Source organism: Sorghum bicolor, chromosome 4 (genome assembly GCF_000003195.3).
Source record: "Sorghum bicolor cultivar BTx623 chromosome 4, Sorghum_bicolor_NCBIv3, whole genome shotgun sequence".
Classification (NCBI taxonomy): domain Eukaryota; kingdom Viridiplantae; phylum Streptophyta; class Magnoliopsida; order Poales; family Poaceae; genus Sorghum; species Sorghum bicolor.
Genome location: NC_012873.2, coordinates 66,981,982 through 67,052,061, shown reverse-complemented (window position 1 = coordinate 67,052,061; position 70,080 = coordinate 66,981,982). Strand labels below are relative to the sequence as shown.

At 44.2% G+C, this 70,080-nt stretch overlaps 6 protein-coding genes across 22 annotated transcripts in view; 3 read left to right on the top strand and 3 right to left on the bottom strand.

Annotated features, from left to right (window-relative positions):
- Window positions 1-6,524, top strand: part of LOC8056417 (lysine-specific demethylase JMJ703) — an 8,741-nt gene extending 2,217 nt beyond the window's left edge. Inside the window, exons 2-12 of one of the 2 annotated variants that reach the window (XM_002454703.2) lie at window positions 548-885; window positions 982-1,062; window positions 1,145-1,222; window positions 1,314-1,784; window positions 2,090-2,314; window positions 2,429-2,590; window positions 3,191-3,559; window positions 3,638-5,009; window positions 5,287-5,390; window positions 5,466-5,663; window positions 5,899-6,524. In XM_002454703.2, the coding sequence (XP_002454748.1) occupies window positions 550-885; window positions 982-1,062; window positions 1,145-1,222; window positions 1,314-1,784; window positions 2,090-2,314; window positions 2,429-2,590; window positions 3,191-3,559; window positions 3,638-5,009; window positions 5,287-5,390; window positions 5,466-5,663; window positions 5,899-6,168 (3,666 nt within the window). In that variant the 5' untranslated portion in view covers window positions 548-549 and the 3' untranslated portion in view covers window positions 6,169-6,524. Of the gene's footprint in view, window positions 1-547; window positions 886-981; window positions 1,077-1,144; window positions 1,223-1,313; window positions 1,785-2,089; window positions 2,315-2,428; window positions 2,591-3,190; window positions 3,560-3,637; window positions 5,010-5,286; window positions 5,391-5,465; window positions 5,664-5,898 lie in introns of those variants that run through there. The other variant, XM_021459757.1, reaches the window with a different exon arrangement.
- Window positions 12,978-15,756, bottom strand: LOC8084680 (protein G1-like6). Of its 2 annotated transcripts, none has more exons than XM_021458941.1 (2): window positions 15,419-15,756; window positions 12,978-15,208 (listed from the first exon to the last, which is right to left on the bottom strand). In XM_021458941.1, the coding sequence occupies exon 2, from the start codon at window positions 15,164-15,166 to the stop codon at window positions 14,411-14,413; it is 756 nt and encodes a 251-aa protein (XP_021314616.1). In that variant the 5' UTR covers window positions 15,167-15,208; window positions 15,419-15,756; the 3' UTR covers window positions 12,978-14,410. The 2 variants fall into 2 exon arrangements, with proteins under 2 accessions (XP_021314616.1, XP_021314617.1); XM_021458942.1 differs by having other exon boundaries at window positions 12,978-15,205.
- Window positions 32,506-35,780, bottom strand: LOC110434971 (SAP-like protein BP-73). Of its 2 annotated transcripts, XM_021460121.1 has the most exons (3): window positions 35,546-35,780; window positions 34,309-34,407; window positions 32,506-33,981 (listed from the first exon to the last, which is right to left on the bottom strand). In XM_021460121.1, exons 1-3 carry the CDS (start codon window positions 35,580-35,582, stop codon window positions 32,852-32,854), a joined length of 1,266 nt encoding a protein of 421 aa, XP_021315796.1. In that variant the 5' UTR covers window positions 35,583-35,780; the 3' UTR covers window positions 32,506-32,851. The 2 variants fall into 2 exon arrangements, with proteins under 2 accessions (XP_021315796.1, XP_021315797.1); XM_021460122.1 differs by lacking the exon at window positions 34,309-34,407 and having other exon boundaries at window positions 35,546-35,730.
- Window positions 37,834-40,736, top strand: LOC8056416 (wall-associated receptor kinase 2). Its single transcript, XM_002454702.2, has 3 exons — window positions 37,834-38,838; window positions 38,942-39,109; window positions 39,210-40,736. Exons 1-3 carry the CDS (start codon window positions 37,878-37,880, stop codon window positions 40,400-40,402), a joined length of 2,322 nt encoding a protein of 773 aa, XP_002454747.1. The 5' UTR covers window positions 37,834-37,877; the 3' UTR covers window positions 40,403-40,736.
- LOC8056415 (probable starch synthase 4, chloroplastic/amyloplastic) lies at window positions 40,689-54,717 on the bottom strand. Of its 14 annotated transcripts, none has more exons than XR_002452097.1 (20): window positions 54,219-54,716; window positions 54,044-54,100; window positions 53,937-53,964; window positions 53,751-53,855; window positions 53,494-53,620; window positions 53,051-53,273; window positions 46,126-46,260; window positions 45,393-45,497; window positions 45,165-45,260; window positions 44,833-44,962; window positions 43,789-43,839; window positions 43,430-43,540; window positions 42,917-43,026; window positions 42,628-42,793; window positions 42,460-42,536; window positions 42,299-42,390; window positions 42,080-42,193; window positions 41,523-41,584; window positions 41,227-41,323; window positions 40,689-41,012 (listed from the first exon to the last, which is right to left on the bottom strand). XR_002452097.1 is itself a non-coding variant. In XM_021458864.1 (20 exons), exons 1-20 carry the CDS (start codon window positions 54,386-54,388, stop codon window positions 40,893-40,895), a joined length of 2,136 nt encoding a protein of 711 aa, XP_021314539.1. In that variant the 5' UTR covers window positions 54,389-54,709; the 3' UTR covers window positions 40,689-40,892. The 14 variants fall into 14 exon arrangements, 9 of the variants coding, with proteins under 9 accessions (XP_021314539.1, XP_021314537.1, XP_021314540.1 ...); XM_021458864.1 differs by having other exon boundaries at window positions 42,299-42,367; window positions 42,645-42,793; window positions 54,219-54,709; XM_021458862.1 differs by having other exon boundaries at window positions 42,299-42,367; window positions 42,460-42,540; window positions 54,219-54,708.
- Window positions 61,883-63,486, top strand: LOC8084678 (phosphoenolpyruvate carboxylase kinase 2). The gene is made up of 2 exons (XM_002454701.2): window positions 61,883-62,847; window positions 62,964-63,486. Exons 1-2 carry the CDS (start codon window positions 62,040-62,042, stop codon window positions 63,008-63,010), a joined length of 855 nt encoding a protein of 284 aa, XP_002454746.1. The 5' UTR covers window positions 61,883-62,039; the 3' UTR covers window positions 63,011-63,486.

Here is a 70,080-nt window from a genome sequence, read left to right as displayed (position 1 = left end):
CGTGGCTGGCTGTTCCCTTTCCCTTCCTGCGTGTTTTCAGGGGTGGCCTTGCTCAGTTGCCACCCCAGCGATTTCCTGCAATCCTGCATCAGAGGGGGGCATTTTATCCACGCAGGGTGCAGAAATGGCCGTGTTGGGTGCGCTTGCGCTGGGATTTGTGCCCCCGCGTTGCCAGTTGCGGTCTTGCAGAGCAAGGAGCAATGGACGTCTCGTGCTTTCATATGATTTCTCTACATCCTAGTTTCTGTAGGCTGTAGCCTGCTGTGCTGTAGTGGCTTTTGTGTTGAAGATGAGTGACTCAGTGTAAGTATGACTGTGTGGCAAATGCAATTGAGCTGTACCCTTTCAATGATTTGGTTTGGAACAATCTGAATGTGATAATGTTCCCTACTGTAATTTGCTTATGTACCTATACTGAGGTTTATTAGTTTCCTTTGTAGGTTATCAGTAGGCATTTGTATACGTTTACCTCTTTTGCCTGTCATAACCATCTTAGTTTCACACTGTATCTTTTGGTTTGCTGATCAAAGTGTCTCCTTTGATGTAGTAATGATGGGAACAGAGTGCATTGTGGCCACACTCGGCGGGGATCCTGAACCCTCAATTCCACCTGGATTCGGACCTTTCGTTGCCCTCGCGTTACAGGGCATCCGGGACAATGTCAAATCAGGTGATGCTCATTCTAGTTCTGCTCAAGCAGTGCAGTGCAAGGAGAAAGATGTCGATATTGTGGAGCACGGTTCAGCAAATAGTCGGAGTGGTACTCCTGCTAGTACTTCTGGGACCCATAGTTGCAGGAGGTCACTTCGTAACAGGCCTCCAATAGACTATAGCCAGTTCGACCTTATCTGGGACGACGAATCTGATGTTGAATCTGCAGAAAAGGTTTCACTTGTGTATTTATCCTTATTTCTTGTGCAATTACCTGAATTTGTCATGATTTTAATGACCTGCGGCGACATTCTTATGTTTTCTTGACAGGGAGTGGGATCAGTGAGACACAGACGACAGTTACCGAAAGGAGTACTTCGGGGATGTGCAGAATGTGCTGATTGCCAAAAGGTTGTGTAACTATGGTAAATTTCTGCGTCACTTGCAGGAAGATGTTTTTTTTTTGTCAGCTTATGCACATCACATCATGCAGGTTATTGCAAGATGGAATCCATCTGGTGCAAGGAGGCCTGTTCTTGAGGAAGCTCCTGTTTTCTATCCGTCCGAAGAGGTATCTTATATTTATCACACTATGCAGTAGTATGATAGTACTTAGTTTATTTTTACATACACTAATCTCATGGTACCATCTTGTGGGTTAGGAATTCAAGGACACCTTAAAATACATTGAGAGTATATGTCCTAGGGCAGAGCCATATGGAATTTGTCGTATTGTCCCACCACCTTCTTGGAAACCTCCTTGCCTTCTTAAAGAGAAGAACATATGGGAATGCTCAAAATTTTCTACTCGGGTACAGAAGGTCGACAAGCTCCAAAACCGTAAATCATCCAAGAAGAGCAGAAGAGGTGGGATGATGAAGAAGCGGAGAAAACTTTTAGAGCTGGAAGATAACAATAACCTTAATCACAGTCAAACTGGGATGCAGCAAAACCAAGAGAGGTTTGGATTTGAACCTGGACCTGAGTTCACACTTCAGACATTTAAGAAGTATGCAGATGACTTCAATGAACAGTATTTTAAGAAAGAAGTGTCTGGGGACTCAGTGCCATCAGTCGAAGACATTGAAGGCGAGTATTGGCGCATAGTTGAAAAGCCAACCGAAGAGATAGAGGTACCAGACATCTACTATCTTCGAGTAAATATGTCGTTTGCAATTCATAGCTCTCTCCAAACTTTAGAAAGGGCAATTTATGTCATTTTAGATCTACACTTGCTAGAGAGTTTCTGGTTTTAGCTTTCCAGTGCAGCTCTGTTGTTCTGTATATGATTCCTGATTGCGTGAACATAGTCTTTGCACTTGGGCATAATATATTTTTAGGTGTACTACATACTTATAGCATATTCAAAGTTCCAATATTTTTTTTGACAATTAGTCCTGCTACCTTCTAACTTATCAGAAAATCCATTCTCATACAGGTAGTATATGGTGCTGATTTGGAGACTGGAACTTTTGGTAGTGGATTCCCAAAGTTTTCTCCTGAAGTAAAATCTGATGTTGAGCATAAGTACGCAGAGTCTGGTTGGAATCTAAACAACTTGCCTAGACTACAAGGTTCAGTTCTATCTTTCGAGGGTGGTGACATCTCTGGTGTTTTGGTACCTTGGGTGTATGTCGGAATGTGCTTTTCATCATTCTGCTGGGTAAGATGCTCATTGGAATGTCTACTTCTCTTACAATTAAGATTAAAATTGTTGTCATTATCCAAATTTAATATTCATGTTCTGAGATTTACACTGCCATGTCTCTGCTGACAGCATGTTGAAGACCACCATTTGTACTCACTGAACTACATGCATTGGGGTGCTCCAAAGATGTGGTATGGAGTTCCAGGAAAGGATGCTGTGAATTTGGAGGCTGCAATGAGGAAACATCTACCTGACTTGTTTGAGGAACAACCTGATTTGCTTCATAACCTGGTAAGTGTTTCTCTCTTGACTAGTTATTTTAAACTAGGGCTTCAGGTATTCATGCATCATTAGACATTAGTTAATAGTTAAAAGAACATAGAATAGGGGCTAATTTTTTCATTGTGTCTTACGACAACGTGTCCTCCCACGTCTTTCCCTCCCTCACGTGGTCCATTTATAGTATGCTGTAACATCACTATAAATAGTAAACAGATTTGGTGCTGAGTAATGTTAAGAAAGTCCTGTTCTCTCACACCTGTCTTCTTTTCTATATTAGAATTTTTTTGCCAGCAACCGAATCACCTCTTGAAGTATCGCAGCTTTTGATATATTCATGAAGTGTTCCTGTATTAAAACTAAACACTTGCATGTGCGATAAACAGTAACAGCTTAACTGTACATGTACATGTACAAGGTACATATATGGTCATCTGAATATCCAGAAACATTATATTTTTTATTTATATGTATGATGAATATTTAGCATAATGGTGTGATGGTGGCTATATGGGATTTGCTCTGCTGTGGCATGTGATGTTTGCACGAGTTGCCTTCCTTTTGATATATATGATATGGAGGTGCATTTATAAGATGGTAACTTCTTCGCAGGTTACTCAATTTTCACCATCATTGCTTAAATCTGAAGGAGTACCAGTCTACCGATGTGTTCAGCATGAGGGAGAGTTTGTCCTAACATTCCCTCGGGCATACCATGCCGGTTTCAATTGTGGCTTCAATTGTGCAGAAGCTGTTAATGTGGCACCGATAGATTGGTTACCAATTGGACAGGATGCGGTTGAGCTTTATCGTAAGCAAGCTCGTAAAATTACTGTTTCCCATGATAAGCTGTTGCTTGGGGCTGCAAGAGAAGCAATAAGAGCTCAGTGGGATATCCTGTTCCTCAAGAGAAATACTGCTGATAACTTGAGGTGGAAGAGCATGTGTGGACTTGATAGCACCATATGCAAATCGCTTAAGGTAGATGCCTATTGCACTATATATAAATAATGTTTTTTATTTAAAAATCAGTGAAATCTTATGTAATTTCCTGCTCAGGCAAGAATCAATTTGGAGTTGGTGCAAAGACAAAATATATGCTCTCCTTCTCAATCTAGAAAAATGGATGCTGAATTTGATTCTACCGAAAGGGAGTGTGCATTGTGCTATTATGATCTGCATCTTTCTGCTTCTGGCTGTCCATGTTGCCCAGAGAAATATACTTGCCTTGCACATGCAAAGCAGCTTTGTTCATGTGACTGGGACAAAAGATTTTTCCTATTCCGTTATGATGTCAATGAGCTAAATCTGTTAGCTGATGCTTTAGGTGGTAAGTTAAGTGCAATTCACAGATGGGGTGTCTCTCATCTTGGATTAAGTCTGAGCTCATGTGTCAAACGAGAAAAAGACCAAGATTCGAAGACTCTTCACAGAGTAACTGAAGGCCCCAGAAGGTCCTACATGTCTCAGGCTTCAACAGTATCATTGGCACCTTCGGTGGTTTGCAAAGAACAGAACAACAATGGAAATAAGATGCTGAACACATCTAGTTTGGAAACGGATACTTCTGGTCCTTTTTCCGAGCCAATAAAATCTGGAAATGTTTCACTACAAAAGGAGACACAAATGAGGAATGAGGTATTGTGTACGCTAAACAACAGTGTCAGTCCTGAAGGCCACAAAGGCTCACTAAACTTTCCAGTTCCTTCTGGTCAGTCATTTTCTTCCAATTTTGCAACAAGGTCCTTAAGTACTTCAGGTGAATCTATGAAAACTGCATATGGCTTGGCAGTATTTGAAGGGAGTAGAGAATCTTCTCGGTCTGGAAACTGTATATCTTCAGTTGGTGTGCATCATAACATACCACCAATAATGGTTGATCAAGGAAACAACATGAATCCTAGTATGGAGAGCTCAAATAATTCACATAGGTTGATGGCATCTAACACTAATGCAACTCAGTGTCACTCCTACAAGGACCAAATGCATGTAACACCAGAGACTAGGGCTTGTGCTTCATCAAGTCAGCCATTCGTGAGAACTGTTTTAAGAGCACAAAGTGTATCTAAGGAAGCATCAGCTGGTGTCTTTGGTTCAAAGCCTCTCATAAATTCTTCACTTGTGAAAAATACATATGGGGGTTCAAGTTCATGCGGTGCCCATCTTGGGCTTCCAAATTTTGGTAACCAGCAACCAAGTGATGGATGCCTTCAAAGAAAATCTGAATCTTTATGTGGTTCAGAAGCTAGGGGGCAACCAGTTTTAGTGGTGCAACCTGCTCTAGAAAATCGTAATAGGAATGGAGGTGCACACAAGGGCCCTCAGATAGCCAACGTCATGCATCGATTCAAGAGCTTAGTTGAACCTTTGGAAATTGGTGTTGTGCTATCTGGGAGGTTGTGGTCCTCAAGCCAAGCAATCTTCCCAAAAGGTTTGTCTTTCCCTGACAATTGGCATGCCTCTGTGCATCTTCCAGCTTTGTTTTTAATTAGAAGAGATTTTGTTACAAGGAGCTAGATTTTGTAGCTTTGCATCCTTGAACAATTTTTATGTTATATGAGTAGTATGCATTGTAGGTGAATGTTTTGCTGCTGTTAATTGTTGGTTTACTACTTATCTGAGTGTCTTTACTGATATATTTGATTTTTGTCAGCAGTTTGATTATATTTTTCTACTTTCCTTAGCATGTTTTACCTTTGTAAACACAGGGTTCAGGAGCAGAGTAAAATACTTCAGCATCGTGGATCCAACACAAATGGCATACTACATATCTGAAATATTAGACGCCGGACCACAGGGACCTCTGTTTATGGTAAGTTTCAGCCTTTTGTACCATCTATACATCTGTTCTTCATTATCTTGATATATGTTGCTTGATGCATTACAGGTGACTCTGGAAAACTGTCTGGGTGAACTTTTTATCAATGTATCTCCTACCAAGTGCTGGAGCATGGTTCGTGAGAGGCTGAATATGGAAATACGGAGGCGACTCAGTATGGGAAGAACTAATCTTCCTGCACTACAGCCACCAGGATCAGTTGATGGTTTTGAAATGTTTGGGTTGCTGTCACCGGCAATAGTTCAGGTGATGAAAGCATTCTCTTGACTGCACTCTTAAACATACCAACGTCATGAGAAGTGAAACATGTTTCAGGGTTGCATAATTGTATGATGCTTCACACTTGCTGTTGCTGCTGGCACAGTGGCACATGCTAGGCTTGTTAAGCGTGTAGTTGTGCAGCTTGTTCTATCCTTTTTAATTTCTCAAGCCACTGGTGACTGACATTTGTGCCCCTGATTCATTCCTTGAAATTCTTCAGGCAATCGAGGCTCGGGACAGAGATCACATCTGCACAGAGTACTGGAGATCCAGGTCCCATATTGTCACTGAAGATCGTGATAGTCGGCAGATGGGGCCACTTCAGGCTCAGGGTCCACTGCATGCGCTGAGGGAGCTGTTCCAGCGAGCCAACCGCAATGAGCTCCTAGCCCTACGGAGTCTACTGGTGAGCAACAACAACCTGGACGACTTCTCCAGGCAGCAGGCTGCCCAAATCCTCGACGAGGAGATGGCCAAACAGTGGCGCTGACAGGTGCAAATACAACTTCTAATCTCTTGTTGACATGGGATTTTCTTTGACGGGAACAAGCAGTTTTCAACACTGAGAGAGCTGTTCCTTGGCGTTGCCCCCGTGCCCATTCTTTGTATTGTTGTGTCCATGCTCCTTGCCATAAGATTTTGCCCCCATTTGGGTGTTCTTATGCGATCGGATGACTGACACCTCATCCACTGACCAGCGTACATACCGCTCTGTTCTTCTTCAATGTTAAGGGAAATAAATACTGTCTGTCGGGAAACTCTTGTGGTGTTTCTTTTTCTAAACGAAATATTTTACCATCTTCTTTAGTGAGCCGGCAAGTGCAGGCACATGGGACCTGAGATTTACTTGAAAGGTACATCAGAAATGTGCAGTGCCAGTTAACACTAGGATATAGGAGTAATTTAGGCCTTGTTTGGTTTCATAGGTGAAAAGTTTTGGAGTGCTGTAGCATTTTCGTTTGTATTTGGTAATTATTGTCTAACTATGGACTAACTAGGCTCAAAAGATTCGTCTCGCAAATTATAGACAAATTGTACAATTAATTATTTTTTAATCTATATTTAATGCTCTATACATGTGTCGTAAGATTTGATGTAACGGAGAATCTTAATTTTTTTAGATTTTGGATGTAACTAGGCCTTGTTTAGTTCCCTCTTAAATTTTTTTTTTAGATATTGTAGCACTTTTGTTTGTATTTGATAATTATTGTCCAACCATAGATTAACTAAGCTCAAAAGATTTGTCTCGCAAATTACAGACAAATTGTGCAATTGGTTATTTTTTATCTATATTTAATGCTCTATGCATGTGACATAAGATTTGATATGATGGGGTATCTTGAAAAGTCTTTGGCTTTTAGGAGAAATTAAACAAGACAAGCATATCAAGTTTTTTATCTATATTTAATACTTTATGTATGTCGAGTTGGTCAGATTGAGACAGTCCATGTATTTCAGGTTCTCGGCTGCACACTGTACATATATGGATGCTATGTAAAAGAGTCAAATATTCTTAATTTTGACCCAGGATAATTTAAAAAATACTAATATTTATAATGTATAAGAAGTATCATCAGATTAGTCATGCAATATATTTGTATAATAAATTTGATTAGAGATGTAACTGTATATAATATTTTATATAAATTTAATTAAATTTAAAGATCTTTTGACTTTTTGAAAAACGAGATTTACATTTTTTCTGGGATATTTTTTTTCTGGGACAAGGGAGTAGTTGGTACTAGCACTACTGCTGTTACACACCAGTACTCTATGAACCCCATCTGACTGGTCGCTGCCATGTTTGCCAACTTTTCACTCTGGTCATTCTAAGTGTTCTTGCTAATATATATGTAATATAAATACACCTGCAACGCCACTCCCCAACAAAATCTAGTTGCAGTGCCTTTGCATTTGCCTTCTGATGCTACTAGGCAAAAAAATCTTCCTTGTGTTTCGCATGGTTAGGTCCTGCCGTCCCGGAGACCTCGATTGGGCTGGGCTCACCGAACGTGACGGCTCTAGTTACAAAAGACGGAGCTGGGCCGTTACCTTGTAGATTGGGTCGTCGCAGGGTTCACGGTCATCTCGGTGCTGTTAGCAGCAGGCAGGCCCGTAGGACATTTTCAATGTAGCCTTTAGCTAGTGCCCTGGGGCTGGTTTTTATTTTCATTTCTCGGCTGTCAGCAAGGTTCCTACTTATCTATGGATATGACATGCTTCTTCTACTTAATAAAATACCCATAAAGTCGTGTTATCGAAAAAAAGATAGGAGATAGGAAATAAAAATGAATATCCAAATTATTCAACATTCGTATTAGCTAAAACTTGCTATATGAATATTCCATTTGTATCTATTTTTAATATGGATACTAAATTAATGTATCGGAATTCATTTTCCAATATTTTCTCTATTTGATTCTAGATCTGAATTAGACAAAACTATAGAACATCCGAGATTTATCTATATTCGTGACGACCAAGGTATAATGAATCTATTTAAAAGCTTTCTCTCTATGACTAAAGACTAATCCATCTATCCTAAAATAATTATCATTTTGGATTTCCGTGTCATTAGTTTGACTAGGTTTATAGAAAATACATGTAACATTTGTATCTTTAAATATTTTTGCTAAAAAACTAGATTCAAAGATCTTTACGATGATACTAATTATGTCCCATAAATATTAATATTTGGGATGGAGGGAGTAATTATTTATTTTAATATTACTTAGATGCATTGAAACTATTTAATAGTATATCTATAACAAAATTTTAATAATATTTTAATATTATTAATTGGTACATAAAGATTTAATCAATTTTAGTATTATTGTAATTTATTTTAAACCTAATATATTTGCTGATGTAAATTAATATATTTTGAACCTAATGTAAATTATTTTATATAATTTATAATTTGATGATAAATATTATATAAATAATGATTAATTAGTTGATATATTTAATTATTAAATATGTATTTATGCTATGTTATTTTTTGATGGGCTATCCTTGTCTATGTTACATAAACATACTTTAATCTCTACTTATGTAATGATTTTGTAATTACAAAAATATTGATAAAAGCAAAATGACTAGTTTCTTATTTGAATTTCTTCTCTTGACTTATCATTTTATTAAACTAGGAGAATACCCCGCGTGTTGCTGTGGAGATTTCAGATAATTTAAAAAGAAAATAGACTATTTATATTTATAATTATATGAATAAAACTATCTTAAATTAATTTTGATGAATGGTTTGACACATCGATATGAGCAACTAAATACATATTAGTCGATGAAGAGATAACTATCATAATTACATATGCTAATTGACTATAATTTCAAGATCTAGTGGGGTTTAGCTTGCATAAAAGTATATAATATTATCCATTAAAATTTAGTTCACTTCGAGATTTATAAAAGTGTACTTTGATTTTATTTCACTTTGATTAGATGAACTTAGTAGTAAAATTTATTCGTGAATGTTAAATTTCTCAATATGCACTTTAAGTTGAACTGAGTAAAATTGTATTCATTTGCCGTGTCGTGCCGTTGATCATGAACTGACCGTGGCTTAGCCGTGTCGTGCCGTTGTCCACCGCAAGTGTACGTCAGTAGCGTCTGCATTTTTGCAACTTGTCAGTGTGTGCGCTGGCAGCCGATAACTAACAGAAACCTAACTTTGGGGTCCACTTAAGAGCATCTCTAACCGTTTGACAAATAGATTTTACATTCATGTATTTAATTTTTTTTTAAAAAATACACCTACCAAACGGTTTAGCAATTAAACTTTGTAATTTATTAACTTAGCAAATAGAGGGGAAAGATTCACATACATGCCAAGCCCCTCCATGCTTGGCATCGCGTCCCTCGTGCGAAATCTGTCACCCCCGTGTGTGGTCGCGCGACTACTCTCTCCTCTCGCTGTAAGATTTTTTTTTTGTTAAGTGATTAATGCTAAATTATTAGAGATTGCTTCTTTTTACCTTTACTATATTTATTTAGAACTTAGCAAACTCTCTTATTTATCAAATGAAATATGCAAAACGGTTTTTGATGCTCTAATTAATTAGCTGCTGGCTCTGCAGCCATGCAAGATATGCATGCACAGCTACCGCTGATGAGAGGAAGAGACAGATGGTGACGATATGCATATTATATTGTTGTTAGTGAGTCGAGCTTTTCTCTCAACCTGTTTTCTGCCTCTTGTCTGTTTTTGGACCTCGCAGCCTGGTTTTGCTCTCACGACTCGTCATCGAAAGCCCCACAACAATATACGTGCCGAAATTTGGTACTGTGCCTTCTGTAGGAGATGTAGAGCCCATATATGTACGCTGATGATGATCTCCTTATCCCTAGTAGTACGTACTGAGATTCGATGGATTTCCATCGAATCTCAGTACGTACTACTAGGGATAAGGAGATCATCATCAGCGTACATATATGGGCTCTACATCTCCGTACTACAGAAGGCACAGTACCAAATTTCGGCATGTATATTGTTGTGGGGCTTTCGATCGCCTCAAACCGTTTAATTTGCATCGCCCAAAATTGCATTGGGCTACTAACTGCCGTGCACACATACATATATATGAGACCATGCTGATGGTGGTATTACACATTGGAGCAGAGCTGTGCTCTAGCTACTCTTAAGACCTGTGTATATATATGCACCCTAGTGATACAAAATAAGATCATCATTCCACGCATAGTTCAAGATTGAATTATAAGCAATGTGATGCTTTTAATTACAACAATCAATTAGTTATAGGCAGTGGTAAAGCTAGCTAAGAACATCATTGGAGTCACCAGGGTCAACTTCATTACATGATATAAAGTTTTGTGAGCTTGAATAGTAATTTACTACATGATTTACAAATTTAATTTGGGTCGACGGACCCGGATAAACCCATTTAGATCCGCCCTGGTTATACCTATAGGTAATAGTACATTCTAGAAATCTTAGACAAAAGATGTATATACTCTCACTTTATTTCCTAATCAAATATTATCATCAACATAATTAATGATGTTTGGTTGATAAATGGAAAAATACTTAACGCAAAGTTGCTTTTTTCTGTCCCCTAGAATCCCTTATACTTGAGTATAATTAATCTTTGAATGCTAATATGTGCTATATTACAAGATGGAGGGAGTACACATCAAATGACGAACTAGATAATAAGAAAATATATAGTTGCTTATTGGACCACGTGATCAATCGATTTTCAATGTATAATTAGTATAATTCCTTTCGGCTATATGAGTTAATTTACACAATTTAATATGTGGAGACATTCTATCTTTAGGGGGCTTCTCATGCATGCAAATTGAATGGTTAGATGCTGGGATCGATATTGTAATATAATTTACGATAGCTATATATTCCAAAGAACACCGTGTTACTTAGACCTAATTCAAATCCTATGTAAGTTAAATGTCCTAAGTTAAATCATGCATGCCGTCCAAAGTACCATAAAGTCAAGCAGTTAAAACTTTGAAACGGAGATGTATATGCACACATAATACTATAATACCAATAAGATATACCATCAAGTCTTGGACGATCTTTCCATGAGCTATCTAGCTATTTAGCAAGGTGAACTCAGTCCTAAACTTCAAAAAGCATGACCAATGTGTGTCCTCCTCCCCCTCTCTCTCTCTATGCCGGTCTTTCGGTTTGAAATAAACTTCCCTCTCTTAATGAAATATATGTGTCATAAGAGCAACTCATGGAGACTCTTTATATATCCTTCTTAATCGATAGAAATAGATATTTTGATAAAAAAATCCTCCATCAATTTCTTTAATTATATCTCCAAATATGACTATCATATATTCTAGATTATTTCTTTCTAGACTATCATATATTTGATCTCTAGAATATGCACAAGATATAGAGAAACTGTTGGAGGGTGAAAATATTTAGAGAGCAATTTTTGTTCAAATGTGTCTCCAAATGATCGTTCAAAGAAAGAGTTTAAGAGAGACTATTGGAGATGCTTTAATGCAAGTTGCATGAATAAAAAAACACTTGTCACAAACAAATTGGATTGTTTGTGGGAGTTGGAAAGGGCTTATATGATCTTATCATAGTAGAGGAATGAACAATATAGAGGATCAGTTTTGTCTATTCCCTATCCACATATGAAAACCTTTACTCTACTATGCATGCTAAAAGGGGACAAACAAAATCTCTAAGAAACCGATGGATTCTCAGAAAGGTTCAAGATATGATCAATCAACAACTGTCTTAATAGGAATTTACTTGTGCTCGTGGAATCAATACCATATCATGATATGCGAGGAGAGTAGATGATATGAAAGAATAATATATATATGTTGCTTTTGGAAAAAAGAAAGAATATGTGTATATAGATGGTGTTGAATCAATGGCATGACATGTGACAAGAATAGACTCTTAAAATATATGCACATACATATTTTATACAATGAAATATCACAATTTTATACAAGGAAAATATTTGGAATGATAAATGAATTTATATAGGGAAAATTCGAATTCTACAGACTTTGACCAATAATTACATATAAGTTTATGACATAAAACCTGCATCAATATAGATTTGTATTCAAAGTGTATATATTGATTCTTCAGCAAATGACACTATATTGTATAAAAGAAATTAAGGGCAAAAATCTGTTTTGTATAACTTGGACAGTCTATACATCATTCAAGCATTTGTTTTTGGCTGAAGGTTTATTTGACTTGGTTGTACATGTATAATTTAGGTGTGTTCTTTATGTCTGCAGCATCCAAACTTTTATTTTCACAAATATTATTTAAAATATTCAGAAATTAATTATAACTCCCTTGTCTAAAGTCGTAGCTGTACTTTTGAATACAAAATTACAAGAACTGCAATATAAAAAATACAAATGCTAGGAGCCTTATAATAAGCTTGAAATTTTCTTACATACCTCATATTCGCATCAAACCATACATAAGGATAAAGTAAGGCACCAATCAAATTTAGGTTTAAACCTCTAAGATACTATATATATATATATATGCAGTTTTCCTCCCAAGTTTGGAGACCTCTAAGATGCGCAAGTGAAGTTAAGCAATTACTCCTACATTCCTAACAAATTTTAATCAAATACACATACACATAACATACTGTATATGCATTTTTTCCTCCCAATTGGTTATTGTTTGATGAGTGCATGCCGGATTAAATCTGGATAAAAGATCGTTGCCAAGACTGTCTGTGTTCTATGTATGTATATACTACTATAATACTCCCATAGCAGAGAAAGAGACAAGATCAGTGAAGGCAAATAATGTAGCCAGACCCAGTAATTTTAACATGAATAAGGAAAGGCATAGCCAGAAGCATGAAAGCATGGGCTAAAACAGGTGCTGCTCGATTGTACACACACTGCACCAACTGAACCAAAAACTATACGTTTTCAGTTCCTGCGTGTCTTCTACCTTTTCTTTTTTTCGAAAGACTCCCCCATTCCATGCTTCTTTTGCTTGCCATGTTTGTTTCTTCTGGGCTGCAGCTGGTGCCCAGGAGCTGCCCTTTTTGGCCATCGTAATTTTCAGGGGTGAAAAATGATATAGTAGCTAGGCAGCATGCATCATCTACGGTTCATAGCAATACCATCACAATGGACAATGCCCATGCAAAGCAAATAAGAACAACGCCAAGCACAAACGAAACTAAACATGCAATTGCAAGCTCATCAGAAGAAATATATTGTTGAAGTTACAAGATATGGATTCTCTTGGAATAAATAATTGACACATAAAACGTGTTTCCAGAGATTGATCTTGAGACACAAAAGTCGTAGCTAGGTAAATATATATGTTTTTCCTGGCTTTAGAAACTATATATGCTTCAAATCAGGTAGCACACTCTCCTCTACTCCACATATGCATGCATTGTGCCCTTTTGATCCGCTAAGAAAGGAAATCGAAGCACACACCAGCAGTCCAGTGTGATGAAGCATTATATTTCTGTTCTGCCAATATAATGAATAGCACAGCAAGCTAGTTTGGCTGCTGGCTTCTGCAACAGAACCAAACTGCTAGTTGCTGCAAGTTGCATACAAGAACAAATTCTGAAAGATGCTACTAGCTAGCTATACAGCATTACAGCTACAGCTTTTGCCACTGTTGTTGCTAGCTGCAAACTGAACTCTTCTCCCACACCATGCCATAACATGCATAAGCACACAGCATCAGCTCCTGCTACTAGCTAGCTAGCTTGCATTGGTAGGGAATCTCAAACTGTTCTTGCTTGCAAGTTTGCATCCTATCCCTCGGGAGGAGCATATATATATAATAACAAACCAATAAGCAAAACTAACATAAACTGCTTGCTGCCAATGGATTGATGAAAAAGGTAAATAAAACAGCGACGACGATCGATTAAACCAGTACTCACGCACGCAGTGATGGTTCAAGTGAATGAAACAGAGAAAAGAAAAGAAAAGAAAAAAGGGGGACCGAGAATTTTTTTGCAAAATGCAAGCCACTGAAGAGGAAGAAGAAGGCGAAGAACAATGGCCTAGCTAGACTTGATTGTTCTACTACCAGCACTGGCATCGGCGTTCCAAGAACAGAACTCCGAACTCGCGCTGCTGGGTGCTGGGAGCTCATCAGATGGACGTACGATCAAGGGAAGGGCCGAAATGTAGATGGCGAATGGCGATGGATCACTTATAGCTAGCTAGCTAGGAACAAAAAAAAAAACTCACGGCATGATGAACTGCGGCGACACCGACGTGTCGGGTCCTCCTCCGCCGCCGGACGGCCCCGGTGGCGGGCTTCCCTCGGACGACGGCCCCGCCGCCGCGGCCGAAGCCGCCGACGGCTTCTTGCGCTTCTTCTTCTCGTAGCTGATCCCCCTGGCCCGCGCCTGCGTCTCGCGCACCTCGCGCAGGTAGAGCCGCACGGCGCGCGCGCCGAAGGGGTTCATCTCGGGCGTGCCGCCGTTCTCCTCGTAGGCGGCGCGGAGGCGGCCGATGAGCGCGTCGAGGGAGCCCCAGGCCTGGCGGAGCGGGCACGGGCACGGCGCGGGCGGGTTGGGATGCCCGTAGAAGGGGCACACCGGCGTGTGCACCTTGGTCTTGCCGAACTGATCCATGTACTTGAGGAACTCCAGCACGTGCGCGCCGCTGCACCGCGACAGCGACAGCGGCGGCCGGTGGTTGCGCAGGTACTGCCCGAACGTGTTCCAGTCCCGGCGCTTCTGGGACTCGTACCGGCTCAGCGACGGCGAGGAGCTGGACGGCGACGGCCCACCTCCTCCCCCCACGGAGGATCCGAGGGCCGCGGCGCCCGACGACGACGAGCCGGCTCCCGAGGCCCCGGCGCCTCCGGGGAAGATGACGGCCGCGGCGGGACCAAGGAAGAAGCTGTCCGGGGCTGCGCCGTCCGCCGCCGACGGCTCTTGGCCCGGGATCATGTGATGATGGTGGTGGTGGTGATGGTGATGGTGGTGATCCATCTCGCTCGATCCTTAGCCGCTCGGTTCCTGCTGCGCGCGCTGCTGTATATATGTCACTCTCACTCATTAGCAATGCAACACAAGAAAGAAGCAGCAGCATCATTTCTTGCTCTGATGCGAGCTTCGATCTATACTACAGATCGAAACAAAAGCCGCCTGATCTGAAAAGGCCAGGTCCAGGGGTGAAGAGAGGAGGAGGAGGACGACGACGACGAGAGGAAGTGGAGGAGATCAGGTGAGATCGATACGTACCGGAACGGAATGTGCCGCGCCGTGATCTAGTATTCTCTGCGGCGTGTAAGCTCGCTCACAGATGCATGCGTGGGGCGCGGCGGAATCTTGGCAGTGGTTAGCTAGTACTCTTTCTGATCCGCCTCCTGGTGAGTGATCCAATCATCCCCATCCATCCAGCGACATAGATCAAGAAATGCTATGCTATGCTCTCAGCTCTGACGCTCTCAGCAGCTCAGGTGGTCAAGTCATCCTTGGGAGTCAGCATGATGAAGCTCTGGCGAGGTGGATGAACAGTTGATGGTGGCAGTGGATGCTGGAAGCTAAGGGAGGGTGGGGATGGGGGATGGGATGGAGGGGATAGGTTTTTAGCCTTTTAGTTAGGCAGGCAAGCAGGGATTGAGATTTGAGGCTAGCTAGACAGAGAGTAAGAGTGAGTGAGTGAGTGAGTGAGAGAGGGGGACATTGAAGCAAATAAAAACAAAGAGCCTTGGCTTTTCCCCTATTTTGTTTTATTTCTTCAGATTTTTCCTACCAAAATAGCTAGTGTCTTTTTTTTCAAAAATATATTTCATTAATTCCCATTGAATGACTAATCCATCAACTCTTACTCATACATGGGCTAGTAACTTTAAGATATATATATATATAGTATAGGTGTTATATATAAATTCATGGATAAATTAAATATGAGGCCCCACTGCTTACTCATACATGGGCTATTTATATTATTTCTCATATAATGGCAGGGTGAAAGATTTAATATAACAGTAGGCTATTTTTCACAATGGCATAGGTGAGTATGAAATTATAATAGATCTACTGGCTATTATTATTGTGAATGACGTTAGAGTAACTGATTGCCATATGTTTTTTTTTAATTTTTGCGATATTCTATAGGATATTTGTTTTTTTCCTAGCACATATCATGAGGATTAATTAACATGGAGTCTCCAAGAGAATTTCTAATGAGTAATGGTAAGATGGTTACATCGTTCCTTGATTTAGATTTTTTTAGAATCAAATTCAAATGAAAATATTAGCATTCATTTATATCCCATGTGAAGTTCGTTGCACAATTCAAATTAAAAAATGTGGTGTCCATTTGATTACGTTTTTTGAGGTCCCAGCCACCTCTACATAAGATCGCTTACTAGTCGTCATCAACAGTGTTCAAGGCAGTTTTACTTGAAAAGGAAACACAAGATCTATATATGGGAACCGGTCATTTGTTTTTAGAGGGTACATGTGCAATTCCTTCCATGCCTCCAATCTGCAGCTGCATGACATGACATGACTGCATGCAGGATAATCTGAGTGATGGCCTTTCTTTTGATTTTCTTATCGATATTTTGCTACTTTTAAATTCTATCGTTGCAGTGGTGATGGGATGGTTCTTCCATCAGTGTTGCACGGGCACTGAAACTTTGTGTAGTTAGTGAATTTTTTTGGATTTGGCTGTAGTATTTTCATTTTATTTGGTAATTAGTATTTACTTATAGACTAATTAGATTTAAAAAATTCGTCTTGCAAATTACATGTAAAATATATAATAAGTTATTTTTTATCTATATTTAATACTCTATGTATATATCTAAAAATTCAATGTGATGAGATAAAAAATCTTTTGGGAACTAAACAGGGCCTGATAGGAAAAATATGCATAAAGGGAACAGGTTACTTATGTTACTACTGTAGACGACATGAAATATGGTACATGGTGCATTCCCATATATTATATTTGTGCATCCCTGCCATGTACACGTATGGTGTCTGATATCCATACTTGTAGTTTTGTCGTAAACATATAGGCCAGTCAAGATTTCATGTCCCACCTGAATCCCACGCAAATAATTAAATTTTCTTTAAAGAAATATCTATTATTATTTATATATTTAACTTAAATACATACTTCCTCCATCTCTAAATAAGTGTAGCTATATTATTCGGGTTGGTTAAACTTTTTTAAGTTTGATTAGGTTTATAGAAAATATTAATATATCTGTATTTCTAAATAATTTTATTATGAAAATATATTCAATGGTATATGTAATGATACTAATTATGTATTATAAATATTACTATTGTCTTATATATATTTCGTTATAATTGAAAGTGGTTAGTTCCTTGGAAAACAAGAAAGACATTTATTTAGAGACACAAAGAGTATTGTATTGAGTAAGATGTTGATTTGGATTATTAATTATCTATATATATAAGTATAGGAACTAAATGGAATCAAGTTATAGTACCTAACTTCCATCTATCTTTGCTCTAATTTTTAGGTAAAGTATATTTGCCGGGAGAATAATTAAAGCAGATGCGACTAATATAAAACAATGCTAAGAACAGGTGCCCATGCACCATGCTCAATAATACTACGCTGGTGGTTTGGCTAGCTAGCTAGGTATAGAATGTTGCAGAAATTAGTGGCACAGTAATTAAATACAAACAACATGTTAGTTTGAAGGTCACTATCTTATGCACAGTAAGAGCAGTCCTTGTCAGGAGAAAGAGAGAGTTTTGAAAGTTGTTTGAAGAGAGGAGGGAGGAGGACAGTGACAAGTGAATCGAAAGTTAGTTCCATGTGGTAAATACTGCTTTTTCGGAATGGCACAGCGTAGTGTACAGTAGACCAGTACTTGCCCACGCATCCTAGATCTGGCCTCGCTCTACACCAGCCCAACCCTAACTTCCCTTTCCCGCACAGATCTGGTCGTTCATTCGAACTCGTACGACGACAACTCACCGGTTAATTCAAATCACATGTACATACAAATCCTAATATATATACATGCACACTGACTTGGCGCTCCAGTGTGGCAGACGTACGTACGTAGTACAAAATATCACATTTGTGTTGTTTTGCAAAATGTATGAGGAGCCTTTTAGTCTCCACAATAATCATGTACAGAAACACTTGAAAAAAAGTTTTGCAAAATAAATAATTTATTAGCAATCTAATTTCTTAGTAGAAAATATTATAGTCACGAGAGGGATTGTTACGAAATTCCTAGTGCCACAAATGGTGCCCGACTTGTTCGATCTATATTAGGGTGGTGGGTTTGACTAATGAGATTATATATATCATGATTACATTAATCTTGTTCAAAAATTGTATAATCTATATTATGTTTTCCAAACTAAATATGCATGTGCGGATAAGGTAGTGATGGATTGCCTCGTCCCTCAAACAAAAAATACCCATAAGAAGACATATAAGCAATTTGATTGATTGTCCGACAAATTATTAATGCTACTATCCCGCATATTTCAATCTCTTGTTTCCTTACAAGGGGGGAACATGGAAATAGACTATGATTGCTATGCCATAGTCATGTTAATTGATCGAGCACCACAACATTTTTCATCCTCCCGGGAGGTTATGTGTGAGGGCGAGAAATAATTTTTCTACTTCGATGATTCCAGGAGATCTCTATCGAACACTTAAACAGAAAAGCTAATCAGGTGACGCATGAGCTAGCTAGGCAAGCTATGATTATGAAAATGAGCTGTATTTGGGACGATGATCCCTCTTCTTTTATTGTGTCGTTGTTATCAAACGATGTAACCATTCTTGATCAATAAAGCTTGTCAGATTATCAAAAAAAAAACTATTCTTAGAAAAATTATTTCGATAATTACTAATCCATACCATATTGCGGGAGGTTTTTTAATACATACACCCCAAATTTTTCTTTAATGCAAAATCTTGTCAGACATGGCTTTCTTTTTCATCAAGCTAAACCTTCTTCTGGACCCCTTCTGTTTTTCTCTCCCAAGTTTTTGTCTCTTGCCAATGGGTTTATCTGCCACGCTTCCCCCTCCCGTGCACCCCTCCTACTCCCATGTCCCACGACCCCCATCATTATTACCACTACGGTCCAGAATAATCAATTTAATTGAGTTCTCTCACCCTGACCCTCTACGTACCCCTTTGATTATATTGCACCACCCGGATAGCGGTGCAACAATTACCTCACCGGACTGCCCATGACCACCTCAACTGATTGGAGATATGAGTGGGGAAGGAAATAAAATAAGGCAAGTGAAACCAAGTAGTTTAATTCCTCGATCGATTCATAGCTAGCAACTCTCTATTTTAGATTGTAATAAGTCATTATATTTTGATTTTTTAATATATATATAGTTTTTGTTATGACATAATTTATTTATATCTTATAAGTATACATAGCAAAAAAAAAAACTATGTACTTAGAAATTAATGCCCGAGCTACATAAATTACAATATGGAATGGAGAGAGTGTTTTTTTAAAAGAAAAAGTGGCTACCCCTTTTTCATTAATTTGGATGGAGATGAGATGGACGATGATGTTCGCTAGCTATATCTCTTGAACGTGCAATGCGAGCGAGGGGGTGTTGGAGATGCAAAAGGATGGAGCAATCACTCAATCAGGAACACTGTTGCGGCGCGGGGCCCCCGCGAGATGCTCGGATAGATGATGTATCAAGCATGTCGAGTCGACGACACCCCGGCCCATCGTCCTAGCGGCTCTAATCGTCTCGTCTCGGTCAAAAAGCCCCTGCTAGCTGCTGCCAATCCCGCCCGCCCGGCGGCCGCCCAGGATCGACAACTCGCTGTCATGCATAGCTAGCTCCAGATGAGATGAGAGAGACGACAGATCGAGATCGATCGAGCTTGCACGGGTGGTGTGTACAAAACTATATCTACTCCTAGAAAGAAAGGAAGAAAGCAAAAGGAAGGACTTAGTTTCTTGCTGAAATTTTTTCGCGACACTGTAGCACTTTCATTTTTGTATGTGGTAATTATTGTCCAATCATAGACTCACTAGCCTTCAAAGATTTGTCTCGTAAATTTCGACCAAACTGTGCAATTAGTTTTTATTTTTGTTTATATTTAATACTCCATGCATGTGTCTAAAGATTTGATGTGACGGAAAATCTTGAAAAGTTTTTAGATTTTGGGTGGAAGTAAACAAGGCCCTAATTATAATGAAGCTGGATTATGCGTATGCATTATGGGCAACGGTCTCTTTAATTATCCTATATTCTTGTTTCTGAGAAGTTAAATATTTTTTTGACTTTGATTAGATATATACAAGAGATCAGTAAAGTTAATCTCTTTGAAGATACTTTTATAATGCATTAGAAGTATCACTAGATTGCTTTCGCAAAAAAAAAAGTATCACTAGATTGAGCGTGAATATATTTATAATAATCTTACTTGAAGATACGAATGTTAACATTTTTTTTACAAAACTTGTCATTAAATTTAGAAAAGTTTCACCAAAACAAAATCCTAGTCGACTTTTTTTAATGGAGGGAGAGTAGGTTCGGCCTTGTTTAGTTCCAAAATTTTTTAGAAAATCGACACTGTAGTATTTTCGTTTGTATTTGACAAATATTATCCAATCATGAACTAACTAGACTTAAAAGATCCGTCTCGTCAATTCCGACCAAACTATGCAATTAATTTTTATTTTCATCTATATTTAATATTCTATGCATAGATGTGATGGAGAATCTGAAAAAATTTTGCAATTTTTTTTTGAACTAAACAAGGCTGTTTCAATTCCAAACCGCGTGGGCGTGGCTTTCCATTCTCCTTTTAATTTCTTTCTTTTCCGCCGTGCAGTGTGCACTGCAGCAGCAAGTTAGGTCCATACGTGCATATGCCGCGCGCATGCATCTGCATTAGATATGATATGTGCACTTTTTTTTACACTTCTCTCTTCGCAGCATACATGCATGCATCTGTACTTGAACTGTGCCCCCACACTGGTGCTAGTGATAGCGTGCTATGGCTAGCTACATAGTATAACATATAAGGCCTTGTTTACTTCTAAATTTTTTTGCAAAATAGAAATAGTAGCACTTTCGTTTGTATTTGACAAATATTGTCCAATTATGGACTAACTAGGCTCAAAAGATTCGTCTCGTCAATTCCGACTAAACTGTGCAATTAGTTTTTATTTTCATCTATATTTAATACTCTATGCATACGTCTAAAGATTCGATGTGACGGGAAATCTGAAAAATTTTGCAAAATTTTTGGGAACTAAACAAGGCTTAAGTACTCTTTTGAGACACAGAAATTTCATATAAATTAATTTATTTCTATAGAGAAAACATAGAAAACAGAAAAACAATTCCTTCATTCCAAATAGAGGAGGCCTAATTAAAAACATATAGTAGCTAGCTATATATAGAAAAGGGACATGCATATATATCCATGGGGAATATATATAACACAATCTTGTGGTACTTCAGTGTATTAGTTGCATTATATTTGGAGACCGAATCCTGTATATAGAGAGAGATGCATATATAGCACATGATGTTTCACCTTTTTTATATACGTTTTATGTAAGAACATATATACTTACATAGGACAAATCCCACATCTGAATAGTAGCACTATATATATACGTACTTCTCATTCCTGTATATATGTGTGGTCTCAAGTCTGATTGCACAGCAAGTGTAAGTGGTGCCTATAGCCGTGGGGCATAAGCATATATATGCTAGAAAGATAAGGTAAACATGCACAGTAGTGTTGATCATATCTGAGGTTTGGATCGATCGTGCACGTACGTACGCACACCCTGTATAGTATATGGTTCTGTGTGCGTACGTGTGCTGCACCTTCATCATATCAGGTTATTATTATTTGGTGTAGTTAAGTAGCCTTCTTAAGTATTAATTAATTACGTACATCCGTGACAAATTGGTCGAGTTGGACAAATTTGCACGCATGCAGGACCCAGGACTCAACTGTGTGCAGAACAAGGACTCTCACACTCAACTAGCTATAGCTTGACGTAATCACCAAATTGCAAAGTCAGTCCGCACTTACAATCACCTTGATAACCAATTAACCATAGATTATGGGGAAAATTAAAAGTCTACTTAACCCCTCTAACTATTGGCAATTGTCTATTTCACCTATTCACCTATAAATTTAGGCATTTTACCTCTTAAATTATTGAAAACTTGCCCAAATTAATGACTCCTAAGGTGGTTTCAATGGCGCGACATATTACGTGGATGATAACATGGCATCGAGTCAGCAAATAGTACAATGGCTTACATAACCTCCTAGTATAAAAAGATTATGTACATGACCCCGCCAATAATAAAACCTGATATTGTGTCCTTTAAGATATCTAATAATGTTTAGATGACCCTTGATGGTTTTGTAGGGCTATTTTGACACGTACCCTATCACACTAGCCTAAGTACTCATGCCCCACCTGAGCCCATATGCTACCTCCCTCTCCCTTCTCCTTTTCCAGGCTACCACCGCTCCCGACTACACAACCTCCTATCTCTTGCTCCACCTCTCGGCACTCCCAGACGTCATTAAGCTCACACATGACTCATGCATGCACCCACATTATATGGGTTGCCCCACATCCTCCATACCTCCACTTTTCTCCCCCATGGCACCTCATAAACCAATTCCCCTTCCTTTTGTGACACACCTATCTTAGCAAGCTACCATGTCTGTCAATACTAGATGGCCCTAATGGCATGGGTAATTAGAAAATGTGGCAAGCTGACAAGAATCACTTCTCCATTTACACTACAAGCTAGGAGCTAAAAAACTCAATTCTCGCTGCTCTGCATTCATTTGCCATAGGAATTACTTCAGAATTGATTCTCACCTCCTCCCCACCTCGCTTCCCACCAGAGTCACTCCTTCATAGAATTAAGAAGAACTCGGCATGGCTAAGTAGGTAGGCACTGATTGACATAACGCCTAACATGTACCCATTGCCATGGAGGAAAAATCATGAAAGTGAAAGATAATCTGCTCAACAACAATTGGACATGAGGCTTATGGTAGATGGGGACAGTGGAACAAATAGATGGCCAAGTCTGTGCGCCTTTAGTACCTCGTCCAACTCAATGAACAAGAAGATCAATTATTGTGGAGGTGGATAGCGAACGACAACTACACTATAAAATCTGTAAACTTGGTACAATTCAAAGGCCCGTTTGTTCTCGATCTTAAGGTAAAGTCAATCTAGACAGCGCTTGCAGATGGGGAACTAAAATTCTTTGCTTGGCTACTGGTTCAAGTGAAAGTAGTTATGGTGGACAAGCTTGATGTGAGAAATTGGCCTAGCAATCCCATTTGCCTGTGGTGTGACTAGGAACCAGAGATGGCCTTGTATTTGTGCCTATTGTGCCCGTTCACCAAGGAAGTATGGATGAACCTCATCAAAAACTAAATGCATACACGTTTGCAAGAGTGGTGGGGAGAAGTGGCTACAAGGACAAGATGCAACGCAATAGAGAACAACACCAGGAATCCTCATGTAATCGATTCAGAACATTTGTAAATAAGGCACATAATTGGAATCAAAGAAGAAATATGACTCGTAACAAGATCTACCGGGTTTCTTCTATTACCCTAATGATCCTTTTTTGGTGTTTATGCCCTTTCTTATTTGTAACAGAAAAAAATTGTAAGGCTTTGGTTTGCTCCTCTTATTATATGATATAGCACTGGTCCTGCTAATTATTGAAAAAAAAGGAAGATGCATACTCCTTTTGATTTTTCCTTGTTTGACCTAGTAGGTTTTAGTCAAAAATTAAGCTAAACCAGCATCATACGCAAAATGTGAGAATGGAGAAAATGCTTAATATTATAGGACTAATTTCTCCTTTATTACACCACTATTCTATTATATAAGATGCTATATTATCGAATCATATATTAGAAAAAAATTATAAGCAAGTGATTTAAATAACCATGCCAATATATACCTCCAAATAATGGAGCCTACTAGGCATGCAAGGGAAAGAACACATCAAGCAGGATACTACTACATGCATGATGGATCGTGGTATTGTACACATGTGGTAGGCAACGCGTGCAATGCAATGCAAGCGGCTCGATCGCGGACCGGCCGGGTCTGATGAATGCATGGAACCTGATCTGATTGGTTGATGCATGCATAATGCATGCATGAATGCGCTGCATGTGTGTAGCAGTTGGAATCGAGCCGCGAGACGGAGCGATCGATCGATGAGCTGAGCAGCAGTGCAGGGTGGTCGTCCAAAGGATGATATGCAGCATCGACAAATACTGGATGGAGGACGGGTGAGCAGTTGAGTTTGGCGAGCCATAGAATGTCTGTCCAAATAAAGGAAGGCAGCTAAAGTGAGAGGCTCAGGCCGACACTGTTCGCTTAAAGAGGAAGAAATAAAACGAGGAGAGAGAGAGAGAGATGGCAATGGGCAATCAGCGAAGCAAAGCAAAGCAGTAGCATGATGGTGTGTGGTGGAATCGGCCGGCCGGCCGGGGGCCTCAGCTCGTGCATGGAGGCATGCATATGAATGAATGCTGGCTGGTGGCAGTACTGGAGTTAGCTGCTGCTGCGTACTACATGGCCGGCCGCTAGCCACCACAGCGTCAGCGTGTGTATGCATTGCATTGCATTGGGATCACCACTCACTCGCCTAGCTACCAGCTGACACGATGGTACTATCCTTACCGCCCAGCGCCGTACCAACATCTATCTATCTCACCACCACTGCACCACCACCCTCTCGCTCCCAGCCTCTCCTTCAGCTATAGCCAGACTCTGAGCACCGTACCCGTGCACCATGCATGCAGAGAGACCCCCAGCCAGAAGCCACGAGATTTGCACTATGGCCTCGTTTAGTTCCGAAAAGTGAAAAGTTTTCGGTACCGTAGCACTTTTGTTTGTTTGTGACAAATATTATCTAATCATGGACTAACTAGGATCAAAAGATTCGTCTCGTAATTTACAGCTAAACTGTGTAATTAGTTTTTGTTTTCGTATATATTTAATGTTTCATGCATGTGACATAAGATTTGATGTGACGAGGAATCTTGAAAACTAACTAAACAAAGCCTATACTGTACTCTCCACACTACTACACCACTGTCATCTCGTCTATGCTATGCATGCTCTCTCTCTCTCTCTGTCTCGTGAGTTGTGAGTACATTGCCTACATTTACTGGCCAGTACCAGCGCATGCAACAGTTTATGCCCCTGACTGCTTTGACCACCTGCACGTACTACGCTCAGCCACTTCATCCACAAAATAATACAATTCTAATATAATATAATTAATATCAAGTTAAGGTATGTATTAAAAAAATATTAATAATTATAACACCAAATAAAATATCATTAGATTTGTCATAAGATATTTTATAACATACCCAGTTAAAAAACGTTAATATTTTCTTATCTGTATATATTTGGTTGAACTTTGAATATTTTAACGAAAAATGTACCTAGAATTGTTTTTTTTTTCTTATGATAGAGATAGTACATACGGGCGGGCAGCAAACTAGATAGGCAGGCACTGCATGTATGACCGGCCACGGCCTGGCCCTTATTCCCGTTCATTGGTTCATCACTTTTCTTTGAGATTATACAATATAACGCAGATCGGCAGATGCTCATGACGCATACACACTCTGTATAAATACATACACGTCCTACCTCTCTATGAACATCTTCGAAGACTACTAGACCAACAAATCCACGAGAGAAGACTGACGGAGTCCATCGGGCTGGTCTCAGTGGTCACTGCTACCTGTCGTCGGTAGCGTCTCATTGTATAGTAACACGAGAATTTTATGAGCACTAATTAGGTATTAACTTAGCAAATATGCTAACATGACACAATATTTACCAAGTGCGAGAGATGATCAAAGCTCCATGGAAGTAAAACGAGTTTCATGGAGAAGAAATCAGTTCACACTGTTTCCAACACATAAAAAGGAAAAGTGGGACATGAACCCTCCACTCAGACGCCTTATAATCTGTTTATAACCAAAATAAATTGAAACTATCAGCCAAATAATGGATGTGCTTTTCTGCAGCAGCTTCTTCTTGTTTTAGCTAGATAAAGGAATTTTGCAGCTTCTTCTTCCCTAGAGCTACCAGCCATGCTTATTCCCACCGTCTCCATTTGTACTATTAAAAACAGAAATATTGCATGAATGAGGCTGTGTGTCCAGTGGTAGGGCTATGCAGTACGTGGGACACTACCCCAGGGTTCAAACTTTGGTGATCGCACATTTTTATGAAAATTTTCAGAATTTTTAGGGTACATATATTGTGTATGTTTGGTGGTATTGCACATTACGGACGCACGCGTGTGAGTGTGTGAGTTGAATAGGTTTTGCATTTATGTATTTACAAAAAAGTCTAAACAAACACATATCCACCGTTTTGGTAATTGAGTTTTGCAATTTTGTTAACTTGTATAATAGAGGGGAAGGACTCGCATATACCAAGCCCCTCCGCACTTGGCATTGCGTCCCTCGCGCGAAATCCGTCGCCCTCGCGCGTGGTCACGCGACTACTCCTTCGCTTCCGCCGCTAGATTTTCTTTTTTTGCCAAGTGATTAATGTGAAATCATTGAAGATTGCTTCTTTCACCTTTGTCATATTTATTTGGGACTTGACAAACTCTCTCATTTATAAAACAAACTATGCAAAAAGGTTTGGGATGCTCATTATACTCGATAAGAAAACATTAATATTGATATTGGATTTGGCCCAGCTTTGGCGGTCGGTCTGTAGGACGCATGCATGTCATGCACCGCACACTGCACGTTACAGTCGTCGCGACCTAACCTACCCTGACCAAAGATGCGCGCATAGCTAGGCTCGTGTACACGCTACATTGCATGCATGTACAGAGTCGCTACGACCTACTGTACCCACTGTGTGCACACAGCACAGGAACAGGCCGGGGTGTGCATCGATGGAGCATGCATCATGCAGCTAGCTAGCTGCTGCTCGATCTATCACAAGCTCTCTGTACGGTGGATGATCGAGCGAGTGAGGCCTTATTTAGCCACCCAAAATTAAAAAACTTTTCAAGATTTTCTATTAAATCTAATCTTACGCCACAAACATTAAATATAGTCAAAATCTAATTACACAGTTTACTTGTAAATCACGAGATAAATCTTTTAAGACTTGTTAATTCATGATTAGATAATAATTGTTAGATAAAAACAAAAGCGCTACAATACCTAAAATCAAAAAAATTTTGAAACTAAAACAAGGCCTGAGAGCTAGCATGCATACAACAGCGCCGTCCGATTCAGATCCTGATTCCCATGCATGCATGGCGATGGAGCGACAATGACCGTGCATGCAGCAGACACGCAGAGCTAGCTAGCTGATCGAGGGTAGACGGATCGGAATCGGACACGTACAGCATGGATTTGATGCGTGTGTGTGTGCATATATGGGCCGGTCAAAAGGTCGCGCTTTGGTCGTGACCATGATCATATATGTACGTAGGACATAAATCAAATCAAATCATGCCGCGCCCGCCCGCTGCGTCTCGTCGCGTGCAGCGGCAGGGGATCGGCCGGCCGGCCAGCGCCCGGCAGGCATGCCGCCGCGGGGTTGCGCGCGCGCTGCTGGTGGCCACCACCATCGGCCGGCCGCCTGTAGCCGGCGCTGTGCGGCGGCGGGCGGGCGCGGCCGGCCGGCACCAGGCGGTGTGCCCCACCGGCGATACGGCGGGGGCCAAGCCGGCAGCGGGGATCCGGCCGGCGCTCGGTGCCAAAGCAGCTAGCTAGCCCCCGGCCCAGTTGGTCACATCTCGATCACATGCGGCGCCTGCTGCCGGCCGTGGATCAGCGCGCCAGCTTGGAGCGCGCCCCTGGCCGGGCACCTATTTATGCTTCCTCTCTGCGTACAGTTACCACACGGTCCACCACGGTACGCGAGTTATTGTGCGATCGTACGTATCGTCATCCATGGATGGATGGGGTATGTAATGGTCGTAGAGATATATGATGACGCATATACACACGACGACGTACGTGGCAGCGTGGTGGTGGCACCACCGGAATCTTGACGGTGACCTATAGCTCGCCGGACCAACAGTGCCCGCGATTAAAGCCGGCAGCTAGCCTCCCCGTCCCCGGCCGGCCTCCCGCCTTGTACAGCACAACAAGACACACATATATAGTCGTCGTCGTAGTACCAGTAGTCACTGTTATTAGTCACTACTCCATATAGTTACCACTTGCTGTACATGTCAAGACCGGCTCTGTTGCATTGCAGCGCACGGATGACCATAGAAAAAAAAAATGAACGACCGATAGAGGTGTGCCAAAAAAAATGAACGACCGATAGAGGTGTGCCAACTATATATCTGTCCACTCTAGCAATGGAGAGATATATAGTTTTTTTTCGCTTTCAGTGGATAGCTTCTCATTTTATTTGCCTATTGGTCAGCAATCATAATCAGTGTACATGAGGTTAATAAAGATTGAGTTTACCTGTAATTATGAGTTGACACTTCTTCTTGTGTTGAACAAGCAAGTATGTGAAACTGAGACTTTTTCATTATGTAAAAAAAAAATACAAGGATGTTCCATCTATGTATACATCTATACCTATATGAAAAGAAGAAGAAAAAAACTACCCTTTGGTGGAATAGCCATTTTAGTCCCTTCAACTATTGCTTCAGGCTTAATTTTATCCCTCGATCGTCTAAATGATTGTTTCACCAGTTTAGACGCCATAAGTTTAGTTTCAAGTTCAGTTTCATCCTAGAACTATTAAAGTGACTATTTCAATCCCTCAAGCTTTGCATTTCAGGCTCAGTTTCATCCATGAACTACCAAAGTATATTTTAGTCTTCAAACTTTTCTTTTCAAGCTCAACTTCATTCCTAGACCTATGTGGAACACCACACCACATGCCTAATCAGCTCCAACACCCCTCGTGAGTCTCGTGAGTGGTGACTGGAGATTCAGATAAAACATATATTATTTGTAGACGGTCTAGAAACTCTTTAATGGTCATCAATAATTGTAATGGATTCTTTTAAATGGCATCGTTTATACACCGGTGCCTAGAAAGAGTGGACAAACCAATGTTGGCATTAAATTGATGAAACATGATGGTGATCTGCTACCCACCTAATCTAATAGAAGCAATATAGGAGAGTATCAACTATTGAAACAAATATTCAAACCAATAGTTCAAATATCAGGATTTATCTTTAGAAACAAGCAGTATTCCATGAATCAGGAAGAAAAAAAAGAATCAAGGAAATATCTTTCTCGATCTTGAACTATAAACTAGATACTACATTGCTTTTGTGGGAGTAATTGCAGCTGCTACAAATGCAATTTAGTACCTTGGGAACACAGTGATGAATTAGAACAACAACAAATCTACAATTTTTCCCTTAAGACAATATTCCTAGCATCAGGCTCAACTAATAACCTATTGTGCATAAAAGTAATGTGTTTTTGTCATAAGCTAGATATAATATTTAGTTACTTAAATGAAACAGTGTAATTATAAATGAACAATATGATATCGGATCATAATGATCCAATTATTCATATTTGAGGATATATATAAATGTTGAAAGTGTGCTATTTGGCTCGATAGCTGGGGATGATGTCACCAGGGACATTAGTATCGAATGATGACCATCCATCTCGAATCGAGATTGGTTCTAAAGTTGACCGGGTGTAACATCACGGAGTCCCATTGTAGAATAAGGGATGAAGTTGAGCCAAAAAGAAAAGTTTAATACTAAAATGCATTATGGTAGCTCATGGACAAAACTAAGCCCAAAATGAATTTAAGAACTGAAGCGTCACTTTGAAAACCCTACGATGAAACTGGACCCAAAAGAAAATTTTGAAAATTGAATTGTTCATTTGAAAGTTCAAGGACGACAAGACTGAGCTTCGATCAGGCGACAATCAGCCTATCCCACTGTGCATCACTCTCCCATGCCTCTGTATCTCACTCTTACTGTCCACACATTTCGAGTCCAAATCCAAGATGAGGCCACATTTCGAATCCAAAGCTAGCAGAATCCGAATCCAATATGAGACCTTGTTTTGAACTGCCCATATATATCTAGCAGAGACCGAATACAAGACAGAACACATAACACAATTATCATTCCTCCAAATGACCACGTAATAGGTTTCCGTTGTAGTATATATAAGAAAAAGGGGATCGAAGAACACGTGACCATATAGATATAGGTAGCAAGCAGTGCTTAGTGCTCATGTTTGATGTGTGCGAGAGGCTGCTTGCGATATGGACACATCACACATGGTCCATGCATGCTGCACGGCCGCATATATAATGCATGCATGGCCCATGATATGCATGAGCAGGGCCAGGGCGAGTGATGTGGACTAGTCGCCCTTGAGTTCCCGACTTCCCGGCCGTCGGCACTCGGCACACGCAGAGGGCCGGGGGGTTCACTCACTGTCGCACGGCGCGTGCAGGCCTAGGGGTCGCCCTACTCCGACGCGGCAACAGTATCGGCGCGTCCGGCGCCCGGCAGCCTAGCTAGCTGCTGCTGCTGTCGCGCCGCGGCTCAGCCCTCAGCTTGGAGAAGAGAGTTCCAACAGTGATGGCGCGCTACAGCAACGCGGGCCGCAGCCTGGGACCGGCCTATAGCTAACGTACGTGTCTACGCACACCTTGTCGATCGATCGTTGTACACGTCCGTCCTGTGCTGTGCTGGTCTGGTCTGCTGGGGCTTCGTCGTCTCGTTCGTTCGTTCGTGGTTTCCTACCTGCATCTGCATGCATGCTGGACGATTAATGGTCAGCATCTATCGGTCCATGCATGCGGCGTTGCTGGCCTCTCGAGCGTCTTGTTGTGTCGTAGGATCAGACCTTGTTTAGTTCCCAAAAACCAATTTTTTTTAGTTGGGATACTGTAACAGTTTCGTTTTTATTATTTGACAAACATTGTTCAAATATAGAGTAATTAAGTTAAAAAAATTCATCTCACGGTTTACAGTATTTTTATCTATATTTAATGTTTCATACATGTGCCATAAGATTCGATGTGACGAGAAATTTTGAAAAAAAAAATGATTTTTTGGGTAAACTAAATAAGGCCTGAGATGAGTGAGGAGACGCAAAAGGAGGAAGCCTTGCATAAAGGCCCCTGTGTGCAAATACGGGGCTACTGCATGCCAACAGGACAAAAATGTGCTCGTTACTTTATTTTTATTTTTTTGGAATGAAGAAAAAGGAGGTGGGCAGTGGCTGGGACTCGGTTGCAGTACGTACAATGATAACTGCGGCCGTATCGAGCTGGGCCAGCTTTAATCAGGGCTCCGCAATATGCCCAGCAGGCCCAGGCGGAAGCAGAGCCAGTCAGCATGGTGAGAGACAAGCAGCAGAGACGCGGCACGTGAGGAGGCCAACTAACCGTCCAATCACTCCAGATCTGACGGCTGCCAGAGACCAAAGCATATGCAGACTGAGCCGAGAGTCCCCGCCTACCCGCCCGCGTGGATCACGATACCACATGACGATTAGCGTAGCACAAGGAAGAACACAAGCACAGGCCAATAACGCAGCCGCCGGCCTCAACACAGTCTCCTGTCTCTGAACAAAGTAACAAACCACCCAATGCGTAATTGGTGGCTGCTCCTCCTCCTCCTGCTGTCTTCCATGACCATGAGCAAAGCTGCAGCTACCTCTGCACGGCGTCGAGAGCGCAGGGCAGGCCAATAATTGCCAGCCTTCATTCACCTGCAACGCAAAGAGAGATCAGGGACTTGTTCTTGTTCATACATAGGGTAAATATATGGTGGTACTGTGCTACAAAAAACAATAGGCCTTGTTGCAGCACAGCACCATCTTGAGGGCCTGTTTACATCCCTTCAAAAGTCCAAAAGTTTACAAAATTCTCTGTCACATCGAATCTTGCGTCACATGCATGAAGTATTAAATATAGATAAAAGAAATAACTAATTGTACAATTTGCTTGTAAATCGTGAGATAAATCTTTTGAGCCTAGTTAGTCTATTATTGGGCACTATTTCACAAATACAAACAAAAGTGGTACAGTGTCAAAATTCCAAAAGTTTTTACATCTAAACAAGGCCTGAATTAATTGATACAGAGAAGGGTGCAATGCAAGCAAAGCAACACCATGTGGCAACATCTCTCTCTCTCTCCCTCTCTCAGAGGAGTTGCCAGTACGGAGTTCATCTGCAGCATCACCCAGGTAAAAGGGGAGGAAAGAACCTACGATGTTTCAGAACAATATCGGCAAGACCAATCCAGTAGTCTTACCAGATGATGAGCGAACGGTCCAGCATAGCCATAGCCCATAGGTCAACTCTGTAGAAAAGATGAACAACACCTAGAACAGATGTGGTGCATTCATTTAGTACACAAACAGCATCTCAGGCTCTCAGCTACCTTACTCCACTCGGCACACAATTCAGCTAAATGTCTAGCAAACTAGCGTACAAAATGAGAACCAGCAAAAGATCAGCACAGACCAGAACAATGTTAGCCTCGCTCATTTACAATTTTCTACGGGACTGAAAGGCAGCGGATCAGGCCAAGCAAAGTGGGTTCAAATGGAATAGCCATGCTGCTGCTCACCACTTCAATCAGCAAAGTGGGACTGAAAGGTTGACAATATCACCCGCTTATCATCAAGCCATGCTGCTGCTCACCACTTCAATCAGCTCGTTTTTCTTCATCTTTGAATAGCCTTTGATTCCTCGGGACTTTGCAAGCTCTCTCAGCTCTGCAACCTTCAGAGAGGTTAGATCTGAACTTTCCGTGGAGTTGTTCTCGTGCAATTCATCTGTATCTGTAACATCAGTGATTTCCAAAGAAGGTTCTGGATACTCATCGTCTGGTTCATCTGTATCAGATTCTTCATCGTCATCTAAAATGTCATCAAGGTCTTCCAAAGAAATATTTTCTGGTTCTATTACAGAATCAGGTTCATACGGAGACATGGAGTCAGGCTCATCTGTAACAGTCCTCTCATCAAGAACTGTCTTAGCTTTCTGTACAGCATCGGCGACATTACTGCCGATGGACTTGCGATCGGCATCTCTGTCTACGTCCGTATTGATAGCAGGCTGGAACTTCACTCCAGGAACAGGAGACCTTCGCCTGAAATTTGAAGCTGGCCTTTTGAAGGGTGCCGGAGGTGGCTTCCTCTGCTCTTCCTGGATGTCACTTTTTGTGCCAAAGATGGTTGAACTTTGTCTATTTCCAGAATCGTTGTTTCTCCTCATTACATCAAAATTCTGTTCTTTGTCGTCACTGCTCTTCCTTCTCTGGTCCACAGAGTGTTTCCTAAGCAGCTTAAGAAGTGAATCAACACTGCCCCTTTCACCCTGCACTTTTGCAGGTTCAGGCTTCTTGTCTTCCCTGCCTTTCCCTCTAGCTCGCAGCTGTGCTTGAACCCTTTTAAAGAGCTCCACGATCTCCTTCTCTCTTTCCCCAGGAGCTGATGTGGCTTGAGGACGGGAATTGCTTGCCAAAGATATTGGTGGTCCGTTCTTGGAGAACATGATATCGCTATCAAATTCATCAATGTTCTCAGAATCATCTTTATCCTGGTATGACTTGCCTTTCCCTCTGGAGGACCCCCCTTTTTGTTGTCGCGATGTATCCGAATTCCTTGGCCTATGGTGGTTGGGGCTTGCACCACATACCAAGGATACCCTCATTGGCCCCAACATAGGCGATGTGCCCATGAAACAAGCTCCTGGAGGGACTCTGCTTTCTCCATGATGCACAGGTAAGGTTGCTCTGCCTGAGACCCCTGTGCAGCAAAAGCACTGTACATTAGTTATTGCTTTAGAAGGAACTTGTGAATTAGGGAGAAATAGGAAGCTTAAGATGGAACTGTATGCATTAATTGCTGTCGTACATGATATGGGATGCCAATAACGAAATAAACCGAGATTGCATGGCTAACAAGAACGATTTTGATATAAACATCTTGGTAGAAATATCATATCAAAGTTAGTAAGAACAGAACCACTTGGATGATACATAAAAGTAACTTACAGAATCTTTTTAAGAAAAAACGAAAGCCTACAAGAAGTGTTTATACGAAAAACAAAGTGTTAAACAAGCCCACATTCACCTTTTTGTCTAGAGCGAAAGTCACAAGTCATAGCTTGATCATGGAAACATGATAAGACACTTAAAGAGTATGCACCATTTATGTGGCCTATCTGTACATCTGCAAGGGACGTACAGTGCTACATCAGAAGTGGAGGTGCACGGCATACAGTAAGTGTAGATCTGTGCATCTTAATGAATCAGCTAACAAACTGTCCTAATTAAAGCCAAACAACGCAAAAGTGGGAGGTGTTTACACCTAGTACGAAAAAGATGAAAACACTGCACTGGGCGATGATACCAAGAAATAGCAACTAACAGTAAGTCTAATATAAGTTAAACCTGGGAATTAAATGCAATCCATTTTGAACATGGGGCTATTAAGATGGCAGTCACCTAACAGAATATAACAAAGACCAGTAACTTAGTCAACATGTGCATCCGAGCAGCTAAGAAACTGCAAGGCATCTAAATGGAAAAGATAATCACTCATAAATTAGATAGGCTTTCATTGTAAAAACGTGGATGAAGCATGAAACACACATCATACGGAATCCCAGTCATGGCGTTTATAGATCAAAATCCCTGATCAATTAACTAATTAGCCCTTGGCCCCTTGCAATTAAATGAAGACAGCGAGCTGGAGTAGACGGTGAATTCAACACTGCTTGGATTTGCAATCGGTTTGATAAGATTCCAAAGACCTATTATAGTTGGGGAACCAGATCTGTACCCAGTTTCTTTTAGTACATGAGGCTGGCAGCGTTACACTGGACTACAGAAGCCACATTTCTCTAGTTTGTCCACGACGCACCCCATGAGGAGCAAAAGTAATTTGCCCCATCTGCTACGCAGGAATTTCACAGAAAAGGTTATAATTTCACAGAGCAATCTGGTTGAATTCACTGGCTCCAACAGTTCCATTCTCCGCATAACTCCCGGTTAGGTCTCCTCTGATGATTCACCATTCTCACACGACGCTATCTGGGGAACCCGCGCCACGTAGCAGCAAACAGCCTCGACCGTTAGGCAGGCTGCCCTGGCCCCACATCGCGCGCATTGCTTCCCTCCGTCACGACAGGGGCGCGCCGCGCGCGCACGGCACAGGGCGCCAGGACAAACGCCGTCCAACAACAGGCGATAGGGCAGAGCCGCGGAGCGAAACCCTAGGTAATTAGAGGTGGACGGCGCCAGCGCCACAAGGTAGGCACGGGAGACGAGAGGCGGAGGGGAGTGGGGGTGGGGGTGTGGTCGCGTACCGCGGTGGTGGAGGAGGGCGGGGGCCGCGGGGGACATTCCTCTGTGGGGGCGCGCGGCCGCCCGGAGCGTCCCGACCGGCGACGACGGGGCGGCGGCGGTGAAGAGGCGCCCGGGCTCGGGGAAGGGGCGACTGTTGGTGTCGACAAGTGATAAAGCGAAAGCGAGACAAGTGGTGGTGGAGTTGGGGGATTTTGGCGAGGGTTTTGGCCGGCCGAGGCCGAGGCGGAGGTCCAGCGGGGCGGGGACGTGGGCCGGCTCGTGTCACTCGCACGGAGAGACGGGGACCTCGTCGTCCACGCGGCGCGCGCGCCCGCGGGACGACGTCTTCCGCCCAATCGGTTTGGGACGATGGGCCGTGGGGAGATGGGCTGGTTTGGGACGGCGGCAGACATGCCGAGGCCAGGCAGAGAAGCCCAAAGACTATTTAGTTTGGACCTCTGCTTCTGTAGTGCATCAGCCTCCCCGTTGGCCCAACAAAGTCTTTAACCCTTTTGCTTTTTATTTCGAGAAAACAAATTTCACACCTATATATGTATGACCAATTCTAGACTAACAAACCCCTAAAAAACTCTAGACCAACAAATCTTAAAATTAACAAAGTCAATCCAATAGATTCTTTATAAGGAACCTACTAGTGAAACTATGCTCAGTTCGCAAGAAAAGAAACTCTTTAACTTCCTTGATTTGAATCAGTGAGGATCCTTGCAAGAAACAGACAATTGTAACTTTGTAATGGTAAAGAGACATTGAGAGTTTGGAGGCTAAAGTTATTAACAAAATTCGTGTGTTTTTTCTGCAAAGGGAAGGGGGACTTGTATTAAACTTTTGTCACTGTACATCCCCAAATTATGAAAAAACTAAAATAGAAAATACATAATATTCTATTCAGATTCTTCCATTTTTTCCTCCTCCAATGGTTTCTCTTGAACGTCGGAGCCAAAGTATAGTCCTTAAGTCAAATCCAACGGCCAACTGCAAAACATTGAGCATGCCGTAAGATTCAACGTCTCGTAACCAGTCCAAAACGCATCTAAATCACTGAAAGAATATCGACAGTTCCGCTGTCAGTTGCTATTCTCATAGGAGGCTCCCCAAAGCACCCCTTCTCTTACAGATAAAGGTTACAAATTGGTCATTCTCTGCAACGACAATCTCATCATAGCAATCATCAAAGTCATCGTAGGAAACACGATGCCAACTAAAAATCATTTGATTTCATTGAAATATTTATTAGACTAAATCCTAATAATATGTGGGTTCCCTTCTCTTTTAATGTCCGGTAGATACGTGGGAGAGAAAGAAAGAGAGGGGCCTACGAGCTGAGGCAGCGGAGGAGCGAGGAGTGGCGGCGGTGGCTCTGTACCGAGGCAGAGGTGTACCCCTTCGTGTGGATATGGAAGCCCACACTCAACATGTATAAAATACTCGATCCATCCTAAATTATAAGACGTTTGATTTTTTTTACACCAAGTTTGACCATTCATCTTATTCATTGTGCAAAATATCACTTCTTTTGCCGTGACTTGGTTTATTAATAAAATTTCTACAAGAACAACTTAATTTTAACTATATTTGCAAAAAAAATTTGAATAAGACGAGTAGTCAAACTTGAAGTTAAAGAAGTCAAATGTTTTATAATTTGGGATGGAGGGAGTATATTTGTAGCTATTGATTGCCTCAACTTAAACGTACTGTAGAATTAAAGATTCTGCTTCTATTAGCAAACTTCTTTTGTTTAAATTAATCAAATTCCAGGTGGAGATCCTCTCCCCATGGAATGGCGCGCGGTACCGATAACACTTGCATCAATCTTCAGTTCCTCACTAGCTTTTCTTTTTTACAGTACTATTTATTATACGCAGCGTATCTTTCGTCTAGACTTGCTATGTATCTATTGCTTCAAGTATTATTTACATGGTTACGTTCCGATTAACACGAGTGTTCCTGCTTGTATGCTTTGTTTATAGAACATTTATTATTGTGTATATGTAGACACAATATTCCTTAAAAAAGTGGTAAAATTGCGTACTACATATATTTCCAACAATCATCACATATTCACATATTGTTTACTCGATCAACTAGAGCACGAGGAGGACCAGCCATGCGTACACAAGTCGTCTGACCATCCAACACCCGATTACCCGAAGCTGCGGCGCTCCCCAGCCCGGTCAAGTCAAACCGACCATCCACTTGTGGAAGCACGTGTCCCGCTACACTACGCGTGAAGGCAGAAGGCAGGTAGTAGAAGCAATGTAGCGCATCTCATCTCGCACACGTTATATGCAAAGAGAAGCCCGGCGCTGTCTGTCAGAAAGCACGACCTCAGAAATGGCAACCGCTCCACGCAGAAGCTTGCAGGCCATTGCTGCACTGGTCGTGCTGCTGGCGCCGGCGGCGTTAGCTCAGCGGCAGCCACCGCCACCACCGTCGTCAGCGACACTTCCACTGGGGGTCGCGCGGCCGGGCTGCCGCGACAGCTGCGGCAACATTACCATCCCCTACCCATTCGGCATCGGCGCCGGGTGCTACCGCGACGACGGCACCGGAGGCTTCCAGCTCCTCTGCGACGACTCCCGCTCCCCGCCCCGCCTTACCGTCTACGGCTACGACCACCAGCTCGCCGGCCTGTCCCTCGTCGACGGCGAGGCTCGGGCGTACCTCAACGCGACGCGCGAATGCTTCAATTCCACGGGGGGGTACGTCGGCGGGCGGCCGGGTGCCTACATGTCCCTCGGCGGCAGCCCTGGTGCCAGCCCCTTCTTCTTCTCCCCGGCCAAGAACCGCCTCGTCGCGATCGGCTGCCCCAACCTTGGCTACTTCGTCGACGACAAAGGCTACTACGTCAGCGGCTGCATGTCCGTGTGCCGGCCGTCGCAGTACAACATTCCAGGGCAGGGGTCGTGCACCGGCGTGGGTTGCTGCCAGAGCGCTATACCGCCGGCCGTCTACTTCTACGAGCCGCACCAGATCAACTTCCAGCAGGGGCAGGGGGACCCGGCCTTCGCCTCCAATGTCACCACGTGCCACTACGTGTTCCTAGTCGAGACCGAGTGGTTTAGTTACAGCGACCGCGTGTTCCTCAACCGGACCGACGACTTCGACGTGCCCGTCGTGCTCGACTGGGGCATCCGGAACGCCGGCAACTGCAGCGCCGCCAAGCGAAACATGACGGACTACGCGTGCCGGAGTGCGAACAGTGACTGCGTCACCTCCACCAACGGCGCCGGCTACCGCTGCAATTGCTCCAAGGGATACGAGGGGAACCCCTACCTCGACGGCGGATGCAGAGGTAAACATGCATTTTTATTTTTATATGAGCGCATCAGTATAGCCTTTTTCTTTTTTACGCCTTGCCCAATGATGAAACCAAATTGCATTTGCAAACGGATCAGACATCGATGAGTGCCGTCGCCCAGACAAGTATCCATGCTACGGAGACTGCACAAATCTGCCGGGAAACTACACTTGCAAATGCCGTCCGGGAACCGATGGGGATGCCTACCAGCAGAACGGTTGTCGGCCCAAGGACAAGTTTACGCTAGCTCTCAAAGTGGTTACAGGTACACAAACACATCACCCTGTGACTGACCCGTCCATAGATTACCATGCTTGGAAATTTCGTCAATTCTTACCGGGATACTGATAAGCGATGATGTTCAGGGGTCAGCGTCGGAGTGTTCCTGTCAGTGTTCATGTGCTTCTGGCTCTACCTGGGGCTCCAGAAGAGGAAGCTCATCAGAACGAAGCAGAGGTTCTTCGAGCAGAACGGGGGCGTCATCCTGCAGCAGCAGATGCGTTCCTACAGCAGTGCCGGCGCCGGAGCGGGTGGGTTCAAGATATTCTCCGAGGAGGAGCTGGAGAAGGCGACCAACAGCTTCGCCGCCGACCGTGTCCTCGGCCGCGGCGGCCACGGCGTCGTCTACAGGGGTGTCCTCGAGGACAAGACGGTGGTGGCCATCAAGAGGTCCAAGATGATGGAGGAGGCCCAGACCAAGGAGTTCGCGAGGGAGATGCTCATCCTCTCCCAGATCAACCACAGGAACGTCGTCAAGCTGCTCGGCTGCTGCCTCGAGGTAGAAGTGCCCATGCTGGTCTACGAGTTCGTCTCCAACGGCACTCTCTACCATTACATCCACGATAAGGATCTCAAGGCTGATATAACCCTTGACACCCGTCTTCGGATTGCGGCGGAATCCGCGGAGGCGCTTGGGTACATGCACTCCTCTGCCTCGCCGCCGATCCTCCATGGAGACGTCAAGACGGCCAACATTCTGCTCGACGACAAGCTCACCGCAAAAGTTTCGGATTTCGGGGCGTCAAAATTGGCACCCGCTGATGAGGCCGAGATTGCGACATTGGTGCAGGGGACTTGTGGGTACCTTGACCCTGAGTACCTTATGACATGCCAGCTAACCGATAAGAGCGACGTGTATAGCTTTGGTGTTGTCCTGCTGGAGCTTCTGACCAGGAAGAAGGCACTCTACTTCGACGGCCCAGAGGAAGACAGGAGTCTAGTGTCATGCTTCATGACGGCAATGAAGGCTGGCCGGCATGAAGAACTTCTTGACAGCCAAGTGAGGAACGAGATGAGAGCCGAGGTGCTTGAAGAAATTGCTCACCTCGTGATGCGATGCCTGAACATGAGTGGAGAGGAACGGCCAACGATGAAGGAGGCGGCTGAGAGGCTGGAGAAGCTGAGGAGATACCAGCAGCACCCGTGGGCTCAGGCTGATGGCAATCTGGAAGAGAGGCAGACCTTGCTTCCCATGGAACAACGGGATCTTCCTTCCATGATCAGACAGCAAGATGTCCTGGATCTTGAAGAGGGCAGCACATATACTTACAGCTTGTAGGTAATATTATTTGGGCCATAATTTTAGCAGATTGATTCAAAGTATGGATTCTTTTGGATGCAACAGCGAAAGGGTGCACACATGATGAAGAGCCAAGAACTAGGAACTGAATATTATTCACCGTTGGGGAAAAAAAAAGCCCAAAGGGACAGCAAAAGCTTTGCCGTAATTTTATAAGAAGGGACGACAAATATTGTTCACCCTTTCTAAAACGGATCACTAGCTGCTCTTGTTTGTTTGTTCAGAATGATGTGTATATGCGTCAAGTCCACTGACACTGTTCATGTTTGTTCCTCAAGAAAATGCACACTAACTACCACAGTAAATTGGAGAATATTGTGAAATCCAGAGCAGCTGTACATACCATTTGTTTATTTACTGACCTTTAGCTTGATTAAATGTTCATCTAAGAAATTAAATGTTAATCTAATTATATGCAAAAAAAAAATGGTACCCTTAATTTGGGGTGTGCTTCTCTAGCATGCCCAGTTCACAGCTTCCTTATAGAGGAATAAGCATCCCAATGAAGGTTATAGCACTTCATGTCCCATGACGAACCCCTAGCCATCCCATCCTTAATCTGCCGATCCCAATGTGAAGGGTCATTGTTCTGCACATTGGGAAGAAAATTATGTTAAATTCAAGAAGCAAGTAACTTCAGAAAATAATATAGTTCCACGCATTCAGCTTCCTGGGCCTTTTGATTGCAACTTTGACCTATGCTGATGTTCAGAACATTATTTGATCTATTAACAGATAATTGATTGTGCACAATGAACAGTCCGTGATAAGATAGCTATTCTCCCTTGAGATTGCAAACTTACAAAGTCATCAAGTGTTTGAGAAAGAGACAGATCTCCATAGGTTGAGATGATGTACTGAGACATTGCTGTATTGGGGCAACCATGCCCCTCCAACTCCCTGGTTACATGTACATACAAATGGAAAGCATAAGCTATATACATAACATAACCGTCAATCAACTGATGTAAATGCTACTTTGGTCCATACTCAAGCTTCTGTCAGTCATGCAGTTTCGACTCACTTTGGACACAAAAAAACATTTCATCTAAATCATATCAAACTGATGGATTGCCAAGTAAGCGTCTTTGGTATTTACCTTGATTCATCGCTGGGAAAGTTTAATTGTACCGGCACAGAACCATACTTTATTGCCTTCATCTGCACACAAGGAGACTTAACATTGACGCAGCAGTGGGATGGAAAATAATCACAACAGGCTTTGTATTTTGTATGTCCTTATTAACTCCGTGATTTGTGGTGTTTGCTAAATGGACAGAACCTATGCAAACAAATGTATAGCAGCAAGATCCATTTGAAACACTTATATACACAGCAGCATGCTGAATAAAATCAATGTATGCAAATGAAACTTGTTGGTCCTTTATTTCAAAGGACAAGGATAGGTGCACTAAAAATACTGTTTTACTTTTTTTTTTAAAAAAAAGTGCACATGCATGTTAGGGCGGGAGGTGTGGTCATGCATCCCAACAATAGGGTCGAATCCTCTTCTACTCAAATTTGGGTACTTATTTTCTTCCTAATGAAAAACCGTCTAACTCCTAGGTTGGTCCATTTTTTACATACAGCTTACTGCTCTTAGTTTAATAATTGTATTGAAACAATTCGCGAAAAAAGAAGACTGGTTTCACATACCGCTGTTTGCAGTGATGGATCTTCAAAGGAAGAGCAAAGAATGATATCAGATCCTGCATATATTAAATGTGCTAGGGATTCATCGTATGCCTCAACGAATGCTATTTTGTCTCCCTGTTTGATAAACCAAACAAATGATAAAGAAATGAAATTGCATTAAACACATGATGTGCCATTATTGTAGAAAGCCCAAACAAGTTAGACACGGAATAGTGATACCAATATCTCTCCCTTTAATGCTTGCAAAGTTGAGTTCACGACAGACCCTAACTTTTCCATGATGATGACCTGTACAGTATAAACTCTTGCAACTGTACTAGCAGAGAAATAAACTGTTTAAGTCCCAAGGAAGGTGTCTAACAAAGTAGTATACCACACACCTGAGAATTCCTGCGCAGAGCAACATGAACTGCTTCTTTAAGACTATGGATATCTGAATTATCATCACAGATACATCCTACCTGACAAATGGCGCTTACCTGATGTTACACTCAATGTAGTAACTAGACAAACAGAAGTATGTATTCGCAGAACAAGAGTGTACATACTATAATGGATGAATCACCGTTGAATCGAAGTCGTCGCCTAAGTGCTTGTCTGCAAATGGACTTCCCCTCAATATCATTGGCAGAATACCTTCGAGGAAGGAAAATGTCTTTCGATGGATCCCAAAGTTCACCATCCAGTCCGTAAGAAGCAACCGATATCTTCTCCCTAGAAAGGATTTAAAGCATCTCAGAAAATCTCAGCAAATCAAGTGCCACTTGCAACAAGCAATTTCTTAGGCCCAATGGGAGAAAAATTATGGAAAGATAAACAAAGAATAATCTAATTTACTTATGTGTGGTTAATGTTGATTGCAGCCCATGTCTTGAACCATGAATAAGAGAATCTTTTGAATCTGTTGAGGACATCAAAATGACTTTATTTGAATAAACAATGCCCCCCTGCATATACATAAGTTGCAGAAAGAGTATCTTCATTAAGAACATTAACGGGAATACAACGTATCCAGAAAGAGTAACAGACCAAAGACAAGTTGCAGAAAGATATTACAGCTAAAGATATGTTGCACATACATAAGTTAATAGAAAGATATGATACATAAGTTAATAAAAAAATATGTTTAAGGATACATCAAAGCCATTTGAAACAATTAACTTCCATCTGGCATTTTAAACTTGTATTCAGCGAAAATCTAAACATGGTTGAACAATATGTTTCCCAGAAAGAAACAGAATTGCCATGGGTGCTAAATGTTTATGTTGGCAGAGATAACAATAATTCAGGTACACGTCTTCAATATCTAACATATATTAAAGCGTATAAAACAATTCTAAGATGATTTACCTTAAGAATATTAACAAGATGTGTCTTATTTGTATCCTGCAGACGATCAGGGCGGTGAAGCTTATTTGGATCGAGCCCACACATCTCCAATATATTTGGCTCCTCTAGGCACTAGAAGCAGTTGCATGAAATGTACAATAATTAGAAAAAACAAGAAACCACTTGTAGTCTAGTATATGCAGGTACAGATACTACTGAGCCCTAAAAAATGTTTCAATTATATGCAAAATATATTGCAATGATTAGAAACAGTGATAGGTGGAATCAATGTTAAAAGTTTGCATCATCTTGAGGCATATTGATGGTAGTCATAGTGCATGTAACAACTAACGACTGGAAAAATCATACTGAATATTTACTTCTGAATTCAAGTCTTGGCACGTCAGTAATATCCGAGTGTTCCCAAGTCCCTGAATGTATAACAAAATTGCAAGTCAAAACTTCACATCAGGACTTCAATAACGAAATACTGAAGTACAAAAGTAAGACTCAATGTTGATTTCAGCATATACATTTGTAATGTTATATTTTATACAACTGTAAACTCACAATTTGGAATCTAAGTGGGAATGCAAAAGTCAGGGCTATCCTAACACCCAATTTACTTTATCATTTAGGTCATTGATTCAGTCTCCTCTGCACACCTCTGAACATTACTTTTCAATAAGTATTAAAATAAATGCACCTTGGAAAAGGGGGTGACTGGGGCCAAGCAGAAATGCCAAACAAGGTTAAGTTGGCTAAAATGGATTCAAGTTTGCTCATAATAGGCTGGAGGCCTTTTATCTGTTTTAGAAAAGGGGACTAATCCCATTTGTGAACATGCTTAACAAATCAGAAGAAAATTTCAGAACTTGCAGGAGGAAAAACAGAAGGTCTAAAAAATAACAGAAAAACCAGTAATCATGTCTAGAATAGATTTAAAAAGTCCTTTTACGAAAAATTATGACGGGCGCATCAGGTGCATAATGGTAAAATGCAAGAATGTGCCAGATGAAACTCCCACTGAAAATGAAATTAATCTTGTGGCAGTTCATGTGGGAAAAAATACATTCAGAGTTTATTTGAAGAGGTAATGTGACCAGGTTGAGAGAAATGAGCATATATGGATTAAGTGAGAATAGTGGATCATATACTGTAATGAATCTGGGAAGTGATCCTTCAATCTAATAGAGCACTTAAATTTATTTGTATTGAAAAGGGAAAACACGATGCACATATTTCCTCTTCTGTTTACAGAATGAGATATTATTCACTGGTGATACTAGGACAAAATCCTATCAGAAGGTATTATCATCCATTTAACATGAAGAACAAATAAGACTATTCTGCAAACCATTATCATACCATTGAATAGCATAGTAAATTTGAGAAAACATAGCGTATACTTTAGTAAAACTGACCTGGTGAGCAAATATATCCCAGAAAAGTGGTGCCACTATAGCAGTTTCCCAGTTATGTATGTGTATAATGTCTGGCCGCTTTCCAGATTTTACAATATAATCCAGGGATGCACGGGAAAAATAGGAAAATCTGAAAAAGATGTAGTAAGAACAAATAATCTATATGTCATGCGCTTGCAGCGCTTCCAACAAAAAGCTACATATAATATTCTAAAATGCTACCATTATTAACAGTTACTCTAAAATATAGTCAGTTCAACATCAGTTTCTTCTGCATGTTATATTCATAAAAACTTGTCATGTCACTATCTAAATCTAATGCTCCTACATACCGCTCAAAGTCATCAGGGTAGCCATGTAACATATCACGACTGAAATAGTAGAGCTGAGATGGTTCTATAAGTACAAGACCAACACCACTTGATGTACTGCATAGAAGAAGCAAAGTTAGGAGAAATGCCTCTAGAACTACACAAATACAGAAGCATCAGCTAAAATAAGAGAAGAGCGAGATAATAGGGCCTGTTACATCTGTTTGCACACTAGGAGTGTATCTTTACCCAGTCCATATTTTGTTTTTATGCCAAACACCACCAAAATAAGATTCATACTCTGCCTCAGCTCTCCTTAGACCATGAATTCCATCCACGTTTATGCTGGTGTACCTATTTTGTGTCATACCAATGCGATGAGCATGATAGCTTTGTGTGCAATAAGCAAGATGTAAATGTGGCACAAGCCAAAACAATCCACATTACTAAAGATAACAATGAATTTCAAATGTAACACATATGAGCAAGAACGAGAAGATAAGAAAATTGAGGACTATATACCAATATGACAATACTGCAAAACATAACTTATTTAGTTTGCAAATTAACTCAAATCATTTGGGATGTGTTGCCTTGATTTTCTTTCTCGATGTTCTGTCTTTGATGGAATAAACAACACAGTTAAGAACTATAGATTGTCATCAAAACTAAAAGTTGACGATCAAATTCAAGCTTTCAGAAGAATGTCCAGTTTAGAGCATCCATCTAGAATGAGCAAAAAAAAATTGTCTCATCGGGACATGGATATTTAAATTTCAGGATTTTGCTCTTACATTGTAATAGCTAAAAGGAAGCTTAGAAGCATGTTATATTGTTCAACATTTTTTACATTATCAACTCAAAAGAAACTTCCCTATTTATATGATTAATCAGACCACTACAACATAAAAGCCTAAGGTGTCCAGACAGTCTATCAAGCATTATATACCAAAGATTTGGTTAGTGAAGAGAGGTTGCATACTTGGGTAGTATCACCTCCACCAAGTTACCCTTTTTTTGAATCTCACAAGATAAACTAGCAACATAGGTTGATAATGATCCAGATGATGCTATTGGGTACATTTCACTGCAGATGTGCACAATATGAAGAGGTTTCCTGCATTGAACATAGGCTCAAATATAGCATCAACAAATATAACAACAAAAGACTCAAATTAAATATGTCGCAGTTATACTGGGTGAAACATCAGCGGGAAGCATATACAAGTTGCCATGTTAGTGAGCATCTTCAAGCTCACTCAGGTGGATATAGAAGAAGGCCAACATAGGCAGGAATAGTTTTTTGAAAGTAAAGGCAGGAGCTCTGCCGCTCAATTAAGAAGGAAAAGTGGTTTATGTACAAAAGCACCCAAAGTGCCAAACAGGCAAAAACACCGGTCATAAGACCAAACACAAACAGGTACCACTCACACGTTTGTTTTACCCCACAATACACATGGCCCTACGCCTTTGAACAATATCTTCCTTGACCAATGCTGCAACTTGTGCTGACGTTTTGTGCTCATTTTCAAAGATCCTCCTGTTCCTTTCCTTCCACAGGTTCCACACAACATAGATAAACACTCCATTAAATGTTCTGCATTGTTGCTTTGGCACCTTGGTCGCCGCCTCCTCCCACCAATCGGCGAGGCATATGGGATCTTGTTGGGGCAGCTGCACATCAAAGTTTTCCCAGGTTAACACCTGGCTCCAGACGGCTCTAGCAAAGGGGCATAGCAGAGATAGATGCAGCCCTGTCTCCAGAGGTCCATTACACAAAATGCAATGGTCTTGATGTGGCCACCCTCTCTTTTGAAGGTTGTCAGCTGTGAGGATTTTGCCATGCATTAGTATCCAGGCATGCACTGTGCATTTATTTTCTGCCCTTGCTCTCCAAATAAGATCAGCCTGGAACTTGCAATGCGAACCTCGAAACTGTATCCTGTAAGCTGAACGTGTGGAGTAGTTACCGTCAGCTGTCCATCTCCAAACTATGGAATCTTGCACATCGGGCATCAGCTGCACATCCTGGAGCCTGATCCAAAGGGCAACAAATTCCTGTATCTGTACAGATGTTGTAATTCGTGCCCTGAGGGATCGGATCCAGTTACCATTTTGTAGCTCTTGGCGAACCGTCCTGTTCTTACAACGCACTACCTCGAAAAGGTGGGGTGCTAGGAATCTTGGAGCTTCACCCTCTAGCCAAGTATGGTGCCAGAAACGTGCCTTGTCACCATTTCCAATTGTTATCGTGGTTGAGGCATTGAAGAGCAGTCGGTCTTTGTCATTACACGGCAGTTCTGTCCCTACCCAAGGTTTTGAGTCCTGAACCCACTCCTGCCACAACCAACGTAGCCGCAAGGCTGTTCCAAATCTTTCCAAATCCGGCACCCCCAAACCTCCCAAATCCTTTGGCATGCACACTGTTGGCCAATTTACCAGGCAATTTCCTCCATTAGCGTTCTCCTCCCCTTTCCAAAGAAAAGATCTTCTGATTTTGTCAATTTTCTTTCTTGCCCATACTGCCAGTGGGAATACTGTGAGGTGATAGGTAGGCATTGAAGATAGCACCGAGGTGACCAAAGTAAGTCTACCCGCTCTATTGAGCAATCTACCTTTCCATCCAGGTAGCCTTTGCCCAATGCGTTCAATGAGAGGTTGCACATGGACCTTCTGTAGGGATCTCGTGTGGAGCTGCAATCCTAACTAGCGGCATGGAAAGGATTCTCTTGTCCCTGCAAATGAGGCTAACACATGGTCTAAAATGATGTTCTGACATTGGATTGGGTGTACCGAGCTCTTCTGTAGGTTTATGTGTAAGCCTGATACATTGCCAAATTCCTGTAGGATCATCGTGATGGAGTCCAAGTCATCCTTGATCGGGTTAGTGAATATAGCCGCATCATCAGCATACATGGAGGTTCTCCACCTGGTCGTAGGTAGAGGAAGAGCACTAAGAACGCCTTGTTGTGTTGCCATGTCTAGCAGGCGTTGGAGAGGGTCCATAGCGAGTATGAACAGCATGGGGGATAAAGGGTCACCCTGCCGAACCCCTCTCCTGTGGCTAAAAGCTGGACCCTGCTGTCCATTTAGCAGTGCTCTCGATGATGTCGTGCGGAAAAGGATAGAAACCCACTCCCGCCAGCGTGGTCCGAAACCTAAGGCCTGCAGTACCTCGAGGAGGTAGCTCCAACTGACCGTGTCAAAAGCCTTGTGTATGTCAAGTTTGAGGAACAACATTGGCAGCTTCATCTTTTGCATTGTCCGGACTATGTTCTGAACATATAGAAAGTTGTCGTGGATGTTCCTCCTTTTAATGAAGGCGCTTTGGCATTTTGAAACTAAGGAATCAAGCAGCGGCGCCAACCTATTTGTGAGTAGTTTGGCGAAAATCTTTGCTACGCTGTGAATGAGGCTGATCGGGCGGAAGTCTGCAACTCTCAAAGCATCCATTTTCTTTGGAAGCAGGATGATGTTTGCTGAATTTAGGAACTCAAAACCTTGGGAGTTTAGACTATACAGACTGTTCACAGCGGCAGTGACATCCTCTTTGATAATATCCCAACAAGCTTTGAAGAAGGCGCCTGTGAAGCCATCTGGACCCGGTGCCTTGTCCGACGGCATGGAGTTTATTGTATCTTTGATTTCATCTTGTGTGAACGGGGCCTCGAGTGCCGACAGATCCCTTGGGACATATCCAAGCGCCGACCAGCTGAACGTCGTCGACCTCGGTTCATGGGAGCCTAGGTGTCCCGAAAAATAGTCCGCAATGATTTTTTCTTTATCATTGTGTGTAGTCGCCACCCTCCCATCAGTGTGCAGGCTATGGATATAATTCTTCCTCATTCTCGTGTTAGCCCGAATGTGGAAAAATTTTGTGTTTGCATCTCCACTGCGGATGTATGTGAGCCTTGCCCGCTGTCTAATTCTTGATTTTTCAATGGCCGCTAATCCAGTGCTTCTGATTTTTAGCCGACGGCGTAGGTCGAGCTCCTGCTGTGTGAGTGTTCTGACTTCCTGCGCTGCCTCGAGCTGTAGCAGAACCTCTTTGACAATGGCTAGCTGCAGCCGAGTATCCCCAATCTTCTCCTTCCGCCACCTCTTGAGGCCTTTTGCCACTCGCACTAATTTTATATGCAGACGTTTGAAGGGTAGCACAGAGTGGACAGGTTTGCACCAGACTTGCTCCACCACGTCCCTGAAACCATCCACCTTGACCCAGAAATTTTCGAAGCGAAAGGTGTTATTGTGGCAGTGCTCAAGCTCTCCTTGCAGAAGTAGAGGGGTGTGATCAGACATGAGTGAAGGCAAGGAGTGGAGGAAGCATGTTGGGAAGGATAATTCCCAATCAGGGGTGCAAAAAAATCTGTCAATTCTTGTCAGTGTCGGATTGTCTTGCTCGTTGCTCCAAGTGAAGCGGCGTCCATTCAGGCCTATTTCCTTTAGGTTTAGATCATCGATCATAGCTTTGAAGGAGCCCATGAGGCGACGATTTAGATTGGAGTTATTTTTGTCTTCTGCCTGGTAGATGAGATTAAAATCTCCTAAGATAAGCCACCTTCCATGGGCCGGGCAGGGGATTGCAGCCAGCTCTTGAAGAAATTGTAATTTTTCTGCGTCTCCCTGCGGGCCGTAGACAACTGTGATCTGCCATTTGGTTCCATCTGCCCTCATGGTGATTGTTGCAGTCACGGCGTGCGTGGATACCTGGTGGTCAGATAGCTGGAAATAGTCCTCATTGACCGCGATAAGGATGCCACCTCTTGTTTGTGTGGCTGGTAGGACAGCGAAAGTGTTTCTAAATTTTGCCCCTACAGTACGTCTCACAACACCTTGGTCCAAATTTTGCAGCTTCGTCTCTTGCAAACATACGATGGTGGAAGCTGTGTCTCTTACCAGCAGACTTACAGCATCTTGCCTGACCACGTCATTGAGGCCTCTCACGTTCCAACAAAGAATGTTACAGTTGCGTTGCGACATAGGAGCTAGCTGTGAACCCATTGGGAAGCGCCGAGTCCTAGGCCGGGGAGCTGCTGGCTGCAGCGCCGCCGTCGAGGCCACACAGGGCCGTCAACGCCTTTATCACCAGCTCCGAGAGCGGCCCGCTGAAGAGCCTGAAATAGTTGAGTAGTGTGTCGTCCATCGAGTTTTGCTCCTCCATGATCCCGAGCTTCTTCATGAGGACCTGGCGAGCCTTCGCCTGTGCATCACCTTGGGGCCACGACGTGGTCGCAATGCGAACGCTCTTGCGCCGCTGTGCTGAGATCTTTATCCCCCGCCGTGTTGGCCTAGGTGGCCTAGGTTGCTGCAGGGGGGCTTGGAGCAATGGCGCCGGTGTCGGCTGCGTGACCTGGCTGATGAAGGTTGCCGTCGCGTTCTGCAGTGCCAGCTGGGCTGACGTTACGGTTTGTGGCGTGCGCTGCCTACGTGGGTGGCGCCTGATATAGACACATCCTGGGCGAAACCTCCTACACTGCACAGAGCAGACCTGAGGCACCCCCTGGTTGTGGCCGGTACAGGGGGAGAACCTTGGCGTTGCAGGCGATGAGGTATGGGGTAGCACCAGGTCACCTTGTTCCTGGCCAAAGTCAGCGGATGCTTCCAGCCTAGATGAAGCAGCCACCGAGTGAAACTGTGGAGCCAGACACGAAATTGGTGGGGGCGATCTGCTGTCATTGTCAGACAAATTGGACCTCTGAATGCTGTGGAGGTTGTCCAGTGTAGCTTCCCTAGTGTGACTGCGACTCGATGAAGATGGTGACGGCGCATTTGGAGTTGCCCTTGGAGCCCCATTGGCTAGGGGCGCCACTTCTTGTGCTGGGCTTTCCTGGGCGGTCTCCATAGCAGACGTCTGCATAGAGGAGCCTCCTTGGTGGACATGATCTGAGGGTGTCTGAGTGGGCGGCTGCACGCAGTCTGTGACGCATAAAGGGCTTGCACGGTGTACAGGCAAGAGGGAATTGAGGTGTCCCTGGCCTTGGGTGTCGTCAGGTCCTGGTGATGATGAACGTTGATTTCGCCAGCAACGACCGTCAGGTGACTTGACACGCTGCTGGTGGCGCTTTTCGGAGCGCTCCCACCCTAGGAGCGTCCTTGAGCTGTGGTTGTTGCCACGGCGTGCACGGCGAGTGTTGTCGTCCTCGTCTTGGTGGCAACGCCTTAGCTTGGAGTCTGGAAGTGGACGGCCGCCATCCACCACCCCATAGTTCCATGTGAAGTCCCTTGTCTCCGACCGCCCATGCGAGTCCGGGGGCAGCTCTAATATGTCCAGGTGAACTAGTACCCTGAAGGTGAGTCCTCGCCGGCCATGGGGCGTGCCGATGCCGTCATGAACTTGCACTGCCTTCCCTGTAATGGTTAACCAAGTTACCTTCGGAATATCTGATGGGTTGTAGGTCCACGCCCACATACACAGGGCCTTGGTGTCATCGCGGCGCAGGGATTGCGGCTCCACGTAGTCCATGTCGCAGGCACTTGCCACCACCCTCTTGGCGATGCTCGCGTTCCAGGCGTGTGCTGGAATCCCCTCCAGGCAGAGCCGAACATGGTGGCGCAAGTCGCGGTGGTCGCTGTAGGGGAGCACACGCCATGGCCGAATGCGGATGTTGAGGCTACCCAGACGAAGGCACTTGAGGGCAACAGCAGCATCCCGGTGGTGGGGATACTCGAAGACGGCGAGGAAGTCCTCTGGTCGGTGACGGGTAACCTTGACGTCACCACGACGGATGCCGAAGCGGACCCGAAGCTCTTTTTCAATCGTCGTTGGCTCCACATCTACCTCTCTACAGAGGCAGAGGACCACGGTGCAGGAGGAGAGGCGCTCCCACTCCTCCTCCATGTCCTGCGTTGCTGCTGCCACAGCGGAGATTTCTGACGGGCGCGTCGTGGGGTGTCCCGGCGCCGGCATCTCGCGGTGCTGGAGGGGTGGGAATGATACGGGGTCAGGCGGTGGTGGCCGGGCCAGTGCAGAGGGAGCAGGAGTGCCGCGTCCAGGCGGGTGCTTGTGGGCTGCAGAGGCCTGACGAGCTAGATGTGGAACTGCACCACTGCATTCCCTGGCCTTATGCCCGATTCGCAAGCAGCGCAGGCAGTGGACCGGCTCTCTGCAGCCTGCTGCTCGGTGTCCCCCTGCAAGACAACGAAAGCACTTACCTCTGAAGAATTCGAGGAAGGCAGGGGCAGCTGGACGCCATGAATCTGCCTGAGCAGAGCCGCCGGAGCGCCCTCCCCTTCTCCTAACGACAGTTGACCAACCGTCCTCGTCAGTCACCAAGCGCGTCGAGGAGTGATGGCCGGGCGTGACACTGGCATGTTTCGGCCTGTCGAGGTCAGCTTGGGAAGGTGCGCGGCCATTACTGCAGGTATTGCGTCTCTCGCCGGAAGATTTGAGGCAGGATTTGGGAGCGACACTTCTGGGAATGACGCCAGCGGCTGCAGGTTGAGAGGGTGGAGTGAAGGAGAAACGAACCTTCTTCGGTGGGGCGAAGGAGAAGTGAGCCTTCTTCGGTGGGGCGGCTGGAGACGAGGCGGCCATGGTCTCCCCGAGTTGGTCGAGCGAACCAACCACGACCGACCAGAGGCGCGGACGCGGGGCAGGCTCGATTCGGCGGTCCTCGGTCGAAAAACAGGCACTGGGCATAGCGGCGGAGGTGGGCGAGGGCCTGGAGGTGGCGGTGGGGCGCTGGGAGGCAGAGGCGGCGGCGGATCTAGGCGGCGTCGCCGTGGGGGTGGCGCGGCTTCATAGGCAGGAATAGTGTTACCAGGACATGTCAGGTGCCAATGGACAATTCGATGTGTCAAGTTGTCTTGCAGCAAAAAAAAAAAGGACATGGGTATCCGGTAACACTGCAGAAAATTTGAGTAAAAGGCGGTAAAACTGGAGGAAAGTAAGGTAAGTGGTATCATACTCTATTGGTTTACGTAGAAAGAGTCGCAGTTCAGACAGCAATTCAGTATTTGGCTTATGATGAATGTCAGAAAAGGCGCTTTGTATTATGCTTCTATTAGTGACAACTTTCTCTCTTAAATCAGATGCTTCCGCCATGCTGATCATTCCAGAAATGACCATTGTATCTATCCGCAGGAGTAACTCGCTGAAACTTAACGATTGTGCTGCTTCTAGGGGAATACCTGAAAGAAATGCCATGAGGAAATGGAATATGTAAAAGTATAGTGAAAGGTATATGACAACATTTCTAGTATTTGATGCGTGCAGTTTACCTCTATAGTTAAGAATGAGAAATGGAAAGTAAAACGATCATATCAACAATCAGTATATATAGGATTGCTGAAGATGAAATTTCACATTATCATCCATAAAGCCTGAAAATGTTGGTAACCAAGACCGCACCTTGCATTTCTGTTTCTAGTACTTGTATTTCCTCAAGAAGCAAATTATTTTCATCCTGTAGTTTCTTCAGCTCCTCCATAGCCATAAGCCGCTGCTTGTTAATGTACAGGATATCTGTAACAGACAACTGTTAAGACTTATTTATCAGCAAGGAACAAAGCAATGTGAAAGAGTGGTTCCAATGGAAAAATGTGTGCTACATTATGATGAAAACTAACAGTTGTAGTACTAAGTATGGTCTGATACAGAACACTAACATTAGGTAAAGCAAGGGAAGAGTAATTACTCCGTTGAGCCAGTCTGAAGAGCTCCCCAACATCACCCTCATCAGCCAAACTTGGTACCTGGAAACAGCAATTACCCTAAACTCATAAGCCTCTTAAATCAGCAAAGCAGAACAACAGAAGATAAAGTGGAATTATCTGTGGCCATCTCATCCATGCCTGATCACTATCTGCGTCGACGTCCAACCTACAAAATTCCCAGCACCATATAGAAACATCATCCGCAATTCGAGCGCTTACAAAATCGAGATATAGCGGGAACCCACCGGACGGTACTGGAGCTCTCGCGCCGGGGCTTACCGCGAGAATCGCCGTTCCCCTCCCTGAGACACAAATTGGAGGACCGAATCAGCTGAGCAACAGGCACGCATACAGAGTACACGCAGCAATTATGCGAGCACGGCCGCACGGAATAGTGCTGGGTGTGGGATTTGCACGCACCTGGAGGAGGAGGAGGAGGAGCACCGGGTTAGAAGCACCGGTCGAGCGGCGCGGGCGAAGGGGAAGCAATGCACCCCGCCGCGCGGACGCGGGAAGCGCCGCCGCCGGAATCGAGGAGTTGGTGGCGGGGGCCGCGACGCTGCCCCGACTGCAAGCCGCGGTGTCTCCATGGCTGCCTGCTACCCCGCCTGCACGGCCCGAACTCGACTCACGTCGCGCCGCCCGTTCGCCTCCTGGTCCTAGCTGTGCGCGCCGCACCTCCCGCGGATTGCCCGGGTGAGTGAGACACTACTGTGTGCTTCAATGTTCCGAGGCGAGGCTGGCAGGCTGCTGGCGAGCACTGATCGGGGCGAGAAGCGGAAGGCGTGCGTGGGGGAAGAGGAGCGCGTGCCGTTTGGCGTGCGTGCTCGCGACGAGGACGGGGACGGGGCGAGCGAGTGAGGCAGCGGTGGACGGTGGTGCGGGACGCGCGGGTTTATCGGGGAGGGGTGTTGTGGGGGCAGGGAGTAGTTACCGAGCGGCGGCGGGGATTTGTGACATATATTTGGGTGTTTGGCGGAGGCGTTCCGGATAGAGCAGGAGCAGCCCAGCATGGCCCGCCCGTGGGCTTGGCTTTCACAGCCCAAGGAATCAGAACGGGTGCGGCTTTTGCGACGTTGCGAGGCACGTCTGCCGGCCCAGTTCTGTTGCTGAAATTTAGCCCGGCTGAATTGAGCTGCTGCTGCAGTGGTCAGTGGATTCCCAATACAATTTCTCTGCTGGCTCTTGCCCATGTTGACCACCAGGTCACCCCTCTTATGGTCATAGGCTAATGGATTCTGTGTGTTCTTCTAGAAAATGAGGTGTAAATTGTTTACCTTTTTTATGGTACTGTGCTAGCAAATTAGAGTATCTTCCAATGCAGGGATCCTCTTCCTCATATTCTTTTCAAGTACGCGCACGCTACAAATTCCTTGATGATAGTGTTTGTTGTCAAGCCAAAACTTCCTATTGTCATCACGTACACTTAGACAATTTCTCAATGAAACTCTTTGATACCCTTTTCTTTAGAAGAATATACTCTCCCTTTTCTATAGTAGAGCAGAGTTCATGAACTGTGACTATCCGCAGCAGTTTGAATTTGCTGCAGAAAACAATGGCCAGCGCGACCTGCGGCCATGGACAGTGCATCACGGCGAGAGGACGCTTGCTAGAGCCGTGAACAAAATGAGTTTTTTCTTCTTCTTTTTTTTTTGAGAGTGTGAACGAAATGAGTTGGAGTTTACACCTAGCTACTAGTTTCCTGTTAGCACCCCATTTTTTGTGATGGCTGCGTGCCCGGGTGTTGGTTTTTATTTGGTAGAATAATTTTGGTGGATCGGAGCAGCTGGATGAAGTTATACGTGTACGTGTTCTGAAACATGATAAGAAGTGTTTGGTTAGTCTCGCTCTTGCCCATTAGAATGTGGTTGTCTCTCCAGTTAGCTGTGGCACTCTAGTGTTCTTTCCTTCCTGATCCCTCTTTCTTAAATATGGCCAATTGAGTCTGTTGTCGTTAGCAAGATATGTTTCCAAATTCCAACATCGTACAGTATCCAGTGGTGGCTGCCGTGGACCGAGCGAGCGCAGAGGACTGGGAGTCTTGCCGGGACGTGTGGATCAACATTAACGGATCGGAAGCTGGAAACGAGCGCCCCATCGTCGCTTCATTCCGCAGAGATGGGGTTCGTTAGGGCCTTGTTTATTTTGCCGCTTTGTTATTATATATAATTATATGTAATAGAAATATAGATATAGATTTGATAACTTTTTTTTCTCCCGTTGCAACGCACGGACATTTTTGCTAGTCAATCTAAAAACCTAAAATTTTTCAAAAGAGTTGAGTTCTTCCTCTTTCGCGCAGGATAGCCACGGGGACTCTTCCGAAACATTCAGATATAGGAAAAGCCAGAGCCAAAGCCAACGCGTCAAAGTCAAGTCCGGTTCAGCAATCGACCTAACAGGTTCCAATACTCTAAGCTAGGTATATAGAAGGTATATTCGATTCAACAACCTGAAGTTGTAGAGTTAGCCCTCGGTATACCATACTGTAAGCCTCAAATAATCACTAGCTTATTCAAGAATAATATAGTAAAGTTGTAGAGGAAGAAAAGAAAGAAGAGAAAGAACTGGGAGCCTGTTATATTGAATCTTTGGATGCATGCATGGAGTATTAAATATAGACAAAAATAAAAACTAATTACATAGTTTGGTCGGAATTGACGAGACGAATCTTTTGAACCTAGTTAGTCCATGATTAAACAATAATTACCACAAACAAACGAAAGTGCTACACTGTCGTGAAAATTTTCACTTCACCAACTAAACACGCCCTAGTTCACCTCAATAAATTTACTCCGTCCAATGTCTATGCATGGCGCTAGTTCAGCTCGCCGTCCCTACGATGAATAAGGCCGGTTTCAATAGGGTTTCATTGGAGTTTCATAGATATTAAATATACTGATATGATATTAAATTAATAAAGAGAGATGATAAGAGTTTCATGGGAGTAGAGAGAGTTTCATAGGGATAAAACTCTTCTGCACTATTTTCAAAATATAGATATGTTAGAAACTGAGCCATAAAACCTGAAATGAGAATGACCTAAGAAATACGCTCTACGCTGTATGTAAACGACGATTTATAGAGGAGGACAGTGGCATGACTAGCTACTTGCCAGAGAGGACACAATAATGCACAAGCAAGAAACTACATGTGTGTATATTGAATGGTATAATAAGAACGAAGGAAGAGTGGAATGAGAGAGAGAGAGCACCCCGCAAACAAATAAAAAGATTGATCAATCAAACAAAAATAATAAACTGATCGTCACATATGTATCCAATTAAATTAGATATGATGCTGATATACCTGATAATCTAATCTAGAAAATCATGCATGAAGTTACGCGTCACCCATGACATGTACGTACTCACATACACATATATGCCTAACAAAAAACAACGCCGCTCGTGTCCAATAGGCGGTGTCCATTAATTCCTAGCTAGCGCCCGCGCGCGTGCTCTCACAGATCAGCGGTGGCATTCCGCCGCATGACTTGTTCGCTTGGCGCGTAAAAAATGGATTATATACGTTACCGCCCAAGTATATATAGACGTCGTTATCTGACCACAGACTAATTACAGACCAACCAAGTGGCTGAGAAAGATACAGGTTAATAAATAGTAGTATTAGCTAGAGAAAAGCATTTGGGCGTTCCTGGCTTGTGGAGTTCGATCGATGGGTCGTCGTCGTCGTCGTCACACTGACTTGTTTGTTTGCTGAATTTGAATGATGATATTTCACATGTACAGCGCGCGGTGTACCGTCATCGCTGCTCAGCCTGCTCTCCCCGAAGTCTACGGAAGGATAGACGTATCGGGATATATACGTATTTTGTTTGCTCCGAGAAAATAAAACTATACTGTAAGTATTGTACTATGTCAGCAGCAGGTAGCCGGCGTCGATTCTTCTTTCTAACACCGATTCTAACACGCCCTATGAGGCAGTGACCAAAGGTGTCTGCTTGCCTCAGCGGAACACACCGGCTGACAGCGAGCCAGGCCTACTATATATACAAACACAAACATCCCACAATTTGGAGTTTGCTTCCATCATATGTATCAGAGGATGCCAACATTTCTTTCGCCAATCCATCCATAATAGACAAAATCTAGTTAGTCAGCTCCCGTTACCACCATTAGCTAGTGGCCTTGAAACTAAATTAAAACTCGTCTTTTATTTGGTGAGTGGTCTCTGTCACGCGTTGTTTTTCCCAGGGAACATTGTACCGCATGCATACACGGATACACCCTCTACTCTATTCGTTTTAAATTGTTTTTTGTCACTTTTCTTTCATTTTGTTCTAAGCCAAACTTCTTTATTTTTAATCAAGTTTTTAGACAAACAAATTGGCATTTACGAGTTCAAATAAACACACTATTGAAATATGTTTTTATCGAGAAATGTAAGAAAACAAGTTTGATGATGTTGCATGTGCTGGTTTAAGGAACTCTCAAGACAGAAAAATCGAGAATGAACAATAATTTGAAGGACAGAGTATATATCATACCTAAATAAAACAAATTAAAGCATGTATGTAACGAATAATTAAAGATTTTTTCGCGACCGGGAATATAGTCCCTTTTCATTAAGCAGAAGAGAATGGTCAATAAACCTACACATAGTTGATACAAAAAGATTCACAGGTAATCTATAGATTACCAACGAAGTCCTCAACACAAAACGAAGATGGCATGGAGGACTAGTGGTTTTGTGATGTGGTAGAGATTTTTGTTAGGTAAACTACGGAGAAGAGAGATTCCACGCATAGGTTTCGTTGCATTTTAAAGAAGGCGGGTTACATAGAGATATAGACTAAAGACGATCGAGAGGTGACGACCGAGAGGTGACCTGACGATCGAGCCGTATGTCTCTCACTCACTTATATGAAGATCATGCCGTTCCTTTTTTTTTCCAACTCGGAATAAAAATTTGCATGCCATGTCGTCAGCTCGCCAGCAAATTAAAGCCAGGCCGGTGCACAGTGCTAGTATATATTGCTATATACTTCCGCGCCTACTAGCCATATACACAAATCGTCATTTCCATATCTGCTACTTTATTTTATCACCACGAATATTAAACTGGCAATCATGCATGCATAACCATCGCCACTATTCTCCTTTTCCTGTACAACAAACAAATATGCTCCGCGGTTCAGTGACGTCACCACACCTCCGGTCTAGATGAATGGCTAGTACTGGATTCAGTTTGGGCGGTCGCCGGTGTGTCGTGTGATGGTGAAAATTCCTGAGATTTTTTTTATATACAGTACATTCCAAAGAACTGAATACGTGCGCGGACGAGGAATCGACGAGAGGTCGATCGCTGGTGGCGTGTGGTACGTAGTGTAACAAATTGGAGCACGTACACGTACGTTGGGCTTGGACACTTGGGTCTCCACGGAGCGTGGAAGTGGAGCTAGCTAGAAATCGACAAGAGGTCAATCGCTGGAAAATTCGCGCACGTACGTTGAGTCTCTGGAGCATGGAGCGTGCCTGCCTAATGATCACCAGTTCGCCGCCGGCGCGCCCGGCCAAATCGCGTCGTGGCGTGGCGCGCGCGGTCGGTCTCTCCGTCCGTCGCCCGGCAGTCTAGGTCCAGTTCACCACCCGCTCGCGAGCCCGGCCAAATCCGCGTCGTGGCGCGTGCCTGCCTAATGATCACCAGTTCGCCACCCGCGCGCCCGGCCAAATCGCGTCGTCGTCGTCGTCGACGAGCTTTGGATCCAGTCCAGGCCAAAATCCAGGCGGGTGGAGGGGGCGCTGCCGCGCCGGGGGCTTCCGGTTTGGGATATATTCAGGCCAGAATCCAGGCGGGTGGAGGGGGCGCTCCGGTCCGGACCACGCGGCGTCGATTGGTGTCGGACAGCAACGTGTTTGGCGTTGCATGCGCGCGGCGGCTGATGGACGTACTTGCGAGCTGCGACTCGTCCCATCTATAACTAACTCGCCGTACGTGCGCCCGCCAGCCCAACGACGGCGTCGAGTTCGGGCCTGCGTACGTTCCCGGCTGTGGGGTCTTTCAACGACGGCGGCGGCGGCGGCGATTCGGTACCGTCCCGGCCCGCGCACGCGCCTAGGCCGGGCGAAGCGGCGCCTAACGTTCGTTCGTTGGGTCCCTCTGTAGCAAGTCTAGCTAGCAGCTTCACTGATTTGTTCGTTATTATGTCATAGCTGTGCCAAAAATTGATACTGTTTATTTGGCTGATAAGTCATAACCAATTACTAATCATTGAATGACTGTCTGATTTTGATACTGATGAGATGGAATCGTACTCCATCCGTACTAGGTGAGGTCCTCAGCGCGTATTCATACACATACTACACGTGACATGAATGCATCATGCATGCCATGGTGGCTGCATGGTACGGTACTACCACGCATCCCGAGCCTAATTTTTGTTTGTGTCCGCCGAGTCTGCAGGCTGCCCGCACGCACGTACGTCGCGGCACACAGAGACATACTCCTAGGCTGTCTACTTGATAGTATTCCTTATACTACTTGATATAATCCTAGCCTCCTAGGCTGTTTGTACAAAGAACGCGAAAGCAGCTAGCAGGTGGTGCCGGTAGATCGATTTGGCAGCGCATGCATATAGACGCTCACGAGGCAGGTAGTCCAACAGTCCTAGTCATGCATGAAGTTGAAATCATGTGTATGGACGGACGAATTCTAGTGTGCCCATGGACCGTCTGTGTTCGCGCTAGCAAACGTCGACGCCGACACCACCACTGCATTTCGATTTTATAGTGTGTCCTAGCCAATTGCTCTCGCTTCGGTACTGCCGGTGCCGCCGGTCATGAGAAACCATACCTGTCAGGTGTCACCAACCTCAGCTACCGTAATAAACACCGAAGCATTCCGATCATAATTTTTTTTTTGAAGGAACATTCCGATCATAATTAACATATTAAGCTTCGAAGAACAGAAGCAGCAGCCAATTTTTTTTTTCCGAATAGACCAAAACAGAAGAAGACGCTGATCCGATGGAGTCAAGTCACGAACACCATGCATCATGCATGCATGTCCGACCCGCCACCATTCAGAGGGTACAGGTAGAGAGGGCCGCAGACGACCTGGCCCCCCTCCAGAGAGGCCACGTTGCAGTTGCACTGCATGCACCTGACACGACCCCCAATAATTCATTGTCGCCTGGGGCCCATCGGCCATGCTGTCACTTGTCTGATACTACGTGCATCACCAACATTTTATTCATTAATCTATCCGAAACCGCCCGATCTATGAAAACCACCTCTCGCCTAATCTAAAACCCTTTCCGGCAATGACACACATTAGTAGTTGTATATACTCTAAACGCAAGAATCTTTTATCTTTTGAGGAAAATTATGGAATCATTATTTATTTCGCGAGGAAAAAAAAACCGAATCATTGGGCAAGTAAGCAAGACATTCGTAACCTGGGGGAGCTCGTATCTGGAATCATGGATTGTTTGGGTCAAATTTAATTAGCCGTTGATTAGCTTTCTAAATATACACACTAATATATCCCCCCCACTAACTAGGCCTTGTTTAGTTCCGAAAAAATTTCAGATTTCGCTGCTGTAGCACTTTCGTTTTTATTTGACAAATATTGTCCAATCATGAACTAACTAGGACAGACAAACTGTGTAATTAGTTTTTGTTTTCGTCTATATTTAATGCATGTGCCGCAAGATTCGATATGACGGGGAATCTTGAAAATTTTTTAGATTTCGAGGTGAACTAAACTTATGTGGTACCATCTGTGAAACTCTCTCGATGGCAAGGACCAAGGAGGATCTTTTTTAACTGTATTTGAGACTAAATTTGTTTAAAGGGCTCAGATTTGTTCGTATTCAAGTCTGAATATTTAATATCCTATAGCGTATTCGTATCTGAATACTTAAATTATATAATTATTATGTTAACATATAATCGTATCTTATTCGACATGTTTAATATTATCTGTATTCGAATTCAAATTCAAATCCGATAATAATATCAGTTTTCTTTCCTACCGGCTAGCAGTAGCAGCAGAACGCAGCGTGGAATATTCGGATCCCTGGGAGGCTGGGACCCAGTCCCCCCACCTGAACCCAAAGCCTGCAGTGAGGAGTCCTCTGCCGCATTAAAAGGCGTCCTCGCCGTCCGTCCGGCGGGTGGAAACCAGACCAGCACACAATCCGCAAGGCCGGCCAACGCCAACCCCCAATCAGCGAGGCAACAACAAACCACCCGACCGGACCAAGGAGCAGTAGCAATGAGCGGCGCCGCGGAGGAGGCGTTGCTGCGGGAGTACGTGATCGGCGAGGAGATCGGGCGCGGGCGGTTCGGGACGGTCCGCCGCTGCTACGCCGCGTCCACGGGGGAGCCGTTCGCGCTCAAGACGACGCCCAAGGCGGCGCTGCGGGAGCTGGAGGCGGACCCGCTGGACCTGGCGCTGGCGGAGCAGGAGCCCAAGGTGCACCTCCTCGCGTCGGCCGCCAGCCGCCACGTGGTCGCGCTCCACGCCGCCTTCGAGGACGCCGACGCCGTGCACCTGGTGCTGGACCTCTGCGCGGGCGGGGACCTGTTCGCGCTCGTCTCCGCACGGGGACCGCTCCCGGAGCCCGAGGCGGCGGGCCTCGTCGCGCAGCTCGCGGACGCGCTGGCGGGGTGCCACCGCCGCGGGGTCGCGCACCGCGACGTCAAACCCGACAACCTCCTCTTCGACGCCAGCGGCGCGCTCAGGCTCGGGGACTTCGGCTCCGCGGACTGGTTCGGGGACGGCAGGCCCTTGACGGGGCTGGTCGGCACGCCCTACTACGTCGCGCCCGAGGTGGTGGCCGGCAGGGAGTACACCGAGAAGGTGGACGTGTGGAGCGCCGGGGTCGTGCTCTACATGATGCTCTCCGGGACCGTGCCCTTCTCCGGCGCCACCGCGGGGGACGTCTTCCAGGCCGTGCTCCGCGGCAACCTGCGCTTCCCGCCGCGCGCCTTCCCTGCCGTCTCGCCCGAGGCCAAGGACCTCATGCGCCGCATGCTCTGCAAGGACGTCTGGCGCAGGCTCTCCGCCGAGCAAGTCCTAAGTAAGCAACAGCCCTCGTCTGTCTTTCCTTCCGACTCCATTGCTCCCTCATCCCCAGCAGATCTCGTCGCCTGAATTGTCTGCTCATCTTACCCTGGTGTTTCGATCTACCCGCAGGTCACCCATGGATTGTGACTCGCGGCGGAAGTGTGGCGGTGGCCTGATTTAGATGCTCGGCCGCGTCATCCGATGAATCTCCATCTGCAGTGTAGATAGTGGCGTTCGTCCAAGAGGAGTAGAGAGACCTTTTGCAGTTGATGTCTTTGCTTTGGTTCTGCCAATCGTCAATGAACAGTAGTGCCTGCCGTAGTTGGTTACTAGTAGAATTAGTAGCACGCAGCAGTAATCCTTAGTGTTCGTCATGTTCTGCAGTAGGAGTAATCCTTAGGCGAAGCAGGAATTTGGGGGGCTTCCTCTTCCTGGGTTCGTGTTGCTTCATCTTTGCATTGCAACCCATGTATAGTACTACAGCCTTCATGTGGCTGAAGAAGAGAGGACTAGCTCTGTTCAGGAGAAAATGGAACCCAAAAAAACTCCCAGAAAATCTATGTACAGTTCAGCTTCAGGCTTCAGCTTTGTGCCTGCGTGTCTCATCGATTTTGGTACCGAACTTCTGTGTCTTCTAAGCAGTTTCTACTTTCATCGGAACCTTGAACGAATATGCGTCCTGTGTGTGTGGAGACTTCAAATAATTATACGTTCATGTCACGAAGTTGATGTGACTTCCCTAAGGTTTTACTATGATTTCCAGCCGGTTTGCTTTGGTAATACCACCTCTTCCAAGGAATAATAAAACTCTAGATGTATTTTAGTTGACTAAATATATAAGTAAAAATATTAGTAATATTTATAGCGTCACAATAAAAATATTTTATGATAAATCTAATAATACTCATTTAATACCTCCATTCCAAATTATAAGTCGCTTTGATCTTCTTTGGTTCATCTATTTTGCATATCTAAATGAATGTACCAAAAAAGTCAAAATGACTTATAATTTGAAAAGGAAAGAGTATTATAAATATTGATAATTTTTTTATAGTCAAACTCGAGACTCTTTAACATGTTAATGTCCTAGAATTGGTTTTTTTTTACAGAGGGAGTATGACTGTAATTTCATGATTATCGAATTTGGTTACAACAGTTTACCGTGCTTGTCATGCACTGTACTAAGAAGAAGGGAATCGATTGGGCAATTGGACGTCCCGTGCATCGCTGCCGCTGATGGTTTTAGTGGCAAAAAGAAATCACTGATGGTTTTAGTGGCGAAAAGAAATCACTGATGGTTTTAGTGGTAAAAAGAAATCACTGATGGTTTTAGTGGCGAAAAGAAATCACCCTGTTTCGCTCGCTGCTTCAAATTCACAAGTTTTGTATGTTGATCTGTTAATAGTGATCACGTTCAGATGTTAGCAGCTCGATGATGATGACAGGTGCTACCTGAACTGAAGCCGTTAATCCATCGGCTGCGCTTGTTGCTTCTGAAGTTGCTGCAACTTTCGTGCATGCTGAATTGCTGATCGAACTTTTGACTATGACAAGTCATGCCAAACCGAAAGAAAAAAAAAAGACCTGGCCGTATATCTGCATTCAGTGAGCCGTAGTATCTGCATTCAGTGAGCTCCTGTGTGCTTCCCCCGCTGGTGGTTCCGTTCCGTGCGTCCCGTCACGACCATTCTTTCCCCGATCTTTTTCTGCTGGCTGCTGGTGGGTGCAGGTGCAGGTGCAGCGGCAGTGTGCTGAACTGCAGATACCGGCAGCATGCATGGTGACTGGTGAGTGCTCTGCTCACGGTCCGCACCCTGCTCGCGAAGCAACCACCCTGCTCCCTCCGACTGTCAGAGAAAGAGTCGTGTCCCGTGAGCGCCTGCCTTTTCCTCCGGCGTCGCGCGTGCCTCGCCTCTCGTTTCCATGATCGCGAACGCCGAGCCGGCCGGCAGCTCTCGAGACGGAAACGGAACCCATGCATGTGATCGAGCGGCAACGGGCAAGTTGCTGGCAGTTGCACTAGTATCTTTGGCTCCTACTACTAGCTTGTGTTTTCTGTTGCTCAAAAAGTTTGTGAACGGTGGGTGGGGAGCCAGGCTGCCTTGCCATGCCATGCCAGTTGACATATCTACCACCCTCACGTTCATGCCGCCGGCTGGCCTGCCTTGCAAGTTGCGGCCAACGCAACACGATTTGACGACGACGCTGCTGCTGCTAGTATTTGATCTGAGCTTTCGGTTCCGATTGGGGGAGGCAAATATTTGTTGACATCCCCACTCACTTCTCTTGGCACGTGGAACTGCATGTGCAGTGTTAGCGTATGAAATATGAATTTTTTTTACTTGGGGGTCTTGGGCTAAGTATCTTTTAGAAAGGATTAAACAAACATATATTTGTTTGGTTAAAACTAACATGAAACAAAAGTAAAAGTGAACTATAGTTTGGAATATAGGAAGTAAATACTAACACCGACACTTGAAAGATTCACTGGGGAGTTCCTTCTCATATTTCTTTTTTGAAGAAAATAGTGGGGATTCTTTTTTTTTAAGGAAACAGGATGCAGCCCCTTTTTCTGCAATTACTAAACTAAAATAAAGCTGCAAAGCGCAGAGCAAGTTAATCTCAAAAAAAAAACAAAGGGGGAGTGAAAGAAGAGGAGACCTACATTTGAGGAAAAATCAAGATAAGCTAGATTGCAATCCATTTCTTTCGTGCGCCGACTGCGCAGGTTCAGTTCTTCGCATTATTATCTCTGATGGAAAGAAAGAAGGTTTCTTTACAGCAAGGGGGAAGGTTCCGTTCAAAATTAAAGGCCGAACCAAGTCTACTGGGCCCCTTGGCCGACCTTCATCCTCATCCAGTTCATCAAAGGCTCTGCCGATAGGGCCGGACAGCACGTATGCGTCTACCTGGCCCATAAGCTTCACATGTGTTTTGCTGGGCCATTGTGGGTGCACCTTAGGTGTAGGGCAATTAATTGGGATCATTTTTCTTTGGTCCTGAACTGGGCTCATTGAGTGTGGCAACTACCTGTACTCATTTAGGAACTTCATTAAAGAAAAAGAAAAAAAAGAGCAAAGCACGGGCTCATTCCATAAGAGGAGCCCATTGGACATCTTTGCCCTTTCTTTATAATCAGCCCACTGGACAATATTGGCTGAAATACGAAAATTTCCCGTTTGTAGACTACAGCTGACAATAGAGGAATGCAAAGGTTGGCCCCATGGTCATTATGGTGGATCAAATGGGCCGAAACGGCCACCAGAAGCACAGCATTAATGATTTCTTTCCAAGCATATGCCATCATCTTTAAAAAAAAAAAGAGAGATCCAACCTAGGACAAACTAGGTAGTTTTTCATTAAGAAGAGAAATAGGCACCCAAACCTAAGACCGGATTTGAACTTGGGTAGTTGGGTGCATAAGACACAAGAGGACGGTCCACAAGAGCCGATCCGACGGCTAAAAATGCAAAGGAACCAAGAGGAACCAATCGAAGAGACACCAAATGCATACTAAACGATGGGGCCATATGCACTAAGTGCATCCTAAAATTGGTGGGATGAACCCGGTGAGATAACTCTATTTTTGAGATTACTTTAGGTAATTAAGGGTAGAATGGTAAACATATAATAGCGTGCTGCTGCTCTTGTGCTCTGTGGCCGCCTCGCTCCGCTTCGCCAGGCCACCCGCAACAGCTATGGCGGGGATCGACGCCGTGGAGGAAGACGAGGAGGAGGCGGAGCCCGGCAAGGCCGGTTCACAGCAAAGGCGGAGCTGCTCCGCGGCCACACGCTGGCTACCGCCGCTGAGCCTGCGACGTGCAGCGTGCTACCTGCGTTCGGCATGACCACGGTGCTCCTACTCTGACAGCACAAGCTAGAGGCAAGGCCGAGCAGGGAGAGGAGGACGCGGCCGGCGACGCTGTAGACGTCGTCGGGTAGTGCTTCGTGCCGAACGCAGGGGAAGCAACATACTCACTTCTCGAGTACTACTAGCAAGTACTGTGAACGTAGTGTAACTACGTTCAGACACAGCAAAGTCAGGAAACATGAAAACAGAAAACCACACGCAATCTTTCACTTCAATTAGAGAATCATATGCAATGATACAAATAACCCGAAAAGCTAAAGAACCATATAGTCTCACATACAGCACTGCTCAAACCGTTACATTAGTAAAAGTAACAATTAACAATTCCTGCATTCGTAAGTTCAATATACGAGGACGATGGAGGCGTTCTCCTCGGCCTTGTGCAGCGCGGCGTGTAGGAGAAGGACGAGGCCGATGCGCCGTGACGAGAGGATGTTCGCGGTTGGAACTATCTGCAGGGGCGCTCACATCAGGCGGGGGCGGTGGGAAGGAGGGAGGATCGTCGTTCTCCCCGCGACGAGCGCAAGCAAGGGCAGGCCGGCAGCCGCGGCGCAGCGCGAGGACAAGGGCAGGCCTGCGGTGGCACTGCGCAAGGCCGAGGGCACGCCACCAGGGGCACCGCACAAGGCTGAGCCGCTAAGGGCAGGCCGGTGGCGCCGTTTTGCCGAGGGTAGGCCGGCGGTCTGCTGAGCCCAATCCGGCCCTGGATAGTTAAACAGGCTAGGTGCTGCGGCGGCGCTGGCTGCCAAGGCGAGGGCGAGCCGCCGGTGGCAGCATCCACGTGTGCAAGGGTGAGGGCGCGACGACGAGGGTGAGACAGCGGCGCGAGATGGCGGCGTGAGCGGTGCTGAGACAGCCCCCCCTTTTTTTTGCGACTGTGCCAGGTCGCGGCCTTGCGGGAGAGGGGTTGTGTGGGAGGGGTGAAACATAATTACTATAGTAACCTTTCACTCTTTAAATTAATTAGAGTTAATAATTTGTTTAGGAATACCAAAAGTACCCCCAACCATTATAAAAGGGTTGGGGGTTCAACCGCCGAATCCTGCACACCAAGCATGGTAGAGGAGCTGCTTCAAACATGGCCTAAGAAAGACCATATGTGCATCCTCAATTCCCCTTAAAAAGTTACAAGCGTCATTTCTCTTGAACCACTAAGCACATCCGTTACAAAAGGTATGATCAGCTAGGCTTAACAGCACACCACTTTCACTTTTCAGCATTTACGCTGACGCAAGCGCTGTGCTAGTGAGCAGAATCGTCTCTGCATCTGATCGGCATGATATGGTCTGATATCGAATCACCACCTAATCCTCCTCTGAGCAGGCAAATGACAAGATGACAAGCACATATGTGCTTGTGTGGTGTGGCTGTCTGCTGTCTCTCTTCGCTGGCTCTCCTCATATTGCATTCCCGTGGTTGCTCCCCAACTCCAATAGCACACCGCACATGCTGCTGGATTACGACACTGGATAATCTAATACGTTATGGCCCAGCGTTTTCAGTTTGATCTCTGATTCTCTGAATGCTGCAACTTTTTTCGCTTTTATAAAATATCTTAAACAATTAAGTTTTGATTGCTTTGAGTGAGCTCCACTTTTTTCTGACTGCCCGTCCTATGATGATAATGGGATCGGAGCTGAAAAAGAAGTCGTATTCTTTCGTTGCTACTGTCCGACAAACCACATTGGCATCCACATCATATTCAATTATTCATTGTTCCGTAAGCAGACCAATACCTACTAATTTATTCGGTGGCCATTACGATTCAGTAAAGGCCGAAGCTCCCCTTGGCCAGTTTCAGCGTCCATAATAGAATAGCAGAACTTCACCACTGAAGACATTCGTTGGAGCCTGTTTAAAATAAGTGTGGTGTGTACCCTAGTGGAACCAGGAAAGGCGAGCACAGAGTACTAATTCTGAGCTGCTGCTCTTCTTTCTTTTTCCTAAAGCATATGTTTTAAGTCTTTTTTCAAAATGAATAATTTGCTGCATTTAGTACCTGAGTGCAAACGTTGTACTCCTGTTTGTGCCAGAAAGGCGGATGTTAACGTGAACAAAAACCTGCATTTGGTAAAGGGTGCAGCACCAACACCCCCACCTGAAAAAAGCATATGTCAATCAGGTACTCCCCCAAAGGCCAAAGCAGCCACCATAGTCCATAGGATTCTCTCATGATATCTTGTTGGTACGTGGGCATAAATTCTGAGGATAGAACAGGCAGGCACAAAGGGAACACGCAGAGATGAAAAGACGATGTGATGGGCGCGTCCACAGGAACCGGGAATCGTATTTGCATTTTCAGGATTTGGGCCATGTTTTTCTTTTTTTTCTTCCCATCCATCTGCCACATCCTGGACGTATATTGGCTGTGTGACTCTGTGTTGCTGCTCCTGCAACTGGAAATCATTCAGGCTCTGTTGTGGGGCTGTCACTGGCCACTGCCCAGGAAGGAGGATCGATGCCGTCTGCAGATTCCTTTTGCTCTCCCATTTTGCAGAGAAGGTGCCAAGCAGAGGCAACTGTGGCTAGCTACACTTGCCACCAACGAAATTCAGCATGGTACGGAGCACTATAATTTTGTTCTTGCTACGGAGTACCAACGAAATTATGTTCTTGCAACTTGCAGGGGACCAAGGGAAGGGTGATGCAATGCAATGCATTGCATTTCAGTCTCTAGCCATAGGCTCTAGAAGACGAGAGCACCGGAGTGGTTGGCGACCAATCGGCTGACCTGTTCTTCGGGTTCCTGCAAAGGACCAACTGCTCGCTAGCTGACAGCATCGCGACGTTGCCTCAGAAGATGATGGCATCGCAAAGGGACATCGATTGTTTGATGAATTCCTCGGTAAATGATTGGTTCCTGCGCTCTTACCAGCGACAGTAGAATCACAAGGGTACAATTGGCTAGTAACCACATGCACCTCCCTGATGCCTGTGCACTGCATCGACCGATTCAGAGGCTAATGCTTATGCGTACGTAGAAAGCAAGTGTACATTCGTCAAGGGCGAGGACGACGACTACCGGATGATCCCTCGCCATGAGAAGGACCTGTTGCTGTACATACAGACTCGATCGATGAAGCCAAAAAATCCCTAATTTGTGAAGGCAATGGCAAGCTCTCTGCTCATGATCTAAACCTGACCTCATCACTCATCAGAGTTGATAGCAACGCCAAGCGCAGCCAAAAATGGATTTATATAAGGATTTACGGACGTCTTGTCTGATCTGACTTATCAGTCGTTATCAGAAGCAAATTAACCACCTTTTCAATCGTGTCAAAATTCGAGACCAGCACAGCACCAATCGGCAGCTGAGCGGCCTGATCAAGAAGCGATGAGAGTTGAGAGGTACCCCATCGTCATCAGCCTTTTTCT

What these genes read in the sequence shown, in the direction of transcription:
- LOC8084680 (XM_021458941.1), bottom strand. Translation starts at nt 15,166, where the DNA reads ATGGATCACCACCATCACCATCACCACCACCACCATCATCACATGATC.
- LOC110434971 (XM_021460121.1), bottom strand. Translation starts at nt 35,582, where the DNA reads ATGTCCCCCGCGGCCCCCGCCCTCCTCCACCACCGCG. An exon ending in CGCCCTCCTCCACCACCGCG is followed by an intron (nt 34,408 to 35,545) that starts GTACGCGACCAC and finishes CGTCCCTTGCAG; the next exon opens with ATGTACAGATAGGCCACATA. An exon ending in CTTTCGCTCTAGACAAAAAG is followed by an intron (nt 33,982 to 34,308) that starts GTGAATGTGGGC and finishes TTTGCTGCACAG; the next exon opens with GGGTCTCAGGCAGAGCAACC.
- LOC8056416 (XM_002454702.2), top strand. Translation starts at nt 37,878, where the DNA reads ATGGCAACCGCTCCACGCAGAAGCTTGCAGGCCATTGCTGCACTGGTC. An exon ending in CCTCGACGGCGGATGCAGAG is followed by an intron (nt 38,839 to 38,941) that starts GTAAACATGCAT and finishes CAAACGGATCAG; the next exon opens with ACATCGATGAGTGCCGTCGC. An exon ending in AGCTCTCAAAGTGGTTACAG is followed by an intron (nt 39,110 to 39,209) that starts GTACACAAACAC and finishes GATGATGTTCAG; the next exon opens with GGGTCAGCGTCGGAGTGTTC.
- LOC8056415 (XM_021458862.1), bottom strand. Translation starts at nt 54,388, where the DNA reads ATGGAGACACCGCGGCTTGCAGTCGGGGCAGCGTCGCGGCCCCCGCCA. An exon ending in TACCCTGATGACTTTGAGCG is followed by an intron (nt 44,963 to 45,164) that starts GTATGTAGGAGC and finishes CATCTTTTTCAG; the next exon opens with ATTTTCCTATTTTTCCCGTG. An exon ending in GCCAAGACTTGAATTCAGAA is followed by an intron (nt 43,541 to 43,788) that starts GTAAATATTCAG and finishes AACTGCTTCTAG; the next exon opens with TGCCTAGAGGAGCCAAATAT.
- LOC8084678 (XM_002454701.2), top strand. Translation starts at nt 62,040, where the DNA reads ATGAGCGGCGCCGCGGAGGAGGCGTTGCTGCGGGAGTACGTGATCGGC. An exon ending in CTCCGCCGAGCAAGTCCTAA is followed by an intron (nt 62,848 to 62,963) that starts GTAAGCAACAGC and finishes ATCTACCCGCAG; the next exon opens with GTCACCCATGGATTGTGACT.